Source organism: Brienomyrus brachyistius, unplaced genomic scaffold (assembly GCF_023856365.1).
Source record: "Brienomyrus brachyistius isolate T26 unplaced genomic scaffold, BBRACH_0.4 scaffold50, whole genome shotgun sequence".
Taxonomy (NCBI): domain Eukaryota; kingdom Metazoa; phylum Chordata; class Actinopteri; order Osteoglossiformes; family Mormyridae; genus Brienomyrus; species Brienomyrus brachyistius.
In genome coordinates, this window is record NW_026042325.1 from 1491801 (window position 1) to 1563276 (window position 71476).

At 38.0% G+C, this 71476-nt stretch overlaps 8 protein-coding genes across 9 annotated transcripts in view; all 8 read left to right on the forward strand.

The window, feature by feature from the left end:
* Nucleotides 1-4525: 4525 nt before the first annotated feature.
* LOC125723655 (homeobox protein Hox-C11a-like) lies at nucleotides 4526-9450 on the forward strand. The gene is made up of 2 exons (XM_049000476.1): nucleotides 4526-5623; nucleotides 7062-9450. Exons 1-2 carry the CDS (start codon nucleotides 4933-4935, stop codon nucleotides 7292-7294), a joined length of 924 nt encoding a protein of 307 aa, XP_048856433.1. The 5' UTR covers nucleotides 4526-4932; the 3' UTR covers nucleotides 7295-9450.
* A 5316-nt stretch (nucleotides 9451-14766) lies between these two features.
* LOC125723531 (homeobox protein Hox-C10-like) lies at nucleotides 14767-18359 on the forward strand. The gene is made up of 2 exons (XM_049000208.1): nucleotides 14767-15736; nucleotides 17546-18359. Exons 1-2 carry the CDS (start codon nucleotides 15007-15009, stop codon nucleotides 17821-17823), a joined length of 1008 nt encoding a protein of 335 aa, XP_048856165.1. The 5' UTR covers nucleotides 14767-15006; the 3' UTR covers nucleotides 17824-18359.
* A 3395-nt stretch (nucleotides 18360-21754) lies between these two features.
* Nucleotides 21755-27362, forward strand: LOC125723533 (homeobox protein Hox-C9a-like). Its single transcript, XM_049000210.1, has 2 exons — nucleotides 21755-25332; nucleotides 26642-27362. Exons 1-2 carry the CDS (start codon nucleotides 24762-24764, stop codon nucleotides 26884-26886), a joined length of 816 nt encoding a protein of 271 aa, XP_048856167.1. The 5' UTR covers nucleotides 21755-24761; the 3' UTR covers nucleotides 26887-27362.
* Nucleotides 27363-31311: 3949 nt separating this feature from the next.
* Nucleotides 31312-34990, forward strand: LOC125723534 (homeobox protein Hox-C8a). Its single transcript, XM_049000213.1, has 2 exons — nucleotides 31312-32075; nucleotides 33267-34990. The coding sequence occupies exons 1-2, from the start codon at nucleotides 31640-31642 to the stop codon at nucleotides 33581-33583; spliced, it is 753 nt and encodes a 250-aa protein (XP_048856170.1). The 5' UTR covers nucleotides 31312-31639; the 3' UTR covers nucleotides 33584-34990.
* A 6067-nt stretch (nucleotides 34991-41057) lies between these two features.
* LOC125723535 (homeobox protein Hox-C6-like) lies at nucleotides 41058-47174 on the forward strand. Of its 2 annotated transcripts, XM_049000215.1 has the most exons (3): nucleotides 41058-45401; nucleotides 46017-46065; nucleotides 46161-47174. In XM_049000215.1, exons 1-3 carry the CDS (start codon nucleotides 45002-45004, stop codon nucleotides 46369-46371), a joined length of 660 nt encoding a protein of 219 aa, XP_048856172.1. In that variant the 5' UTR covers nucleotides 41058-45001; the 3' UTR covers nucleotides 46372-47174. The 2 variants fall into 2 exon arrangements, with proteins under 2 accessions (XP_048856172.1, XP_048856171.1); XM_049000214.1 differs by having other exon boundaries at nucleotides 46017-47174.
* Nucleotides 47175-48542: 1368 nt separating this feature from the next.
* LOC125723536 (homeobox protein Hox-C5-like) lies at nucleotides 48543-50797 on the forward strand. Its single transcript, XM_049000216.1, has 2 exons — nucleotides 48543-49408; nucleotides 50307-50797. Exons 1-2 carry the CDS (start codon nucleotides 48916-48918, stop codon nucleotides 50519-50521), a joined length of 708 nt encoding a protein of 235 aa, XP_048856173.1. The 5' UTR covers nucleotides 48543-48915; the 3' UTR covers nucleotides 50522-50797.
* A 4811-nt stretch (nucleotides 50798-55608) lies between these two features.
* On the forward strand, nucleotides 55609-61056 carry LOC125723516 (keratin-associated protein 10-7-like). The gene is made up of 4 exons (XM_049000164.1): nucleotides 55609-55662; nucleotides 56169-57109; nucleotides 57166-57461; nucleotides 61052-61056. Exons 1-4 carry the CDS (start codon nucleotides 55609-55611, stop codon nucleotides 61054-61056), a joined length of 1296 nt encoding a protein of 431 aa, XP_048856121.1.
* Nucleotides 61057-69076: 8020 nt separating this feature from the next.
* LOC125723532 (homeobox protein Hox-C4a-like) overlaps nucleotides 69077-71476 on the forward strand; it is a 2620-nt gene continuing 220 nt past the window's right edge. The window contains exons 1-2 of the mRNA XM_049000209.1: nucleotides 69077-69958; nucleotides 70469-71476. The exon at nucleotides 70469-71476 is cut by the window's right edge and continues 220 nt beyond it. Of these exons, the coding sequence (XP_048856166.1) occupies nucleotides 69523-69958; nucleotides 70469-70854 (822 nt within the window). The 5' untranslated portion in view covers nucleotides 69077-69522 and the 3' untranslated portion in view covers nucleotides 70855-71476. The remainder of the gene's footprint in view (nucleotides 69959-70468) is intronic.

A 71476-nucleotide genomic window follows, 5' to 3' on the forward strand; every position in this document is an offset into this window, starting at 1 on the left:
AACAAACCTAAAGTAAGCTAACTAAACACACAAGTTCCATTCCAATACTATTCTCTAGCAAATTACTTTAAAGTGCCCGATTTTGACTGAGCAAAACTGTTACACTCTAGTGGTCTGTAACAGCATATAACAATCTTACCTCTTTCATTCTCACTCTCTGACTGTAATACAAATGCAAGCATTCAATATTGAGAAATATGTAATAATATTATTATTGTTAAGTACAATGTTCTAAGTTTTGAAGACCTCAGGTGAACGTGATATTTTGATGCACTGAGTGTCCCTCAGTACGGTTCTATTAACCTCGACATCCATGCTGTGTATAGACCTATTGGGGTAAAAGCACATGCCTGTCCGTCTTGGTTTAACAAAACTCTCGCTGTTTTAATAAATACTGGACCGAACAGAAATGTCTTGAGTTGTAATTAAATTAGTAGAGAATAACACGTAGAGAACAAAAAAACGAAAGTAGAAAGAAGAAATATGACAGTAGTGGCCGCGTGAAGGTTATTACTAGGACTGAGATATGGATGGCACGAGCTTTTCAATGGCAAGAACAGTACAAGTGAGAGCTCAGCAGTACTGGGGCATCCTCAACAAAATACTAGGAGCGGGGAATTCCGGATATTTCTGTCGCTTGCTGTGAACAAATTTTGGAAAGCAATCTATTACTATATACCCTTGACCTATTATGGTGCTCTTATGGATTGTATTGTATGTAAAAGTACCCCTACTACTAATACTGCTATTAACATTAACAATATGCATCCGTGTATTTTCTGCACCCGTTTGTCATATGCAGGGTGGCGGGAGACTGGAGCCTATATCGGATAGTAATAATAATTTGTATTATTTTTCCTATCGCTGTCATACTTCTTTTAAGTAGGTAATTTATAAACCTGTGAACTTTTTTTCGAGAAAGTCTGATTCGAGAGTTTTATTTGTCACATGTATGAACGTAGTGGTACCAGGGACGGATAACGGACCCGGCCAGCGGGGCCGCTGCCCAGGGGCCCACACAACCCATAATCCGTCCCTGAGTGGTACACCAGCAGTGAATATTAAAGAATAGATGTCTTTGGATTGGAGAATCCACCCCTAAAAGCAAATTTCTTACGTTTATTGATTCATATTTCCCATTCAAATGAATATTCCAGTAGTTTCTCATGCATGGGTTAGGTAGATATTTTAAATATTTTCTGATTTTTTTTTTGTTAACTAGTCAGCCCTACAATTTGGCGCATTATACCTTTTTATAACAACAACAACAACAACAACGATAATATTACCTAATTTAAATTATTTTTTTTCTTTTGGAAGTGGCCTATTTACAACCATGCCAATAAAGATGTCGAAAAGACAATAAGCTTTTATTAAATATTTTTGTTAAATAGGCCTATACAAGATTACTGCATTTCCAAATGCAATCTCTAAATAATCCACAGAAGCTAAGCAGCATTTGCATACATTCTGCCCACTATAATTGTTCTCCCTGATGAAAAAAACAACACACAAGTTCACCACATAATTTGAAAGCACCTTCGTTACCTGGAATTATATGTGATGTGCCTTTAAATATACGTCGTGAAGAGCTACTGTCTGTTCCCGACTTATAATGTATACATGGGTCTCAAAGAGTGGGAAAGTACAGCGACCAAAAACAACGTGCAAGAGTTGAGCATTCGAAAATGTTCCAAAAAATCTTCAAAGGGTGCGTTGCCAGTCCCAAACGTTGCACGAGAAACCAGCTTAATGCCACAGGTTTCCGAACAACCTTTAAGACAGACCGGTCAAGATCAATCCGTTCGTTCTGTGACCATGACGTTGCTTGTCAAAGCGATATATTGAAAAAAAAAGAAAGAAAACGGAAAACAATCTTATTTTATCAGTACTTGACTTGCCATAACAACGAAGGTACATTGATTCACAAAATAATAAAGAAATTTACATATTGTTCATAGCGTTTTGTATACAATGTATAAAGCATGCGTCTCAATATTTTGAGATGATACGGCCGAATGTGTTGCCCGAGACCACTGTAAAAATGAACGCCTTTTGGTTGTTGCCGCGAACTGTTCACAGTTCATACAACCAAATTTAATAGTCTGGCTTACATCCAATCAAATTTATCTTGGCCATGAGGGGACAATAATATTATTTCACACGCTTGCCACATTTAGTCCTCGTTTCTGGTCGAATTTATGAGAAGATACAATAGTCGGACCAACATGACCAATGCGTACCTGAAAGGACAACAGGTTTTCTTAATTTGGTCTTTTTTTCAAAGAGCCTTCTTTAATTCTTTAGCTGTTTTACTATTATAGCGCGTAACAGAGAGGCCTTGCTTAGATTCCACACACAGATGTCGTAAAAGGTCTTTGAAAATCCGCTCTCCAACGGTGTTGTTTTGAAGCAGAGAATGTCAAATATTTACAACACCAGTTTTGGTCCCAAGACTGGAAATTTCGTAGCTTGTAGACATTTTTTGCTTTTGACAGCATATACTTTGCTTCCCAAGTATAATTACGTTATTCAGTTATTGTATTCATGAAAACAAACGTTAAAGCTAAGTACACCTAAGTCAAGTAAATAGGTCATTTCTGGGTCACATTACTGTGGAAAAAATATATTAACGAAAGCCTTAAGGAAATATCGGTATCCGTTTCAGATCTCAGTTCTCAGGGTTGTAAGAGATTATAGGCAGATAACGTGAACTGGCGTGAACTGACGTAGGAAAGTAAACTAGTGGTTCCAATGAAGGTTAAATAATATAAAAGTATTAATAATAAGATGTTAGTTTCCCTACTATCAGGCATCATGATAAAGTGGAGTGAGGTAAATCCAGTATGCTCATATTATGCATTGTTTGTTTTGAATTTACCTCTATGTTTTGCATTATTTGAGTAAGTCGTGTATAACGTCCTACGCACACGAGTGAGCCTTCTGGTCGTAGATAAGCCTTTTGGAGGGATGCCTTTTTAAGTGACTTTTGTTGTTCGGGTCTCGTTTTTCTACACTCTCTGATATTGCAGATGAATGTCCCTTTGCTATGGTCGCTCTTTTATGGTAGGAGCCGGTGAGGAGTTTAGTGGTCAAATTCAAGTGCTGTGTCTAGGTAGGGGTCTGCTTTCTTTGTACTTGGTGTTACAAGTCCGGCGCTTCAATCCTTTCATCAACGGCCGCAGCTCTTCCGCTTATTCAGAGGCTCTGCGCTTGTTTGTAAGTCTATAGGTGTAGGAATGGATGTTTCTAACATTAAAAGCCTAGTTTAAGACATTATCATTTACTTGTTTTCTCTAATCAGTTTTTTTCTGTCATAGTCTCCCCATAAAAGTACGTGTACCTGTTCGACTAATGCCTTAAGATACAATCGCGCGTCTTTTATTCTTTCCTCGTGTTCCTTTCATATAATTTTATTATTAAATTTTTTTCTTACATTTTAGTAAAATCTAGGACACTAACGCCTCTTATGCGACCAGTATCATTTCGCCGTTGTTCTGATGCATTAACCAGATTTCACAGAGTCTCAACGTTAGTCAAATTTGCACAGCCTACTGGACAAGGTACAAACAAACTATAGTACGACTATTGTTCCTCTAATACAGCCAGCCATTTGTATGTAAGTCTCATATAAACGATTACATAAATAATTATGTTTCTACTATTGTGCTCGCGATTTGTGGTTACCGTACTGGCCTGTTCCAGTGGATTTCTCATCTCAAATTACCAAGATATATAAGAAAATATATTAATCTATTAACACGCACATTTGTAATGACATTCATCAATAAACTATTATTCCGTATATTATGAGACTGTCTAAAATCTAAAGACATCGAACTCGCTTATATATATATATATATATATATATATATATATATATATATATATATATATATATATATATATATATATATATATATATATATATCAGCTATCAATATTCATAAATAAACTAACTGGTGTGAGAAAAAATTAAGGAACCGCGAGACTTCTTTTATGATGCATTTATTTGTTTGTTTGCTTGTTTATTTATATTTGCTAAAATATACCTTTAGTTAAATTTTGATTTAAATTGGTTTGTTTTTGCTTATTTATTGTGATTTCCAGATATATCACTAGGTTTAAATTCTGTTCCGACATTTACTGCAATGTGATTTTTCAAGTCCTGGCGCCATATAAGATTTTCAGCTGTAAGGGATTCAAGTCCAGCAGTTTAGACCTTTAAGAAGTAATTTACTGTTCATATTCTCAGTTTCTCCGACTCCACATTATAAGTTATTTTAAAAACGTAAGTATAAAATGAAGCATACCAGTCATGGCTTTGCAATATGGAATATCAACCACAATTTAAAGCTAAAAATATTACAGGTAATTAATGTTTATAAAACTCTCAGAATACTACTGGGAATTTTTGAACATCGTTGTGGAATTGCTACGGGGGAAATGTATTTATTATTAATTAAATGGCAAAATATTAATTCAGAAAGGGTCAGTTGAAAATGTATAGCTAATACGAAATATATACGTTACTAAATCCACGAGTAATACTGGTTTTAGTGTAAATGCAAGATCAACGATAATCTTACGCATAAAAGGAAATACATTAGAAAAATATGGTTCTGTGTTGCTGGTTTACGCTCTTGATGACAACTAGAGGGAATGCCTTATGAAAGCGGTAAGAAATCTGCTATTGATTTTCATAATGCTGCAGTGGCGTTTCGAAACCAATCGTTTGAACCTCCTAGATCATACCTAAGTGAACCACTCCTACCCATCTAAGTGTTCCAAATTGATATATGACAATATCTACTTTCGATCACGTGTCTCCGAGCGACTTAGACGGATAGCACGTCATCTCGCCTTCCCAAATTTCCCCTCCTGCAGTTCGAATCCAAAACATCTATCTATAGTACCGAGAACGAGCGAACGATGTTTAACTCGGTGAATCTAGGCAACTTCTGCTCCCAAACGCGCAAAGACAGGACTTCAGAGTTTGGGGACAGGGCAGGGTGCGCCTCCAACCTCTATCTCCCAAGCTGCACCTATTATGTGCCCGAATTTTCTGCGGTCTCTTCGTTTCTACCACAGGCCCCGTCTCGGCAAATCACCTACCCTTATTCCACAAATCTGTCTCAAGTACAACCGGTTCGAGAGGTTTCCTACGGTTTGGACCCGTCCAGTAAATGGCACCACAGAAGCAGTTATGCATCCTGCTACACAGGAGAGGACCTGATGCACAGGGACTGTCTCCCGCCATCCACCATGACAGAAATGCTTATGAAAAACGAGACTGTCTACAGCCATCACCACCATCACCATCCTAGCGCCAACCATTCATCCACAGGTTTTTACTCGAGCGTGGGGAAAAACAACGTTCTTCCTCAAGGTTTTGATCGCTTTTTCGAGAGTGCACAATGCGCTGTGGACAACCAGCTAGAGAATTGTTTACACAAAAGCGAGACGAGCAAGCTGGAGTCAGAGTCCCAGCCTTCGAACGCGATCTCCGGCGCTACAGAACCGGAAAAGGACGCGGAGGATGAGGAAGAAAATACAAATTCGGGATCCTGCGGGTCTTCCTCAGGCACGAAGGATGGAAACGCCAGCAAGAACAGCCATTCGAGTAGGTACCGAAGCTGTAAATGGAAAAAGGTGAAGGGACTAGCCCGGTGTTTTGTCGGTCAGATTTTATGTGGAGTTTTATAAGCATTCAGTGGATTTTATTATAACCTACAAAGCTCTTTCTTCCAATGCGAAGAATTTTACGATGGGAAAACGCTTTGAAAAAAAGGGATGTTATACACAGGCGCGACTATCTCAGAGTCTGTGAAATTTTAAGAGCATGCTATTGTGACAAATGCTAACTTTGATCATGAACTTGCACGTTTTAGGGTATTTCGAAAAACCAATTGGGCAGAACACTACTTTTGACGTCCTGTGAAATATCTTTGAGCGACCCTTTATGCAATTTTGCTAACACATATATTTTAGACGACATAGCTACTCCCAAACGTAACATGGAGGAAACTGAATCTAGTTCATAAAACGTTGGTGTGAACGCATTTTTCTGTTTACTTGCGAATTCACCAAGGTTCTTATGTAGTAGACTATTTCTTCTAATGCAGTGTAAATAGAAAATGTGAGCTCTGACGTTGTTTAGACTAAAAAATAAAATCAATTGTATTAAAATATAAGGACTAGCCTCAGAGCAGACCCTTGCATGGGCTAATCAGAGCATTGCTTCAAATCATACATTTATAAGATCATCACCACCACCATCGTCATCATCACAATAATCATCGTTAATTTAAAGTAGCCTAACAGTGTGCATTTTAGTACGTTTAAGGTAAAATGTCTCGTTGTTGTGTCCTCGGTAGTAAAAAAAATCTGTCGAAACGTTTAGGCCAAAGCAGACATACAGGGTTCCTTCTGAAAATACGTTTCTATGAATCTGTATATCGCGATATATATTGTACTATAAACTCCTTCTTTATGGCATGTGAAAAATTGTATAAAAATGCATTGTTTAATAACGGCTAATGCTGTTGCCAAGTACAACAATTAGTAAAACGTGAAATGAACGAACTCGCAACCTTGCTCAGGGTTAGCGGTTTGAGTATGAATGGAGGAAACCGACTTGATTTTAGATACAAGCAACAGTCTTTTGAATCTGAAATTCATGTAACTGAAGTTAGAGTTGGCGTTTTCATACTCCGGCCTTTTCGTCCATTCATTGTTGCATTTTCCTTGTAAATTGGCTACAGACACTATAGCGGATCTTAAAATATTTTCCTATGATGCAAAATACTCAAGAAAACTGACATGATATATGTAAAGCGTTTTTTAACACGGCCACGTTGATATATTTAAATTGAAAGTGGAATGTAACACACGTATTGTAGCACGAAGTGACAATCGGAAACGCGTATTTGATTCAAGGTATACAATATGTGCACCATTATTTTTGAATACTTTACCTATATTTTGTGTTTACTGACCACATTCTTATTTGTTGAACGACAAAAAAACGACTTGACCTTGTATCTCCTCTTTGCTTCGAGGTACTCCACGCGCAAGGAAGAAGAGATGTCCATACACCAAGTTTCAGATCCGGGAACTGGAACGGGAATTTTTCTTCAACGTTTATATTAACAAGGAGAAACGTCTGCAACTTTCCCGAATGCTGAACCTGACAGACCGACAGGTCAAAATCTGGTTTCAGAATCGCAGAATGAAAGAAAAGAAATTAAGCCGAGATCGTTTGCAATATTTTTCTGGCAATCCTCTATTGTGAACAGCAAGTATTATCATTAACTAAGCATCAGTATTATGATTGAAATTATAACATCAACTTTTTACTGAAGGGAAGATAAGGTTCATACAGTTAAAATGTATAACGCGGCAGCATAAATTTATTGGACTTTGAAGACTGTGTTTTCTGAGGTAATTTGCGCAATATTATGCTCTCAAAAATAGGAACCAGCGAAAGACTTTTTTCAGATTCTGAAAGACTCTAAAAACAGATGCTAAAGCATTCTAAATTTTAGTTTTCGTATTGGAAGGTTGCAAATTTGTGAAAACGATGTAGGGGCTCTTAAACTCCTAAATGTTTATCAGTAGGCCCTATACCTTCTTTTGTTTTTCATTTCGCATGCATCGTATATTATTTGTAAAATATGTAATATTCACGAAACACGATTCACGAACTTTATATTTTATAATATACGCTTAATTGTTTCTTCAGTCCTGGAGTCTTACCCTCTGCATGACAAACGGAAGACAGTCGAATTATACATAGAAAGTGATATTCAAACTGTGATGTGAGAAGTTTGTACCGGGATAATTCTCCTCGTAAAGACTATGCAACGCTCCATTTCTGACTGTATATATGTCTTTAAAACTTATTTCGAAGCCGGATCTCTGTATCAGCTTGAGTTCAGTACGTTCAGTTGTCTTTGTCGTGCGGATGGAGAATGCGGATATCATGCTGCACCGAGTAAAACAAGAATGTAAAATAAAAATGCACAGCTATTTAATTCACAAAACATCTACATTCATACTGTTGTAAATAATATTTTGAATCGCAGTTAGGCTGTTATCATAGTAATTTTATGAAATAACTGTTTCATAGCTTTCTCAAACTTGGCGTTTAGTTTAAGCTACAGCTGCCCTGGGCGTCCATTCGAATGCTTTACTTTGTGACACGCTTTTGTATACTGAACTGAGGCCTCCTCGTGCTTCTGTGATTTATTTTGTTGATGTCCTATACCAATTTAAAAAATAATTATTTAAGACAACATTATAACCTTCTAGAAACTAGTTGTAAAACAATCTATTTACTTTTTACACTGCAGACGGGGGGGAGGGGGGAATTGTGGCGAATCAGCCATAAATTCATCTTAGCACAAATTCTAGATGTTTTGTATTATCCTCTTACAAATCGTTAATTATAAATATAATCGTAATTTTGGTTTGTATTCTATTCATTTGGTCGTTATGCAGTCACGTCACAATCACCCCATTCATACAAGAGCAGATCAATCTGCAAATAATTAGGAAAACGTAATGCTGAATTGGTTTTCGTCCAGGTATGACTTGCACATAAGGGAAAACACATTGCTATTATATGTGTGTGGGAATGGGGTGATTCTCGCGTTTTTGACTTGTTGGACTGGAAATAACGCAACACCGAGTAGCGGCGTGAGACGAAAAAGGCTAATTCAGTGGTCACTAAAGGAAACAGCCACTGGTCATCTCAAAACTCTTCCAGTCTAGACACTGTCATAAAGACAGAGGCACTAAACAGCTATTTTTCCTTAATTGCACCGTCTGTTCAGTGGAGTCACACTTCCGCCGTAAACAGCAAATAAGTAAAACTCACTGCGACTTGAGCTGATGAAATCAGTAATCTACTCTGGATCGTTCGATACTCTACAGCTCAAATCCCCTGAATAACGCGTATCCGTATAAATGGCCGCTCCAACTTGGACATCTATTTCAAAGCAGCCTGTATACGCGATTTTACTGAAACTGCCTATAAAACTAAAGTTTATTGACCACGTGGCGTTTAACTGCATCCCTACTGGTAGGAAAGTATTTGGCTGAAATAAGACCGAACAGATCGGGGGGAATTAATATATATCCCTCTCTGCCACGTGAAATAGGCCTACTACAAAATGGAGCAAAAGTGCACAAAGTGAAAAACACATGGATATATTTTAAAAGCGGAATTATGAAATTTAAGGGAGGGAGGGAGTGAGTACCTACAATGCCTGTGCGTCTTTATGTGTTCGTTTGTGTATCCATGGAGACACAGAATATCTCAGAACAGTAAAAATCTTAAATATTGACTTTGAACTTCCGTGAAGTCAAGGCCGTCACCTTTAGCCCTTTGCAATAGAGAGAAATCAACGAGTTGCTTGGCCCAGAGATCTCGGCACTGACAGGACTGAAAGCCAATAAGAATTAGGGGGGGGGGGGGGGTGGGGTGGGGTTCGGGCCAAAGGGACATCTGTGAAACTTTCGTTTCATATCAAAGTACAGCATGTAACATAGTTGGTTCAATTACATGCATAGTGCACTGTCATAGATAGATAAATATTTAGAACTGAACGTCTCCTACAAATGAACCATACGCGTAAATAATCGTTGGTGTTATTGTGAAATTGAATCGCACGACGGTCAGTTTTATAAAGCCGAAGTGGACGTTTTGGCGACTTATTTGGCTGATTTCAGCTCGCGCCTTATCATCAGCCCGCTCAAGCATCTACCCATCAGCGCTAGGTATCGCGTCACTGATGCTGTATTCTATCGGGATGCGTCTAATAACCCACAAGGCGTGTTCGTCTCCTACTGACGTGATAAAGAAATCTGTAATACATAATTTGGGCCAAAAGGTGGCACCTGCGCAGTGCCGTGAATGGTTAATCCAACTGTGCTGTATTTCGGTTAGCCAATTAATTTTTTCATTGCCTATCTAAGGCGACGAATACGAAAGCGTAAATGGGAACGAAACTATGAATACCGCGCTATTTAAAATATTTGATTATTCAGAATTTGTGGGAAAAGGCTTAAATGAAATAACACAAATATTAACACTGAATACTCAAGTGTAAACTACATGCAAGACCATATAAGTTGAAGCCTCTGGATATGTTTTTGTCAGTAATATAAATTAAAAACAACGTCATATCCTATATTTTCACGAGAACAGACAAATGTTAAGCATATATACCCAAACTGGAAACGGGCTTATTGCTGCCGAACAATTTCACCGTTTCATTGTAACGGTCTTGCTTTTGATTGTTAGCGTGTTGCTGTACTTCAGTATGCAGGTATACTTATAAAAAGTAATGCTATTCGACAGAAATTAAATTATAACGATCTAAAAAATTCTTGAGTAATAAGATTTCATTTAAAAAGGCTCAGCCTGCGCACTTAAGCTAAGACTCCTGCATGGTTCCTAGACATAGAAGGTTCTTAATTTTGGAATAACTTTGCGTTTTGTGACGCCATTGGCCTAGGGCGCGCGGATCTCCATGTTACTGTTACGCTGGGACCATGAACAATTTTAGTCTCAAACAACATGAATATTGTTTCAGTTCAGAGCCATAAACAGACGGGTATGTCTTTTCGATTTCCACACTTTTGGAAATCACAGGTTTTAGTTGGATTCCACTGTCGTACGCTTTCCTCTGAAATGTAAGACTGGTACTCAGTATTTATAATAACATCGTTTATGAAATAGCCCTTTCTTAATTTTCCCTCTGCCTTCAACCGATAGAGGCGAACATTAGTGGTACAGCACACGGAGCGGCCAAGTTTATGTGTGCGTGTGGGTGGGTGGGTTGATGTGTTTTTAAAAGTAAGTATTTTATGAGTACAGGGAATCAAATCAGTTTTAGCCACTTTGAAACATCTGTCTTGAATTTGTTATTCACACGATAAATCTGATAGTACGGTATCATATAGTAATGTACGGACACGTTTAAGGAGATGGTTCAATCAAAGTAGCGGGTCTGTGTACTACATAAATTTATATTACGGAGTGTTACTTTAAGTTGTAAAGAATATTAATACAAGATGGGAATGTAGTGAAAAGTAACCAATTCGTTTTTATAAATATAAATATAGCCGTATCCTGTGTGATCTTTAATTAAATTATACCCAGTTTTAAGTGAACACATCTGTGGTTGAAATAAGCGTGAAAGTGATTGATTTTGATTAAAAAGATCTTGCAAATAAAATCAGCGGTCTTTTCGCACTCAAGATAAGCGCCAAGATTAAATGACACAAGTTACCGCTATGGCACATGTCATTTGTTATTTTAATTTGTTTCACGATACAAAGTATCAGTAATACACAGTAATACATAGTAATACATGGTGCATAGTACAATACATAGTACAATAATAGTAGTACAGTAGTACATTTAATCTATTTAGTATACTGGTTAAAATACTATATATAAAAGTATGCTATATATAAATAGTATATCTATACTGTATATAAATATAGTATATTTTATACATATGTATACACATACACATATACATACACACACACACACACACACACACACATATATATATATATATATATGCACACACACGCGCGCGCACACACACAGACATGACTGTCCAGACCCGCAGTTTTTATTTCCATGTCATACGTCCAGCCAATATATACTTATGAAAGAAAACTCAAAACCCACATCTTAGAGCGTCCGGACCAAAGGCGACGCGGGGCCTGGGACAAATTCTGCATAAGTGGATCCAGGCTCCTTCCGCTGCCTGTCACGTGTTCAGCGCGTTCCCATTTCAGCGATTTAGCTGCAGCTTCTACTGGGGATGTTATTGTCTTTTAAATGATGAATATAGAAACATTAGTCAACAAATGAATACGAGTTTTAATACTTAAACGCAACCGATACACGTGTATACGTTGCATATGTTTTTCGTTAATTTATTATGCATTTGACATAACGTGTTCCTCATTTCCATAGGAAAGCGTTTTTGTCTGTTATCAATTCCAAATAACACATATAGAAACCCCGGCGTTTCTCTTGTCGAAAAATAACAACAATCGACAAACATCAATTGATCATTATGTGTAAGTTATTGAGTTGGCCTATTGTTTTGATTAAATGAAATATACAATAATGAGATGCGTCTAAATAAGTTAGATGTCCTAAGAAAGTATTTAAAATGCACAATTGCCTATTATTTAAATCCAAGAAACATTTCAAATGTGTCTTTCTTCCCTCTCAGAAATAGAAGAAGAATCAAAGAACAAAATAGCAGGTCGGCTTTAAAGTAAACTCGTTTTTTCTGATATAAATATTTATTGATGAAAACAGTGAAATGCACACATTCCAGTGGATCGTCTCAGTGTTATCCAGGGGTCATTGTCAGTGACCTAATTGTCGGTATCCCTGAAACTCAGACTGCAATCCAACTGTTAAACCGACGTGCAGCAACGATGCAGAAAAACACGGAAGAAGACAAAGGTCACCATACACCTGGCCGATCAATTTAGTTTAAGGTTTTTCTTTCTTTTTTTTTTTTTTTTTAAAAAAGACAATCAATATCATTTTATGCATTTTTTTATTTTTGTTATTAGCAGATTCTTGAAAATGAAAATATCTTACCTGTGATAAATGTTTATCGCCAAGGAGATCGTCATCGTCGAGCAACAGTTTTGGTATGTAAATTTAAGAAGGTCTGTACAATTATTATTAATACAAAAAATTCATTAAAGCACCAGACATACTTGAAATAAATCATCTAACAGAAATCATTTTTCCTAATTATTCATTCTATCTTGGTGAATACGCGATCTCCGTGGAGGAGAAATACGACTTGCTTTTTAAAAATCATTTTAAGTCATGGAATTTTAGCGGTCCAACCAGCGATAGCTGCTAGATCCATATTATTTTAAATAATGTCTTCACTACATAAAGTAGTATTATATTTCAATTTAACACGTAGTATATTAAATTATAAAATAATCTATAGAAATGGTGATACGCGTATTATGTTCTGAAAACTGGATTTGAAAAATAGTACCTGAAACTAATAAAAATATATACAGTTCAGATACCATTAGTACCCTACTTCTCAGTGTAAAACTATTATTATTATTAGTAGTAGTAGTAGTAGTAGTACTAGTAGTAGTAGTAGAATGTTGTTGTTCTTATTTTTGTGCGTCAGTGTGCTTTTAGTGATTCATTTCGGGCGACCTCTGTGTCTCTGTTACAGAACAGCAGGCAAAAGTTCAAATAAAGAACGACGTAGAAAATAACGAGTCAGTTGGCTCGCTCGTTAATTTACGAACGAGATTACTAAGTACTTACGAAGGGTTTCGGGAAACACTAGATAACGAAGTACTTAGTTTTATGAAGCATTTGGGAAACGTACCCCAAATCAGCTGAAGAATAACTTCCCCAATTTCATATTTAAGATGTACTTCATAATATGCGTTATAGACGACAGAACATAACCACACCTGGAATAAAATATAACCAGTGTGAATTAAATGTTCGAATCATTTTAAGGCGATATAACTTCCCCTCACAGGCGTATAGGCCAACCTACGGAAACCTAATCCTCAAATTATTTGACCATCTGTTATATTATTTGCCACACAAAACAAACTCACGTTTATGTTTGTATTCGTTGAATATTACTTATACGAACATCAAATAATAACGGTTAAGTAGGATAATCTAAAAATATATATTGTAAAAACGGTGTCTTACGCGTAGAGCTTGCACGCGATGCTTGCGTTTTTAACTTGCCCAAAAGAATATATTATCATATTGGCCTTTAAAATATGATTATAAATTCTCCAGTTCGTTTCTTGTCGTTTTGCTTCTCCGTCTTTTTTGTTATTTCAAAATCTGAGTATTGTCGGTTCAAGAAAGCTTTTTTTCTGAATCCTGTTCAAGAATCAGACTGAATTCTGATTTAGAATACATCTAATTTCCGAATCCTTAGTTTTAGTAATTAAAAATCAAATAAACGTAACACGAATATGTGTTTATTTGAAATAAACATTTTTTTAAATTTACATCTGCACGATATGTAAACCGCCCTGACTTGGCTGATCGGTTAGATGATGGACAGATAGTGTGCAGACTAATCTGTTAGTTATAATTGTTACCGTCTGTGGTTTTATCATATCACTTTTTTATCAGGATATGTCATCAATTGTTTTACTAGTATTAGCGGTAAAAATCTAAATCGGTATTGATGGATTATATCATTTTGTACTCCAGCTACTTACAAATAATGCAAATACTACGTAGAATAACAGACAAAAAAATACTAAATCCTAATGCGCTACGAACAATGATTTAACACAGATATCCTTGTTTTCTTTAACCATAATTACAATTAATTAATTTCTTATTTCAGATAGCAAACAAAAAACAGGATTTTATAATAAAATAATAATGTTAATCTCTTAAGATGTGTAGTCGTTATTTTTTTGTTGACTTGATAGATTTATTTTTGAAAGCTGATGTCAGCTAGCATAATACGCGGTTTAAATTTGTTTAAATATAAACTATAGACTTTAAATCAATATATTTTTTATCCCCCATTTTGTTCTTCGTTGCTCATATTTATACATGCTTTCAAACCCACTTTTTGGTTTTCGTTAATTTGAGGGCCTCTACATTTTTCCCATTGTTTTCATGCTTGAGTGCAGTTACGCATTCAAACAGTCTAGATGGCGCCATTGCTTCATGAAAAGCATCGCCAACTTACCAACTTGACCCTGATGACGACAACGTGGTCTTGAGCATCAAGGCCACTTTCAAACCCCTATTGGTCTGAAAACCACGTGGTATGCTACGGTGAATCCGCAATCATTTCCCAAGCCTTTAGTATGTCCTCTCTCCACCCCGCAACGTCGAAAAAATGTCAGACTCCTACTGTCGTAATCTTCTCGAAAATAAACCGAACTTCTGGCTTCCGAATTAATATTATATAAATAACTAACATGACATGTCCCAACAGCGTGGCCCCGGGTTCTCTCATGGATTCCTTGGTAGGAGGATCTTCCGCCTACAGAGATGAGGGATACTGCAACAGTCCTGTAATGTATATGCAATCGGATGCTGAGTATGGCTGTCCTCTGACGAGAAATTACGGACTTTTAGGTTCATCTGTCTCCAAACAAATCGAGGCTTCTCCGAATGGATTGTCTCGCAGCGTCTACCATCAGCAGCATTATTTATCTCAGCTGGACACTTGGGGAGAAGACCCCAAAACTTCTCCTGTAGTACAAGAATCTGTTACCGTACCCCTGTCATCCTGTTCTTTCTCCACGGACAATGTCAAAGAGAAGACTGTGTGCCCGGTGTACCGCGATGATTTAAACAAACAGAGTACAGAACCAATTACCTACACCCGACTGTCCAACAGTACTTTGTCTGATTGCTCTCCGGTACCTGTGCCGAACTTCTTCACTCTGAATCATCAGAACTCAGGTGTAACGCAACATGTAGAGAACAGGATCGTGCCAAGTTTTGCTTCGGTAACCAACGTGATACCTCCCGGTGACAAATCCTTTCAGCAACCCTTCACCGATACTGGCAAAGGCAAGCAAAGTCTTCTCGACGCCGAGATAAAACACGAGGATCACAGCTCGGAAACAGGGAAGCCAGAAAGAGAGGTGAAAGTATCCAAGATGGACAGTGGCACCGACAATTCGGACAACGATGTGAGAGGTAACCGTCTCTCGCGCTCTCTGTCTCTCTCTCCCTCTCTTCCTTTCACACACACAAACACACACGCATACACGCCCACACACTACATGCGCATAGAGATATAAAACTTTGTAAAAGCTGGAATGCAGATTTTTAAAAAACGTTTATTACTTTATTTATTAGTTTAAATGTATGCAGAGATGTAAGGAAAATTACAACGTTACTTTGTTGATGTTTTTCTAATGCAAATACTTAAGTTAGATATTAGTAATAAAAATCAAGTAAAGCCATTTAATGCAAAACCCGTGGGATAAAAATAAAATTTCATTATGAATTGAATATTAATGTTGAATCCATACGAATTAAAAACTTTTATACTTTTTATTTTATTGGTGCTCTATTTTACCGTTTCACAATGTGCTTATTATTAATGTTAATATATTAGCTGTTTCTTGATTTTATTATTGAGACATTGATAAGTATATTTATTTATTATCTATTTTAATTTTAACGTCTGATGACTAATTGTGTGCGTGCGCAATCGATGTGAGTTTGTTTTTAGCTGATTCTACACACACACACACACACACACACACACACACACACATACACACACACACACACGCACACACACACACACACACACACACACACACACGCTTAACGTAATATAATGTAAAGTATAAAGTTTGAAATAGGCCTGTTATTTTGACGGTTGAATTAGTGACGTATTTTCAATTGTAAACACTTTGACAATGAACTGCCGAGCCTAAGACCACTGCTGCTCCCATCTCCTTATATAGTTCTAAATACATATGAGCTTTTATGTCAGTCTCAATGTAGATTTGAATTATTTGTTATTCTTAGCACTGTCAGTGATATTGGTATTGATGGTGCTGGCATAAGACGAAAATTAAGTAACAGGGAGATGCGTGTTTCCTATCTGTATTTGCCCAAATGATATGCTATATTATTGATTTCTTACAGTTAAATTGCTGCTTACTTTTCTAAGTAGTTTAATACAAACATTTCTACCTTCCAAAAACAAAAGAGTCACGTTATAAGAGTCACATTACCTCTCTGGTAACCCAGTAATCAAACTGGATGAAAGAATGGAAACGAACTTACTTTTAATCTGATATTTCTATTGTGTTTTAGCACATTATAGTCGATGTTTTTGCTAAATAATTTGTGAAAGATTTCAATATTATATAGGTTTTCATTCAGACCATTTCTAGCCAAAGATAATGAGCGGAGTGATACTTATTTTGGCGAGACTTGGGATTCGAGAAACAAGATTTTTTTTAACCTTGGTACCGTGTAATTTCGGGAAAACAAAGGCGATCGGCAGAAATTTGTTGGTTACAAACATGTTTCTTTGGTCTCATTAACAGCATAAATTGAACTTAATAGTAATTACGAAATTATAAACTAGTTAAAATAATTGTACGCTATGGACGACAAAGCATCAAACAAAGCACAATATTGCGAAAAATTTTCAAGGATAATTAATAACGAACATATTGATAAAAAAAATTAAATACATTTAAATAAAAAACTGACACATTTGTATAAAATCTTATATTAAATGTGAAATACACAGAAAGTACAATTTAACATAAACTTTACTACAAAAACATTTACATAACAGTTAGATTCTTTTTCTCAGTATTCACCTTTTAGATTTTGATAATTTGGTCAATTTGTACGTAAAAAATTCCATTATGGGAGCAATGATGTTACACTACTTAGGAATCAGTACGGTACTAGACTGACTGTATTTAGTCATAGCAACACTTATTTGATTAATTTATTTTGATTATTCTGCAGAGATCACAAATGTGGAAAAGGCGACAGGAAATTGGCTGACAGCGAAAAGTGGACGAAAGAAGAGGTGTCCATACACAAAACACCAGACGCTTGAGCTGGAAAAGGAGTTTTTATTTAACATGTATCTGACTCGCGAGCGCCGACTGGAGATCAGCAACAACATCAACCTTTCTGACAGACAGGTCAAAATCTGGTTCCAGAACCGCAGAATGAAACTTAAGAAAATGAATAGAGAGAGTCGCGTGCGTGAACTCACGTCGGACTATGAGTGCACCTAAATCTGTATATTAATGCTTTTGTCAATCCTCGTCACCACCATCACTTTCCAAATAAATAAACACACGTAAAACTCGCGTGCGAGAATGCAGTAATTCATGACTTTTATTAACAGTCTCGAGAAGATGGATCAAAGCACTTAAACAATAAAATTTAAAAAAACATAATTTCACTTTGCGGTCTGCAGTTCAAAATAGAGTCTTATTCTTCAAAAACTATAGTAATTCACGCATATTATGTGCAGTGCGCATTCTTAGATGTTATAGCGTTAATAACTGTCTGTGCTTTTTGTTCAAAACGTGATGTGCTTCTAGTGTCGTTTTCATTCAGTATATTTCATGATATACAGTACTACTTGTCTTGTTAAAATTAATCTGTTTTTGCTGGTTAACTGATTACTGTATTATTTGTTTATTTTGTATGCGGTTAATGTAATGCCTGACAATATAACTTGCATGTTCTTCCTATGTTTACCTCTCCGTCTATACTGGACGAAATATACACCCCGTTTGATAAATAAAACGGGTTTTGGAAAAGTTCCTCTCTTAGGCTGTCCTTTCCCTGTTTGTCATTTATGGCTTTCCCCAAGAACGAGAGAGAATGGGGAGAGGGAGAGGGATATTTGCAGTTATAATAGAAGTAGAGGACTATAACGTTGATTTAAATATTAGCCAGGTGACCACAATAAGTCAGGCTCATAAAATAGTAATGTCAAGACGATCCTTATACAGAGCTCGAGGTGGATTTTATGATCTGCAAATATAATGTGCCGCTGCAGTAAGATGCACTTAAAGGTGAGGAGGCGGGCTGATCCACAGATTTGAGCTTGCGATGTGCTAGATTCACGGGTCGCTACAGTGGTTATTCTGCAGGATCAAACCGTGAGGATTGTATTCAGAATAGAGGAACACAATCACGACAACAAATAAAATCCATGGAATCAATAGGAATCATCAATAAATAAATATACAAATCACGAACCTCGCGCATCCGGAAAAAGGTAGGGAAAAGAATTTGCTTTTACTTTGCTTTTACGCTTTGCTTTGTTTGTCTATTAAGTAATTGGAGAGAATTGTTGATGTGCACGTTGTTCACGGTCTTAAGCGTTTCTTGTTGAGCCTTGGTGATCTGCTTCTACTGAGCCTCAGTGGATATGCCAGTTAGCGCATTTGCAAGACATTGTTTGTAAGGCATTCGACTTGTTGTATTACACTACAGGACCATATTAGGCAAATACAACAGGAAACCAAACGAATGGTGTCTGGGTAATTATGATTTTGAAATTAATAATTTTCTGCTCCTCTGAATTAACGTATTACTAATTGTTGTATTTCAGCATAAATAACATTTGTGGCGTACTTGAATATAGGTTTATGATTTATGTATTGACAACTTATTGTACATGTATTATTATGAGTTATCTATCATTGTGAGTGACAGTCCCGGTTGTTCATACTTTCCGCTGTTTTTGCTTCATTTCCACATCCGATAGAATGTGTTTTATCTAAGTGAATATAGGAAATGGCTACGTTTGCTTGGGAGTCTTAAAGAAACAATAAGAATTGCATAAGTATGTGAAGACTTCCCAAAGAGTTTTCTTGTTTTTTAAGGCTGCATATTTCTGCGAAATTAGCTTCACCTCCGCGTGACGCCCTTCAGGATACGCCGCTGTGAGATGGATGGATTTTCTTGTGTTAAATGCCAGCAGACTTTGTGACTGTTCGTGTGTTTCTCATCGGATCGCCAGCTCCGTGCAGCTGCTGCGTGGTTTAGGTAGTTTCATGTTGTTGGGATTGGCTTCCTGGCTCATCAACAAGAAACTGCCTTGATTACGTCAGTTTGTGTTCATCAAGGGCGTCCATTTCCGTTATATTATACAATCAATTTTGAACTCTTTGCAAATGGCATTGTAAATGAACTATACGGCTATATCCACGGCTATTCCTACGTTTATTGGTTCCTTTGAGTGGCGCTCACTAAAAGTCTTACAGCTCTGCAAGAAAGAATGGGTTGTAAACATCACGGGGTAACCTTCAGTCGCTTTTTACTGCTCAACTTACTTTGCGATTTAGGCTGACCGGCAAGATCATAAGCTGGAGGTGTTTTAGGGCGTCTGTATCCGCGAAAAAGCTACTCTGAGTGTGGGCCTTCAAGTCAGCCGCGTTGGACGGAAAGAGAAATGGCACCGATATAGTTACTCTCCTCGAAACTCTCCTGATGGTGTTGTCCTGATATTTGTGCGAAAACCTTCCAACTGTCATATTGAAGCGGTATATTCATGGGTTCTATATATTTCCCAACCTAAGATTGGTCTGTTGTTATATCTCACAATGTTAATCTATCGACAAAGCTAAATCGAAAACTGCCTTTCTACGGTAATCTCGACAAGTCGTGTTAGTGTGTGATTCTTGTTGGATGTTTACCACTGTTCTCTGGAAACGAGCATGATATTGTCACTTTAACTAGATTTGTTCCTGCAGAACTGTAACGGTTCTAGCGAAATTATGTAATTTTGCTTTGTTAGACAGACAACATGTTATTCATTAAGTCTGAAACATGAGAGGAATTTATTTGAAATACTATAAATAGGTGCAGGCCTATTTGTGTTATAGACTTATGACGGTTATTGATCTAATAGTTTTTGAGTTTAATGCGGAATCACGCTGAGGACCTTTAAATACCGATATTGTTAGAAAATGGATCAGCAAGTTATGAATCAATAACAGACATCTTGTAAGCTGTTATGGTTAAATCATTTTCTATGATTAGCAATAGAGGATGAGCAATTACAACTCAACTGTATGTCTGTGTCATTTAAAAGGTGTAAAGTCTAGTTTCCCAGCCGTTTCAATATGAGAATATAACATTTTACTTTTAAAAACCATGGTGAAAATTCAGCTGAACAGTGTTTGTATATAAGTGAAAATACAGAAAAAAATTGCGAACGGATAACTGCATAAATGCGAGCACAGCCTTAACTACGGAAGCAAAATGAGGTAGCGCAATTGTCATAATGCTGCGATAATATCTAAAATATAAGAAATTGCAATAGTGTGCTTGCTTTTGGAAAAGAAGGCTTCTAAAACAAAACCTTACACACCTCTGTGCCATCGAAGAAGCATTGGCTGAATTTCACAAGTATCGAATGTGGACGAAAAATACAATATATATACTGAATACGAATAGATCATAAGCCAGAGTCTGTTTGTTGGCATTTTTTATTTTTTTAATTAATAAATCTTCTTGGAAACATGAGTCGCGCGAATACAGTTCAACTTCTTGTTTCTGATTTTTGTTTAGTGCGACTTGAAGCTTTTTTTTATTTTCATACAAAGGTCTATATATCTCATTATAGTCTTTATATCTCATTTACTCTCTGTGTTCGCGAAGGCGAACTGCTCAATTTGTTGTGAATCGCTGAACACATGCTGTTATACGCTAAAACTATTGTTACCTGGTCAGTGCAGTTCTCCGCTGATCGAGGTCTTGTTTAATTCCTTATTTAATGGTGACTGCTGGCGAAGCGTCAATTTCCGAGTCCTCCGCGCGATTTGTGGTAAATAACAAGCCTCCTCGAAGGACAAACGTTACGCCATGTCACACTCCAAAGACCAGGGAATACATATACGCAATGCATTCCATACTTTTTAATCACCATGTGCAGTGCTAGGAATATATGAAAGAAGATGGAATCAGAGGTTATAATTGTCATCCATCCATTTAAATAACCTCTTATCCAATTAAGCTTACAATTCATCAGAAATGTTACACTGAAAACCTGGATGGGATACATTTGGCGGTAAAACATAAATTCTGACACTTGGAGAGAATTTGGAGTCACCAAGTCAGCAGCGGGGGGGGGGGGGGTGGGGGCTGGAGGGCGGAGGAAGGCTATTTAATTCATTTTATCATTAAATTATGAGCACACAACGAAATATGCAATATTTATATAAATTTTTCAAGTACATAAATATTGTATAAGTTGAAATACCAATCGGCGGCTCTGCTTATCTGCTTATGGCTCGTCTCTCTAACATTCTGTTAGTAATAAAAGGTGTGGACGCGCTAAATACATTCGCAGAAGTAATATTGTTTAACGTGTCACATCATGAATTTAATTCCATGCTTTTTAAATTGCTTACCCCACGTCACCTTACCACAGGTGCTTCTCAATCAATAAGGTATAAACACTCCATTCAACAATGAATTATGTTCATGAAACCAAGTAGAAATTCAGAAAAACAACAGTGAAATATACATAATTTAATTTCCGAAATGAATACGTATTTGACATTCTGCCTCTCCTCTTGGCACGAGAAATGCATTTTTAATTTTTGCATTTTTTTCCCTTTCCAAAACAACACGTATGTGTATGCATGTGTGTGTGTGCGCGCGCGCGTGCGCGCGTTAGCGTGGGCATAATTTATGCGCTATGATCATTATTTGCCAGATTGCAGTCGTTATTTTTCGTTTTTTTCGTAAGCGCACGCTATATATTTTTGCAACAACTATAGTATTGTTAGAAAATGAAAGAATTCAAAACCACATTTACTACCCTCTTGTAGCCTACGTTTGATGTAAATGCAAACGTTTAAACCTATAAATTTGCTTATAAATTACCGACATCAAAACGATAAAACAAATATAAGCACACATTATGCTGGACTTCAGGATAATTTAGCGAACTTATTATGCTGAACACAACAAAATCACAGGTAAACAAAAAAATATATATCACGAAGAATCAACTGACGTCATGGCTTATCTCCCATATACAGATAACTTTCACTCTGTGAGGCACATAATATAGATTTCCAATAACCAATAGCTTGAATGCCTTCTTTGCAAAGAAAAGGTATATGTGTGCGTTAATTTGTGCAGTATGTTCGCATTATAAAATATTTAATCGGTTTACTTTTAAGTAAGCGTATGGTATATTGTTATTTTTCGGAATTGTACAAACAATTTTAATTTACGAAAGCATAACTATATTCTACTGAATAACCGCGTGGTTTCTTTGGTATCTTAGTTAGTCAACTGCCCAACTGAGAGTTTCCTTTCTGTCAACGTCAATACCAAATACATCTATCTGCCAATGGGCGCAAATGAAATTTGTCAACACATTGGGTTATTTTACGCCGTACACTGTTGTACGTTATATTAACCTTTTTGGTGGAGAATGGACTTGAACGACGGCAGCGAATGCCTGCAGAACACGCTATAGCACACGAAAGACAAACATTAAAAGGTCTTAACAAAAAGGATATTATTACTGCATCACTCTTGATTTACCTGCATCAGTATTCTGTACATATTTAATCGCAATATCTAATTTATTTCAAACAAAAGTATGATATTGCGTTTACTTAAAATGCAGCCCAGAGTGAAAGGCTATAGCCTATTTGAATAAAGTGCAGAACGACGCAGCTACATTGACAATCGATACACGTCTTCTTTTCGGCCCTAAGCACAAACCGGGCAAATTCCAACCGAATCCAAATGTTGCTGAATCGGGATATTCCGATTTTAGTTTATCATACTTCATTATCTTAATTGCGTCACAACAGAAAATCGGATTTTCTGTGGGAGTTGGTATTTCAGGCAAAATCAGAAAGCTGAATAAAACAAGAATTTATTTTCTATATATACGAGTAAATACACACGTAAAATATCAGAATGTCTCCTCGGACACGTCTATTACTACTATAATGCAGTCGCGAGCTGTTAAGAGTATAGGCCTTGCGTAGGCCTAGATTTAACAGAAAAGCATTTCGCCCAAAAAGAACATTATACATTCATTCATTACAAGCAGCAAGCGGGTATATGGAAAGTGGAACACTTCTCCTGCTTACATGGAAAGTAATACACCTGCAAAGTAAACAATCATAAGCCACGCACAGCTACACCAATTTAACGTGGGTCGCAACATTTGTATTTATCTGTTACTTGCATTTGTTCAGCTTCACTCCACATTAACATATCACAAAATATATTAGAGCTCTTTCATTACATACTTTTAAAATAATAATAGGCTATTACAATTTTCTGCTTTACCAACAACTTTAGTCAAAACTTAAATCAAGGCCAGTAATGAATAAACATCAAGTCCCAAATTCCAGTCTTATCTATTATTTTGCATATATTTTTCTTTCGTTGTTTTTCCAGATACAGCGGATTGCAATTCGTATAGGATACGAATAACTCGGACTTAGTTTTTATTAACGACACGTTTATGAACAATCAAATGACCCTCGTAAAAAATTTATTGATGGACATAAAAACACAAGCGACCCGTCGCAGAATATACAGGTTTTGGATGGGAATGTTTACAATCCTCTCAGTACCACCTCCCCAAAATTCGGTTCAACCTTTCTTGTTTTAATAAATAAGGAATCTTATGCTAAATTCAGGATGGAATAACTGCTTTTCTTCGTACCTTTGCGCCTGGGTCAAGCGTAAGCGAAAAACCGCATAAATCTGACGTCAGCAAACCTTTTCTTAAATGTCCGAAATTACATCTAACACAGTTATCAAAGGAAGCATAAGAAGTTCAACAGAGCATAAAAGACTTCGGTCGACAGAGATTAATTACATCAACAAATAGTGCCAGTTGTAAACGTACCTCCTGCTTCAGTACGGAAGTGAAATCCCTAGTTTTTATGTTTATTGCGAGCACGGCATAGATACATTTCAGCACTGAAGCATTAAGTTACTTCCTGTAGAAATGAAAGTCATGAAATAAATCCCAGTTGAAGCCCCGTAGTGCATCACCTTCGCTGAGAGAATCGCGCATTGATCCAGTGTACAATTTTTCGGGTAAATATAATCACGTGTTTCACAGGCAGCCAATGGGCGCAAAAGAAGTCCATGGAAATAATTACCTGGCGTGATTGTTCTATGGGCAGATAAAAAGTACACCTACAGTCCATATAATAATCGAATGCATGTAAAACAGAGAACGGGCTTTATCATGTCGACCACGGGTCCAATAAGCAATTATTACGTGGATTCCTTGATAAACCATGAAAGCGAGGATGTGCTGGCGACTCGATTCTCCACTCCTGAATTGCTACCCTCCGGCTCCCGTGCTGCACCCTTAGTACCAGAGTGTACCGACTTTCCTTCCTGCAGCTTCGCTCCAAAATCTCCAGTCTTTACTACGTCTTGGGGCCCAGTTCATTCGCAAACCTCAGTGGTTTACCACCCGTACACTCACCAGGCTCACTTGGGGACGGACTCCAGGTACGTGCGCTCTTGGCTGGAGCCTATTTCAGCGCCTGTATCCTTCCCCGGCTATCCGGCAAACAACAGACCCTATGGGTTGAAACCTGACGCCATCCCAGAACGAAGAGCCGGGGACTGCCTGGCCTCCAGCGGACGCGCTTTTTCCGAGTATCCTTACGGCTGCTCTGCCGATACGCGAGATAAGACGCAGCATAACGTTCTGTCTCCGGTGTCGGATATTGTGGCTTCTGAAAAACATAAAGACGACAAACCCGACTTAGATCCGAGTAAGTGGAAGTGATTTCTTTTCATAATATATTTCCTTGTGTTTCAGGACAGGATCTGTTGGCGTGGCGTTGTTTTCTTTCTTCGCTCTATTAAAATAGCCTTCCTTTTTTCGCCTCCTCGTTTCGGACTTCAATGCTATAGGAGGTTCATGGTACGAAACAGGACAATCCCCAATAGTATAGGGTTGTAAAAAGGGAAAGAGGCTGTAAAAGAAGAAACGGGAAACTTTAAAAGCAAGCCGTTAAGTGATGTAATACAACTTAAGTCCAATTCATTTCGTATCTGGGGCAAATATAAAATTGCCCACTATTGCAGTTATTATAACTTGATTCAGCTATTTATTTTGAGCAATGTCAAAATACGCGCTGTATTGTGCAATGTAGACAAGGAGAGTAGTAGCTTTGCAATACAATTATTATTATTATTATTATTATTATTATTATTATTATTACTACTACTACTACTACTACTACTACCACTACTACTACCACAATTTTTGTGGTCGTGGAAGTATTTATTGTTGATGGTCTTATTACATTACGTTATCACGTACAGAGTGCTTAAATAAAATAACGTTACCACACAAACCTTGTATTCCAGTATAAGTTCATTTTAAATCTGCAGGAGAATGTGCGATTACTAAAGAAGGAGAGTCAGCTGTAAAATGCTGAAGTGGGTGTATTTTTGACGTGTGTCTGAAGTTAGTCAAATTCTTTTCGCGAGTCATTTTAAAATGACGTGCTTATCAAAAACTACACTCGTAATATAATGCTGTATGCAAAGCTCTCCGCGAAATGTTATATTTAACTAATATTACGTCACCAATCAAGACGCTACATATCCTAGATATACCTATGTGTCCAATTGTACTATTTATATTGCGCAGCATCTAAACATAACTCAATGAGTCAAACAGAGAAAGGGAAATCTCTGTAATACATTGAGGCATGGGTGATGTAGACCTGTAAAGGCTTGAAACTGGGGGCGTTTAAATTCGTTTATGGGCCTATAAAGCAAATGGGAGCACTCACTATTTTACGACTGGATCCGTTTTTAAAAGCGCAGTAAGGAAACGCAAAACGGAGGTTTTTTTCATTTGTATGAAAACAGACTGCTTAAGCATATTTTACAAATATTCAGATAGAAATAACATTACCATTAATTCAAATGGGTGTAATGCAATGGGACCTTAAATGTAATCCCTTGGAGATAGAATGCTATATAGATTAAAATGCATTAAAATGACAATTTCTGGTAAAATGTTGTCGTTATCTTAATTTTAGCAATGCTTGCTTTGTCGAATTGCAGATAATCCTGTGGCGAATTGGATCCATGCACGTTCCACTAGGAAGAAACGTTGTCCTTACACGAAATACCAGACTCTCGAACTTGAAAAGGAGTTTCTTTTCAATATGTACCTTACCAGGGACCGACGGTACGAAGTGGCGCGAGTCCTAAATCTAACGGAGCGTCAAGTTAAAATCTGGTTCCAGAATCGACGAATGAAGATGAAGAAACTGAATAAAGAAAAGACTGATAGCAATGAACAATAATGGGAAACGGTCGACGTAAAAAGGACAAAGAGAAACTCTCGCAAAATACTTATAGCGTCTTACCATATTGTCCTTTCACATTTCCAGTTAAATGTTTGATTTTCAGTGTAACTGTATTACAGTCTGACGCATTTTTATTATGTAAACTCCCGATGTGCTATTTGAGTTTTAATTTTTAACAGTGTATGAGTGCCTGTGTCTGTTTGTGTTCTTGTGTATTTGTGTAGAACGAAAACAAAAAGGTCACGTTCCTTATTCATATACAACCAGAGAAAATTACTTGAAATTATACATATATTTTTTCTGTTGATTTGTAATTTATGAATGCCTTGCGTGTATTTGTAGTTATGGCTGTTTACTTTTAGATTAATATACGTGTTAAAGGCTTTCTATCGTGAGTTGAGTAATATGACAAGAAAAACAGGGATATTTGTCTATAAGGCTACGTGTAAATAAATTTAATGCACCACGGTGAATTTTCGTGATTCCTTCCGTTGTTTTGATTCATACTCAGTAGAATTGTACACATGCTAGTAGAAGCACGCATACCAGCACCAGTCTCGTTGTGCTCCAGAGGTGTGGGCCTTGCAAAACGATGATCTCTAGGACAATCGCTGTCAGAAAACGAAATAATCGGGCCGTGGGCTTGTTTTAGAAAAAAAAAAAACATCCAGATTCAAAAAACTTTTCGTTCTCCGCGCCATATCTAGGGAGTATATTCATTATTAAAAGCATCTGGCAAGCTAAATCATAGCGCTTCCTGTTTCGTTTCTTTAACGAGCCTTTCCCAGCAGTATACTCACAACCATAATTTACCATGTCCTTGAAATATGATGATTCTGGAATATATTTTCCATATATAGGTGTAATTTTGGAGTATATCTGTGGAGCCTTAAGTATTTATTTGGGCCCGCTTACAGATTATGTATTCACTCCTTTCTAGATCCAGAAAGTTTTGCCGTGAAAACAATAATTGAAATGTTGTTTTTCTCGAGGCCTATTTTTCTCGTGGACTGAAATCGCCGTATATTATTACAACTGCCAAGAATCCTACAAGGAAATGGTTTTACACCGATTATTTCATTTACCCGATGCTCTTAAGCTTATCTAAACATAAAAAATATTTTCACCTATAGTTACGTCGAGAAAAGAACTGCTACATTTACCTATACGTTTTTCCTATATAACTTAAAAGTTATTGTAGCCAAGTACGCTAAGTTCATAAAAATAAAGACACAAGCCATCAACACAAGGCAATTAATGTTGGTTTCTACACATGTTATTGTGCGGTTGTGCTGTTTTAGCACTAAAATGATGTAATGGTACTCGAACATACCAGAAATCCACGCATGCTAGTGTTTAGCATAAGGCTAGCCAAATATCTTTAGATATTCCGAAACGTTGTTGAATTATTATTATTATTAGTAGTAGTATTATTAGTATTATTAGTATTAGTATTATTATGAAAAATGAGACAAGGGACTCTTCATCGTAGTCACTCGAGGTTCCGCTTCCTGTTGTTAACGTATGTGGAATAGCGTTTATTTCATGGGAGCGTCAAGAAAGCGCCTTTTTGTGACGATACACACAATACACGTCGGTTTCAGGGATTTTTAGAGCCCAATATACTATGACATTTCCGCTACTGAGGACAAAAATGCAGGTTTTACTGCCGTAGTAGAGCCTGCGCTGTTTGCTTCCCTTACATTCAAACAAAGCAAAACCCGGGCAACTGGCTAGACGTCTGGCCTAAATTATTTTATTGTTTTAATTTGAGACAATGGTGGGCCGTTTCAAAGGAAGCTTATTGCTCTTATTTTGTCTGAAAGATCCACTGCAAACACGTTTCCCCATTATCCTTCCTCTTCAAAGTCAACGAGGGCAAGAGTAGAGAATTTCTGCAGAAGAATGATCAAAGGCACCAAACTTGAATTTTCTCAGTCATTTTAGTTCGTTTCTTCATGATTTACCATCAATTCATCGGGTCCAAACGTACAAATTACGGGTCCGGCGGTACAATGATTTTGAAGCAGAAATGTTCAATGACATTTCCACAAACTACACGTATTATAAACATGTTATTGCTCTGCGATTTTTCTTGTTCTTCTTTGCGCAATAATATCAAGAGAGGTGTCTGTGATTTAAAACAAAATAAAATAAAATTAAAATGTTATTCCGGAAAGGTCGTTTAAGCAGGTGTAAGGAGAAGTGTCCACAAAATTGAAGTTTAGCCTCTGACTTCGGACAACGTAATATTTTCCCAAATGTCGCGTGAATTTAAGTACGTAGAGCAACAGTCTTTATACTTAAATTATTAATTTTAAAACGTGTTTTGCAAGTGGCCACATATGTTTTCAACCTTCAGTTGTAATTATCATCACTGCTATTTGTTGAATGGTGTTTGTTTTTAATCGCAATTATTTAATATAGATGTAAGTTAAATACAGTTGGCTACGTGTTAAATAGAAGAACATTTATTGCTGTTGGGATTAAGTTTAACTATTCGGACATTTAAGCAGATGGTGGCGCATTCAATGTATTCAATATTGATCATATTATCATAATAATAATAATAATAATTATATACCTATATTAATAGTGTAAGTTAAAGAAATAACCTACACAAATGTAGTCGGAAGCTACAATAACATTACGTGTATTGATGTCAAAAAATTGCACAGATGTAAAATCAAACATACCAATTACATTTTAAATTAAACGTTTTTTGATTAAATTCTCCTTCATATAACCTTATATAACCACAGACAGTTAACTTTTTTCACGAAATGTGATTTTAGTCTTATTTGCCATTTCGCACATGCAACTTCACACATACAACAATATTACTCAACTACGAACACTAGATGTCGCTGTTGAATCACGGGTGGTATTGTTTCTTCTGTTCAAAACTGCTAAAATGTGAAAGTTTTACCACGTAATTACACAAAAATGGCACGGAATACGTTGCAGTTAGAATAGAACACAGTTGGATATTAATTTATGCCCAACTGTGTTGTATTCGTGTGATGTATAATAGTAATACACAGGAATACATGTACAAATATACAGAGATGGTCGATATAGAAATATGTTTAATGTCATTTATTCTTTTTGGAGAAACACTGTCCATATTAAACATTAAGCATCAATATTCACATTAAGGCTGTTATTTCTGATATCACAAACATTTCTTCGCTATAATTAGGAAACGAAACATTGTTTCTAATCGGGGCAGCGAACCAACAAAAGGAAACTTTTTTTGTGTGTGTGGGGGGGGGGGGGGGGGGGCAGGAATGCACACAGTGAAATATTATGGAGAGAGAACAGTAGAGAAACCAAGATCGTACAACAATAATAATAGATTCATATATTACACGTTACTGATATAAATGCCATAACCGTCGTTATATAAGAAAATCAAAAACGTACGCAGAATTTACGTACAATTGCAGAATTAGTTACATTTATGTTAAAAGATAATTACTAAATAAAAAATACATACACCCTGCAATATGCATATGATTATAATCGCCATTGTTAGCTATCGTCCATATTGGATTATACACGTCAAATACTGTAATGGTGTAATGTAAAATTGTGCCTTGTTAAAGTATCTATCATTCATCTGTCAGTTCCCGATTATTGCTTTTTAAATATATTTTAATATAGCGAAATATAATCGGCAATCACACAGAACTAAAGAGAGAAGCGTGACTTCTTGTGGGTTCACGGGGCCAAAACAACGCATTAATTGAATCGGGTGAATATAACGGCAAATATTTCCGATATTTAGTTAATCGATTTTTCATGATTTATTTATTTTCAACAGATGTTGGAACACGTCAAGACAAATACAAGCAGAGACATTGTCAATGATTCTGAGCGTTCACGTGTCAAGTTAGCCTCCATACCATATTGTCATTGACTTTTAATAAGAAATGAGGCTCGCGAACCATAGTCACGTCAATAAAATACCATAATTACAGTTTGTGATCATTTGATATTATGAAAACGATTGAAAATATTAGTAGAATTCTAACAGAGGCGTAACTTGTATTAATAAAATAAAATAATAATAGTATAAATTGTATTACTAATATAATTGCCATTCATAATTTAATATCATAAAATCAGTTAAAACATAATGTGCTGTAATTATAGCGCAGCCGATGCGTAAACAGTCCTTGTTGTTAACGTCAAATCATGTGAGATATCAAAATACATTCATTGCCAGGCATTCATAACAACCGCTGTTCTTCACCACAGGTTTCCTCCGTAGAAACAGTTGAAAAACCAGTAAGCATTGTTCGACATTGCTTCATAATGTTGTTCAAGGTAGAACGTCTGAAACTGCTCGTGGATGGGGGAAGGGGGGGGCTTTAAAGGTTGGTGGAGACTGAAGAGGAGGGGGTCGATGGAGTGGGGGTGGGAAGAAAAAATCTCCTGTGCGTGTATCGTCCGACCTAGCCAGCTTTAGCCCAAGCACGCAGACACTGCACACGACATGAGCAGGATTTGAAGCGGCAAATAGGGGAAAAAGAGGAAGGACAGAGGAAGGCACTCAGATACGAGAAAATTTCAGAGGGGCAAGAGAGAGAGCGGTGTGGGATTGTTCAAACAAATAGCGATTTTACCCCCTCCCTCATGTTCCGGTTGTTGTGTCTGAGTTTTATGAGACTTGGGATATAGTTTCTTTTTATTACAAGAGGAAACCGTTTAAAAACATCATTTTATTGTGAATGCGAAAAAAAACATGAGCTCTTATTTTGTTAACCCTCTTTTCTCAAAATACAAACCCAGCGAAACATTGGAACCATCTTACTACGACTGTCGGTTCCCTCAGAGCGTCACGCGGAGCCATGCGCTGGTGTACGGACACGGAGGAGCAGCGCCGGGATTTCAACATCCGTCCCATCACGTCCAAGACTTTTTCCATCACGGCACTTCAGGAATCTCTAACCCGGGCTTCCAGCAAAACCCGTGCGCTTTGGCTTGCCACGGAGATGCCACTAAATTTTATGGATACGAAGCCCTTCCAAGACAATCACTTTATGGTACCCAGCAAGAGGCGAGCATAGCGCAATATCCAGACTGTAAATCGTCAAATGGCACGAACCCTGGAGAAGGACAAGGGCACTTAAATCAAAACCCGTCCCCAAGTCTCATGTTTCCTTGGATGAGACCTCACGGTCAGAAATCTTTGTATTCCAATACTCATGTGTGTCAGTTCTAAGGAGATTCTATGTTTGTGTGTGTGTGTGTGTGTGTCTCTTTGAATGTGTTTCTGTGCCGTTAGGATTGACTGCTGGAACGTCAGTAGGCCGCTTTTTCGCAAAGATTTCATATTCATGCATCCGCTTCTTAACAGCCTACATGCAAGCAAATTCAGGTGTTCATAGTACTCACATTTATGCAAAGTTTTCATCGGTATCCAATTTACCCAGTTTTATATTCCATTAATTTATGTTGCCATGTATTCTAATGGAGAAATAACGAGGATTATACTAAAGCTTTGGATGTCGGCTAATAAAGTCCAGTGTGTTAAAATCGCAACGCACAGAAATCCATCAAAAAAGAAAATATATCACAAAAGCTCGGAATGAAATTATGAGTAGAATAATAAATATTCTTTATCTTTGAACGCTTTCGTATTCAACGTCAGAACGTAGCCTACGCACCTGTTCACACACAACGCGAACAACTGACAGTAATAACCGTTTAATACCCTCATCAAAAACACTCTGGCCTTTGGTTTTGTTTGGGCGCGTTACACGAACACTCAACATAACTAGGACTGAATAAGTGTGTCTGAAATGCCTGTAAATAAACTAAAAATAAATAAACAAATAAGCATACGAGGTGAGCACATTTTGTTGTTGAGAAAATATGCACAAATTGCACATGAAATTATTTTGTTTAGTGTGGTTTATTTCGAAGTATTTTATACATTTTACACATGTATATATAAAACACGTATACCATATTATTAACTGCATGAAAATGCTCAGTTAAATAACTAGCAAGGCTCGCCGCATCCGGCACACCAGTACAGCTTTAGTGAATAAATGCCCAAATGTAGAACACAGTAAAAGTCTTCCAATTTACTATAATTAGTTGGTAGACAACGCGCAGAAGAATTGCATCAATATATCCCATTACAATATGCTACACATTTAAAATATAAATAAAAATTACTTACAATTTCTGAGCAGTATAATATATTCCTTTATCATGCAAAATGTCACACAGTGGATCCACTATGATATGAGGTTACATGTTTTGTTGATGTTATAGGTGTTACATTTGGTATAATCCGGAGTGGTATACCTCGCATTCTCAATATAGATTTTTTGTTGCGGATTACTTGTTTCGTTTTATAGCTCCGGGACGGCGCAGCGGACGGCAGACTTACAGTCGTTATCAAACACTGGAATTGGAGAAGGAGTTTCTGTTCAATCCCTACCTTACACGTAAGAGACGCATTGAAGTGTCTCATGCACTTGGCCTGTCGGAGCGGCAGGTGAAGATCTGGTTTCAGAACCGTCGTATGAAGTGGAAAAAGGAAAATAACAAAGACAAATTCCCGGGACAGAGAGGGGAGGCCGAGACCGACGCCGACGAGGAATGTAACGAGGATGGCGAGGGGGGAGAAGATGAAAAAAAGGAAACGGAAGAGAAAGATGAGACTAAAAAGTGATTTTATTGCCTTTCTTTATGGTTATATGGCATGAAGGCCATACAGAGAGTGTGTGGGAGAGAGAGAGAGCCAGAGAGCGCATAAACTTTATTGCCACAGTTTAATTGAGTCAACAAGTGAGAAAAATCCCAGAGTCGTAACTGTCAAACCATTTCCCTTTGCCACGCGCTCCCATGATAGAACGAAAAATCGTCTGAAGTCCATTTATCTTGCTCTGCAAGAAGCATCCACTATTTGAAAAATAATGACGATTGTTTACGAAAAGTTGTGGCTTTGCAACTCCAGTCTAGTTCCCAATCAGGACGATGTGAATCGGCTTATGTCATTTTTCGGAGTTCTGTAAAGTCAGGACAACTATTTATAAAAATAAGCAACGAAGAGGCAACTTGAATCAAAAGGAGAGCCACAAAACACAATATCGGTTTAATTACGGTTTCAGTAGAAATAGAGCCCTTGCTATTATAAAAAAAACGAAAATATAAAATCCTTTACTTTTTGAAACGTTACAATAATGACGAAATTACAGCGTTCACAGTCCCTTTTAATGTTAAACATCCTGGTCCAATTCAAAATATGCAGGCCTGTCTTATTATCTTGCAAACCTTGCATACAGATTCTATTCACTGCTGCGTTTTGCAGATGCTACGGGGACGTAATAAGTGACCTGCTTCTAGTTTAGAACACTTTTACTCTGAATTTAAGTAACTGTCTGTACAACAACCATACATTTCCAAAACAACTATTCAGCGGCTCGGACATGCACGTGGTATTGGCCATGTCACATTTACAGAATTACTGATGACTATCATTTGAAAGTTAAGACAGTTTTACGTCGCCGATGCTCTTAATTTCATTGTTGGATTTCAGCAGGACTCCGTCGATTTATAACCCCTGCTTATGAATTTAATGCTCTAGCCATGGAAACATACTTTCCACAATGGAAGTTGTACTGTTGAAGTGACTGTAAATTAACTTTCTGTGTTTTAAAATATGCTGTGTAACTTATACAATGTAATACTACCTATGATTAGTTTTTATTTGTATTTCTGTTTTGTTTTATTTTAAATGATTTGTAGCCCTAAAGCTTTGCGTTAGCTTGATGGACACTGCTATGCAGCTGAATTCATATAATATATATTAAATTTCTCCCAACAACTTAAACTGCCTACACAATGTTAAAATGCACATTTTGTTTTTTTATTACTCTTAACTAGAATTTCAATTGATATTATTATATTGTATTGATGTCATAGAGTAGGTTTTTATTGCACTGAATATAATCTCCATGTATGTCTATTCGTATCTTGCCGTTAGCAATATGCTCGTTTTCTTATGTTTTAATTAAAGAGTTCTGAATGTTCTGAGTGACAAAAAATGAAATAAATAAAAGACGAATCAGCAGATGAATATGGTTCTCTACGCCCCGATCGATTCTCAGTCGTGTGCTTTAAAGTGCGACTTGGTTAAATGTTAACTTGGTCTTACTACTAAGTCGGAGAGTCCCGAGCACCAAGGTTTGCCCATGTGTTAAGTTGCATAAGGTATTATAGCGTCGTTGCCTAAAGGAGTAAGTAAGCGAAATGGAAGAAAAGTAAAAAACAAATCTGGAGACAGGGGGGTGGGGGGATTCATGGCTTGCCACAACTTGTAAAGCCGTCCTGGGTTAACTTTTGGTTTGTTTTCATACTCTGAAGTTTCGATAAAACTAAATGGTGCAGTGTGGCGTATTTGCTTAAACATATATGCTATAAAAAAAATAAATGTTCAAAGGATAAAGTTAATCCAATTTAAAACAGTTTCAGACACCTGAAAATTATTTCGTTTGAAATACGCGAACCATAGGAGGGATCTTTCATAGAGAGGATTGGTTAAAAACTACCAATTTCCGGGACGCGCAAAAAATTTTCAGGTAAAGCTTTAAGAATTAATTTTTATAATTTAATAATTATTAAAGCTATTTTCTGAAAGTTTGAGGCATTTATAGACTTTAACTGCCGTTACAGGACAGGATAGACTGATACTGCCTTTAATGATCTGCGTAATATAAATTGTCTGCAGCAATTAAAATGTAAAACGTAAATAAATTAAGCTTTTAAACATTTGACCACACTTTGTTTAAAATCACATTGTAATTTCGTTTCTTGAATTATTTATAGGATTAGAAGTAAAACACACAAATTAAAATTCGATGTAAACGACAGTTATTGAAACGAACGGCGTCAAATTTTATCTGTGCACACTCATACTACGTAAGCGGCAAAAATATTTTGCAGTATTTTAATTTTGAATTTACTTTAGAAAACAATTTACCAACGTAATACACATTAAGTCCTTAATAAGGACACAGCACATTAATTGATGTTATTAACATTCCATTTGTCTTTGGATCACCGTTGTTTGTTTCTTGTTTTTTTCTTGAAGCGAATCAAAATATGTAACTAAAAATAGTTCTAAATTAATATTTCAGGTAAATATTGTATCCATAAACAAATCGATGGGTATGCTTGAAACGGAATAGTACTACATTTTACGTTTACTATGCTTTGTTAAAACACACAAGAAAAAACAAAAAATATATATTGAATTATTTTTTAATCGGGCCAGTTTATGAGGCCTGGTAGTTTCTATATTGTGAGCTTTCATGAGGACATATAAGACGTACGTGCTGTCGTCATTAGAAAGACTGCAGCGTCGATCCAAATATCTACACTTCTAATAACAATAAGATATGCTACTATATATATAGACAACTTTCCCATTCATAGTTAAACATGGTACATTTATTTTATTATGATTGGTATGTTTTTCCTTTAGCCCTTTCATTCGTATTAAAAACCATGACCAGAAACCGGCCGTGAAAATCTCAAGAGTTGATTATATTTGGCTACTGCGCACTTATTGAATATATAGCATACACTTCAAACTAAACTAAATACACAGACTGCATGATACATTTATTGTTTTCAGTATTTTTTAAATCCTGTAACTTAATTTGAATAACCTGTCCCCAAAGTATTCAATTAAAAAGAAGTCGTACTTATAAATTAATATTCATATGCCTTTTGGGGACTTGGGAATGTTAATATTAAGTTGCAAAGGAAACAGACTAAATTACATTATTCCACAAAAAGATTATATCACAAGTCGGGAAAGAAGAACATTAATAAACGGTATTTTGAGAATTCAGAAGTTTAAACCGTAAATAAAAACTGTTCTATTAACTGAAATTAAGGAACATAGGCTCTTAGGAATAACCGAGCATTAAACAACGCTACATGTGAACGCGTCCTGCGTTGCCATCTTCGCGTGGATGCGCGTGCGCGCGTTGGCAATGCGTCCAGATTGATTCAGTTGGTCGTCAACGCGCTGGAATCAAATCAAATGCGCTGGAAATCCATATACTTCCTCATATCTTACATAATGTAAAACTGACCCCAGCTAAATATACCATCATTTAAAGACTAAACAGACAGTAGCCGATTTTGCAAATATTTATCAGTAATTCAGCTTATTTCGGCCTTGTTTTTGTATTGGCACAACTTTGACTTATAGGCATTAAGTTACACTGAACTTGAAGCCAATGTGTTAATAATGACAAAAGCCGCGACACATACAAGACATTTTTACTGCTGTTTAAAAACATGTAACGTTAGTTGCGTGCAATTTGTAACGGTGTTGCAACATTTATTTGAAGGTCTGTGTTTAGATAATTTAACAGATATTTACTGCGGTGGTCCTTATTTTCCTGTTTTTTACAATTAAAGTTTCAAGCATATAGAAGAGGAGTTCATGATTCCATATGAAGATTATGCACATAATGTGTGAGAAATACCAAGAAACAGCTCTGTCAATAAAATGGGTTGGGGTGGGGGCCGGGGGGACATGCGCAACGCATTCTTGGTTGTTTGGGGAGAAATTTACAGCTAAGTAATAAAACTTTACGATTGAATCCTTGCTTGGATTGGCTGGAGCTAGTCACATGACTCAGTCTTCATGAACCTGAACTTTGTACTGTAGTCTTTCTTCGGATCACACGTTCTCTACACCACTGCAGACTTAATGGTAGCGTAGAAAAGAGTCCAGTCACTTTTAATTTTCCATTGGTTTTATGTGTTGTTTAGTCTTACTGGATGTTAGGGATAAACGTTATTTTCTAAGCCCCTCACGCTACTACCATCACGCTGCGCTCCGGTGACGGTATCGTCTCCTCTTCTTTCTCTCTTGTCTCTCAGCCCTTAGCTGGCAAAACTGTATTTTTCTTTCTCATTTGGATTCTAATAGAACACGAGGATTCGGGTTACAAATATCATGCTGTCGTGTGCGATTCCGAGCCTCCCGTGACTCCATTGAAAACAAGGAGTGCTTTTCTTTGCATCGCGTTTCTGCGTCTTTGCTCGCCGTCACTCCTGCTCGCCATAACGTTGGAGCACCATACATGCGTCACAGTAACAGCGAAGAAGACCCGGGTAAGTGCGGGATCCCCCGCTGCTTATTGGTTTAAATGTTCATCTAATAGTCCATATCAATAGGAGGTAGGGATATGATGCAACAAATGTTCTTTTTTCGGCCCCAAAGGAGTGGCGGACATAGGATGAATGCATATTACGAATGAAAGTTTGGTCAAGCGAACCCTGCTCTCATCTGGATTTTAATACAAACGGGGTGTAATCGTATTACAGGAGTTAATGCCTTTTCGGTTGTCTTCGTATCATTATTAGTGCTGGTTCGCTGTCTGCACGCAGGCTGATTCTCCCTACGTGTAAATACATTGTTTTCGCAATGCTCAACATCTAAAAGACTTAATAAGTGGTTTTGTGGACTGAAATAGATAACATACTTTCTATGTCATGCAGAGTTTTGCTTGTGATTGGTGAGTTTGCGTTACAACTCGCAAATATTTGACAAGGCCAATAATGAATTACGCCGCTAATACATTTTCCAGCTTGTCAACAACTATTATTAAATATTCTGTATGCATGGTTGATTCACAAGGTAACGTGTTACTGGCGCTATTTGTCAGATTCATGATGTGCTCTGTCGCCGGGGAGTATGTAAATAAGGTACAGTAAGGCTGCTTCTGGCCTAATGTATACAGAAAATGTTCCCAGCACTCAGGCGGCTTGCGCATTGAACCGAAGCAAAATGTCAATGGTTGCTTAATGTCCTCCTTGTGAGACGTCGTGATGTTTGTTATACCGTTTCCTGGTATCATGTCTGCAAAGGTATTCCCGGTGATATGTGATTAACACGTGAGGAGCCACTGGGACATATGAGAAAAGCATATCTGTAGAATAAGCTGCCGTGTATGTGGATGCATTAAACGGTGTGTGGGGGGGGGAGTGGTCAGTTACATATTTTTATTCTTTTTGTATGTATTTTAATGGCAATTTACATCATATTTTGTTTTTCACTACCCTTGATATGTCTCAGATGTGTCTTAAAATGATCGCTTGCATCACAGCAACATTCATCTACGGTCATTCTGCTGTTCCATCGGAAACGTCATTTGTCGTTGTAGTAGCCTAGCTGAACACATTAAAAAAATAGAATATATGTGTTCCTTTACCTGTTCTCTTTTGGTCGAGTTCTTCACTGTTCTGTGCAGTCAGTAATAATTGTCTTAGAAAACATTTCTTGAACTTCCGTTGACGGATGTATAGACGTTTGTGTTAATATAATTCATTCCGCAACATTAAATAATAAGATTACTTGTTGATGTATAAAACTAATGACTCTATCTTTGGTATACAACCTTGTGTCCATGCTAATTGATTTTTCTGAAAAAAAAATTTTGCTGAATATATGTAAAAAAAAAATAACCTGAACACAGTTTTTGTGTAAGAGGACAAAGGATGTAAAAATCGATGTTTAATATCATAAATTCCATAGAGCAAATGTTGTCCAATTGAATGGACTTACGAGGAATTTTTTTTTTCAAATGGATTTTTAAGACAGACACAGAGTACATAGGTTATTCTATATTTTAAGTCCAAATAGACCAGTCCTGTCTCTTTAACCCATAACCTGTTAAGAATAATTAAAAAGAGAGAATATCGCACTTGTTACTTTTCTAAATATATATTCTATTTATGATGAGTGTCATTGTAACTGGCCAGTAGCAAGTAGTGAGGTCAGAGACACCTGGAGCATTAAAATAAATGAACCACAATCGCTATTTATATAAACGATTTGCTAAGATTTCTTACAAGATAAGTATTTTCGCTTTTTAAAATGTACAATACTACAGTTCTTCAAAATATTCTGTCAAAATTCTAATGACCAATTTCATTTTAGAATAATTATACATATTGTTACATAATGTTCTACATACAAGCAATTTCGCCATCATACCATTAAGGTCCGAAACATCTGTTTTTGATTCTATACGTCAGCAGCACTGTGTCCATTAGTCTATTTAAAAATTAAATGTACGTATTATTGTATATATTTTAAGATACTGTATTCTCAGAATCCTTCACCCGCCTACGAGTTTCTGAAGCACTTTGTGATTGGGTCTTACCCTCCCATGTTTAACACACTGGAAAAAACAAACCCCGTCGACCCGCCCCCATATGTAAATAGATAAATACAACACTGCCACCTTGTGTCAATTTATCAATTTATTTGGTAATTAAATATATGAATTACTGTTTGCCATATTAAATGGACGCAAAAATACACACAACAGTATCGATATCCTGCATTATTGGGTGAATACGCGTCAGTTCATCAATCCTCTAAGTCTCTGTGTGTTTAAGACCGTGATGAGAACTTACGTGTTGAATTATGTTTCTCCTATTGAACTTGTAGTCGAGCGGACATATACGCGGTATTATGACGTGGGTGGCTTAATGCTTACTTTTATTTGAATTAGATTCAGTAATAAGTATATGAAGTAATTATTATATAACCGTTTATGTTTATATAGACTGTGATACAGCTTCAGACTTTGAAATACACCAAATGGCCGCTTATACGGCTCCGCATTTTAATATCGCAAACCATTGGAGACGCCTATGATGAAGTACAGCTGTATGCAGGGCGCACAAAAAAACTGTAAAATAACATTTATTAATCAAACATTTACGTAGTTAACAGTTATACATAAGAGCATAGGAATGTTTTTATTCACGAACCAAATGTAATAAAGATATCAAGTGATTTTGTTCCTTATAGTAGGGGTGAACGAACAGAGTAAAATTTCTGGTCAGTTAAACTTTTAGACAAAGTTACACAATGTTATACATCGGCAGTAAATCACATCCATGAATAGACCTGGCTATATGAACAAAGGCATGATTAACCTTATGATGAAGACGACGGCTTCGGATATTATGGCTCTAGTTTTTCCACATACGGCAGGTCTGTAGCAAAAGCGTGGCAAAAGACGCCGGCCAGCTGTGACCTGTCTTCCGGTACTGCGCCGAGTTCCGGAACCCCTGTGGTGCAGAACAAGCGCCTCCTCGGTCCCTCAGTAATAGCGTCGCTGTTAAAGAGAAGGAGGTAAAAGAAGAGGTGTAACATTTACGTAGCACTGAAATTGTTTAATTTCAGTTAATCTACACGCATTAGTTGTTCTTCAGTGAGATACGAAAAACGTACAACACAGTAACACGTCGCATTGGTTCAAGTATCTCGCGCTCGGGCGTGTGGTGTGCGTGTACATGGTGGCTTGGTGTAAAAAGAATGGAGAAACACGTCTTACAAGCTTATATTTTATTGTTAATTGTTTATTTATGTATTTTAATATTAGTAGGCGATTATTAAGCGGCCAAGTTATATAAACGGAATAATAATAATAATAATATCGCCTATTGGACTAACAGCATGGATGGAAGGATATTTATTATTATCAGGACGCATATTTTTAAAGGGAATTAAAATATATCAAAGTTTTGTAGGTTTAAATCTCAGCTAATTTGATGTGCAATAATTACACAAGTCATTATGAGCAAATCCGTTAGGTGAAATATTGAACATTGTTTGCTTATATAATTAAAAGGTGACCATATAAAGCCCCGAGTATGTTTCTAATAGCACCAGTCACGTTTTAAGAAGCCTGGAATACATTAACTTCAAAACCAATGGCCTTTCATCACTGCACAAGCACCAAATATAATTAAAGTGAAGTTATGTACGTATGCGTCAATGATATAAATGTAAAGTTTTAAAATACGATGCTCGGTCTTTAATGATATTTTGTTGTTTTGAAAACATTAACGTTAGAATGGTCGCAAACGCATGTAAAAGAGAAATCTTTCCACAATGAATGAATAAGAAGGAGTAAAGGATCCTTTCTATACGAAATTATTGTGACATATTACAAGCTGTCGAAGTGAACATACAGTAAAACGTGAAGAAAGTATTAAATACCTTTTCATTATTTTAAGCTGAATGCCCATTAAATGAAGTATACTAAGCAGAGAGAAAAATTGATTGAACCCAGACCTAAGTGATAAATAGTAAACGACAATGATTGCTTTGGCTGTTCAGGCTTGTTTTGACATTCCACGCGCCAGTAAAACTGCTTGGTCAATTTATATATTAAATGTTATTCAATAATATTAACGCTGTCCCCCCATTTTTTATGTTTATGAACAGAAACAAACACTGTCCTCGCGGTCCATTTGTAGTTGTAGATTCAGATCCAAATCGTTATATGTCTAACAGTAAATTGTTTTGCGATGTTTATTTCAAGTAGCGGTGCCCGTCGTGGCTGTTTCTTTTGTTTTCGATGAGGCAATAAAACACTTTCAAGTTTCTGCTCAGTTTATGGCAAGCTCTAAAGTAGTCAGCCATCCGTAGGTTATTTACCAGTTGACTGAAGGTCGCGACAGCTTTTTAATTTCACAAAACGGCCGGGATTTTCGAGCTAGTACTTTCAATGGCAAACACCGTGATGTATATTTATACACAGTAGAAACTGTTGATCACCTAAATAATATGATACCGTTTTGTAAAACCCTCCTTTAATTTCATGCAGAATAAAATGTAATATAAACGTACTGTATTTTATCCGGCAACGAGTGTCATAATTGTTAAGTGTTTGTGAATTAAAATGACGTATTTCACATAACCGATCGTCCAACTTTCGCAATGGTTTGTATACAGTAATCCTATTGTTTGGCTATAAAGCTAAAGTTTAATACAGATATTTAGTATTGTACATACATATAGGCTAATACGTAATTTTAGTAGCGTTATACTAATTTGATACTAGTTTTCTTGTCGGCTACTTCGTGATCACAATAGCCTAACAGCGCTATGTAAATGGCCGACCTGAATATTTCAGAAGCATTTCCCTTCCTTTCATACAAGATATCACTCTAATTACATCGGTTCGGAGACAGCAGGCCTACAAATGCACGTGTTTTTGCTTTATATTTCACTGCAAAGAAACAAGTGCGAACAAGTATTAAAGTTATTTTTATTAGTGCATAAATCGCTAAACGCTATTACATACTCTGCCCCTATATACATAAAAATAGTATACAAACGCATAAAATGTATTTGCACTAACGTCCTCGAAAATAATGGGACGGCTGAGGTGTACTGGCGATTTGCTGGAAGCGGTCACCTGTCTGATTTTATGACTTCTCTAGCTTACACAGGCGTTAAGACATTCTTCCGCAGTAAAACAGATTTACTCCTAGCCCCCGCTCCATGCATGCGCACCACATGTACACAGCGGCATTTCTTTTTGGGGCATCAGGGTTATACCCTTACCAACGCGACCAGTAAACATGCGCCAAAATGGTTGTTCGCTAAAAATGCAAGGAAATACTATTTTACAGATAGCATTGCTGGGCGCACCTAAGAACGTCATGTTCATCGTGTGATTGGTGTTCCGATATCACTATCATTATGTTAACAGCTATGTTTTCATGTTTAACCCAGGTATAATATCCTCGCTACTCCCAAAAACGCTTTTAACATGATGTCAGTGATGAATTCTCGGCCTGCAAGTGTCTTGCATATTACGAGAAATATTTTAGCGCTGGTAGAGGACTGAGCCAGTGAATGATTCTTAAACTGAACATGCATTAATATAATAATAACGAGTGAATTAAGCCGCCAAGATTAAGATCAGAACGAAGCCAGGTTGTTCCTTTTAATCAGCGTCAAATCGTGCGCTAATTTACTGCGTATCGATTAAGTGTTTCTGCACTAATATAAAAGTTTCTGTGCATCTTAATTTCGTTTTCGCATTCTTCGAATCTATAACAAAAACAGATCGGTGTCATTTGCTTTTAGGCGTTGGAGGATGTTATTTAGATTAAAAGTGAATATTGATTTAAACATACAAAACAGAGGGAATAAAAATACATTTTGCCGGATAACATGAATTAATGAACGATAAACGCAGCTCACTTTCTAGGTTTGTCACGTTAGTCTTCACGTTGTTTTTTATTCCGACAACGTTTTCAGGATCTTTTAACGCACAACACGTCCGTAGTTGTGTTAACCCCCTATAAAGTTAACGCAATTAAATTACCTAAAATGTCGAAATGCGTTTTAACTGATTATTAATAAGCGTCTTCCTGCAAGCAATAAACTGAAAATTTTATATGCCCGATATACTTTCTGAATTTTCATTTTCAAAAAGGTTTCTTTAAATCATCTATTTCAATTAAATCTGAAATACATTGCTAGAAAGGAAAGATGCTTATCGATCTGAGATACTACGTTGTCAAGATAATTCTACAACTAGGTAATTGGATTACTGTACCCCGCGTGCAGTTGGCTAATCGAATTTTCTTTTAAACACGACAGTCATGAATATATAACTATATATAACATAGACATATGGACACGTCATGCAAATGAATATACAAGTCTTGTTACGTTACTTTTTAAGTGTTAGTTTTTCTTCATAATCTCTTGGACTCATACATTCACTTTTTTACGGATCGATTCGATTATGGATCAGATTCTAGAACGGGACAGTCAGAAAAATGACTAAATATTCATAAATACGACGGTGTTCAATAGTATGTGTCTGTGTGTGTGTGTGTGTGTTCGCTGGTGCTGTGCGTGCGTGTGTATGTGTGTGTGTGCGTGCGTGTGTGTGTGAGTGAGTGAGTGAGTGAGTGCACTGCTATTTCCGTCAAATGAATAAAAAAACGAAGTTTTCCCCCCCACTTTCCTTCTATTCCTCGCTTTTTATTGGAGGAACATGGTCAGCTGACATTGTCATTCTCTCTGACTTGGGTTGAAGCCTTAGCTATAACATTCGAGCTGTGTGCCTCTAGCGAAGCCCTGAAATAAATTAAACAGAAATCACAGTCCGCGCTCCTGTTAAAACACAGAAAAAAATAAAGAGGGAGAGAACGAGAGACAGGGAGGCAGAAAGAAAAACGGAAAGAAAAAGAAAAAGTGGGAGGGAGGGAGAGAGAACGAGAGGGAGAGAGGCAAGGTATGAATTCGTATTTCGCAAATCCGTCGCTCCCTTGCCATATAGCTGGTGGTCAAGAAGTTTTACCCAACGTGGCTCTAAATTCGTCCAGCTATGACCCCGTTAGACATTTTTCGTCCTACGGGACAGCTGTGGCCCAGAACCGGATCTACTCCTCACCTTTCTATTCGGCCCAAGATAACGTTGTTTTTGGATCCAGCCGGGGACCGTACGAATATGGAGCTAACGTGTTCTACCAAGACAAGGATGTTCTGCCTAGCTGCAGGCAAACTAGCATGGGACAGACTGCACAGAGCTCGCTTGCACAGGACTACACCTCGGAACAGGGCAGAACAGGATCACAAGAGCAGAAAGGAAGCATTCAAATCTATCCATGGATGCAGCGAATGAACTCTCACAGTGGTATGTATTACAACTCCAAGAGATAAATTAAATAAATTGGCCTGTTTTATGACCGGCCCGGCAACAGAACAAGCGAAGCTCCCTTTTATTACCTCATAAAGCATTACTGCAGCACTCTGTCGCCGGCTATAAAAGCCTTTTATCTTTACAGGAAATCCCTTTTGGTCAAGCGACCACCATCCCCCACCATCGCCAGAAATTAACAAAAGTTTTAAGGCGTTTTGTATAGTATTAATCAATTTTCACTATTTATACTGAAGCCTAAAAGTCAGGCAATGCTTTACACATTCTTCAGAGTACCCTTGCGTAGACGTACCTTACTTTTGACCATGTTAAAATGTGTTTGCATGCATATGAAGGTAGAAGTAACTTGTTATTTAGTATTTCGACTTCCGAAAATGCCAATAATTCCGTATAATCCTGGCGCAAACTGAGCGCATCCACGCGATTGTGTGCTGCAGTAATGAAATGCCTTCATTTTAATTAATTTACTTAACCAAAACTTTTGAGTCAGCTTCCATACAACGTGTGAAATTTGGGTAGTGTAATATGAAATAATATAATGAATATATGAAAATAAATTGTAAACACCATTTTAAATGTATTTTTACACAGGAGTCGGATACGGGTCAGATAGACGGAGGGGTCGGCAGATTTACTCCCGGTACCAAACTCTAGAACTCGAGAAGGAATTCCACTTCAATCGTTATTTGACCAGACGCAGACGTATCGAAATCGCCAACGCTCTCTGTCTTACAGAACGCCAGATCAAAATCTGGTTCCAGAATCGCCGTATGAAATGGAAAAAAGAGAGCAATCTAACTTCGACTTTGATGGAAAACGGATCTACCGGAGCAACTCAAGAAGAAGAGAAGGAGGATACCGAAGTGGACACGGACGAGAAGAAAAAAGAGAAAACGCCGATTTCCTAATCCACAAATACATTAGTGGTATATTAAAGTATAATTAAACTACCTATCTTACATTTTATTTGGCACAATTTTTACACATAGGTATGCACACATGTTCGCACGCATATATGAGTGCGCGCACGATATCACACAATTGCACACACATATAACGACAGCAAGATGCATTTAAAATGGACATCACTGTGCTATAGTAAGAAACATGCAATTTCAGGAAATACGTGTTTTTCGCTTTAATTGTTTCGTGTCAGATTTGAGTGATCCAAGGTATGGACAGAATTCCATTTAATGACTTGACATTCCCTGCTCTACGAGAATGGACTGCGGTAAAACAACAGTTCTAGTACCCTTAAAACATATCGGACGCTTTATAACTAAAATACTTTGTCTCATAAAATTCTGTGAACTTGTATCTGGCAAAATGTTTTCCTTAATGTGGAAACCTGCTGTGTGCTAGTTAAGCAGCGCCCACGTAGGTTATTCCCGATAAGTGTGAAGGTAATGATGCATTTTGTTTATTACGAGCATTCGTGCTGTCTGTTTAGCTATTTTCTTGTATAAATGCATATGAACAAAAGTTGTACTTGGACGAACGATACTACCTGAATTGTTAATATGACTGTATATATGGTGTGCTTTATTCATGTCAGAGCTTTCGTGTACAACCTACAGCTTTCAGTGTCGTCGATGCATTATGTTTAAAAGTGAGCAAAATAGTCGTGTTGTTATCAAAAAACGTAAATTTTAGCAAGACGAAGTATGGAAAATACATTTTCTTTTTTGTTGTTTGACATTCACGTCCAAACGTATTTGTGAGTATTTAATAAAATTGTTATTAAAAGTGCATCTTTTGTATGTCTTTAGGAAGGACGTTATGACCACGAATGTTGTAACTGTTTATGCACATATAAGAATTTTCACGTTTCAAAATGCATTTAACCGCATAACATTTTAAAATTTTCATAATATGCACGCCTTTCGCAAGGTATTTAAAAATACGCTCAGCAAAGATCAAGATGTTACTGCATCAGAAAATACATATTTTAATATCAAGCCGTATATGCCAGTATTGTGCCTTATATCAGTTTTTCAAATTTTCAACTTTTTTTTTGGTCTGAATGTCATGAATGAAATAAGACTCCACTTTATTATTGTTTAACTGGGAAGGATTTTCCAAAAGATACCAAAATGATGAACAAAGCGGCCATACCAAACATTCCTAACAAGTCAAAAGAACAATTTACAGTGGCGGGTCCTGATTTTTATTGGCTGAAAGCAGTTTTGCGAGTCACCACCCGGAGGAATGCCTTAAATTGGTAAAGTTCGAATTAATTCATAACTACAATGAATCTAGTATTGCATATACAATGAGTTCGACCAAAACATAAACCAGGATACTAAAGAAAATTCTAGCATTAGTCATCCCTGTTGTTATTTGTATAAAAATCACTTGGTATTATTAGCGATAAATAAATTCACAAAATTAAATAGTGTCCACTAGATTAATCATCAGTTTGCGTGAAGGCTAAATCATAAAGGTATATCCAAACTATTATACGATTATTTACATGCTTAGAGGTTTCAATTTTAATGTGTAGAGGAATCGATTAATATTAACACTAAACATTTATATTTTCCACTTTAATCAACTAGCCGTATTGATATATTTCTGCAGTAATTATTTTAAAGAAAAATAATATAGCCTACGCTTAAGTCAGTTTGCCATTATAGAACGTAATATAACGTATGAACTGCAAGAAGAAAAAAACAATAAAAAGTAAAAACGTGATTTTGTTCGTATCCTGCATAACTTTTACTATTCTCGTTTCTAATGAGATAACGGGAACAGACGTACATACTCATCTATCTATCTATCTATCTATCTATCTATCTATCTATCTATCTATCTATCTATCTATCTATCTATCTATCTATCCTTTTGTTTATTTATGTGTTTATTTATTTATTTGCCTCCCAAAGGACCTCATTATGTTACTGTTCACACAATTTATGAAGTAGCATAACTATTTAGCAAAAGAAGGACAATTTTGGGTTCAATCGTTCGCTATGGACCACTGCAAGGCGCGCAATAAGCATGTAAGCACATACTCCGTCTATAATACTTCTAGATGGATCACAACAAAAGTGTTCAGGGCGAGGGGTGTCGATGCCATGTTCTGACCCAGTTCTGGCACCAGGTGACGCTCTCAGCCTACTGTCCAATACCTCCGCCCGACCAAGCAACTGTCCCCATCGCCACGTTATCAAACGCGGGTTCTCCTGCTTCCATCAGTAACCTTCCGGTGTGATCAAGTCAAATTTACGACTGCCCAACAGAAACACGTGACTTCTTTCCCATATTTGGGCAGTGCACGTAGGATAAAGGAAAAAATAAAAAAATCCCCCACCTATAAATCCTGGACATATTTAGGACAAAAGCCCCTAAAAAGCAAAAATCAATCCCAATAATGATAGGCGCTATCAATGGACAAACACATTCATAACTAAAGGTTACCGAGGTTTTTGTTCAGTGTTCGTTTCTGTTGAAATGTTTCTGCTTGGTGTTTGGTGCATTTTCCCATAAAATGAGCTCGTACGTAGCTAACTCCTTTTACAAGCAGACACGAGAGGCGTCTGCCTCCGCCATGCAAAACTACAGCTATGGGTCTGTATCTGAGGTCCATCAACCCGGTTTTTGTTATGGTGAGATTGACCTCAGCGGGTCCCTCTCTTGTCCGAGCTCATCGAACCCCCTAAAACGCGGAGAGATGAGTACTAGTCTCGGTAGTTTTTCCGACACGACGTCGTCACCGCCACGGTCTCGCTCAGGCATGGGTTCCCAGGAAAACCCCATAAATGTTAGCACTAAGGGCTCTCTAAATCGAGGGCTGTACAATGAAAAAGCCGAGAGGGACCAGGAGTTGAGCCGCATTCATTCTGACAAGACAGGAGCAAGCGAAATAAAAGCTGGCGGCATTCAAACCGTCCAGCCAGGAAGACAGCCGAGTCACTCGGCTCCACCAAAGACCAGCCAGCCACAAATGTATCCGTGGATGACAAAACTCCATATAAGTCACGGTAAAGTTCCAACTTTTTTCTTATTATTTGTAGAAAGGGAATGGAAGGTTTCTTCTAAGATATCCTATATGTCTCAGCGTTTTTCATCTTTATTTATTCCATTCTAAACTCTTGAATTTTACAGGCCATACTTGGAAATCATAAAACTCACAGTCGTAAATTTTATGACAAAGGCACCAATTGCTCGTAAAGCTGTCCTGTTACTACGGAGAGGTGATCTGTGTCCAAATTTATGGTATCGCAACTGGATAAGAGATACAAAATTTTCAAAAAATTAAGAAACTCTCTTTGTTTTGTAACAATAATACATTAAAAATAAAAATCGGTTAAAGGGGAAGAGGTAGCGCTGTTGCTTTTCGTGCACATTACATTTGTTGATAAGTAACAAAATTTAAAACTTTGCCCACTCGTCATCCTAGCAGTGTAAGACCAACCCAGTTTCAAACCGTGCTGTTTACAAAGCAGGACTATACCATTACACTAATACTATAATTACTATAATACTACAATGGTAACGTAATATCATTGTTAAAGGTATTTGACCCTTCAAAAACTGTGCCAAAGTACGATTTATATTGCTTTGGAATAAAACGGATCAAGAAACTGCATTTTTAAGCAAGTTACGATAAAACACAGAAACCTTCGTGAATAATCGAACAACGATTTTGTATATTAGCGTAATTATCCATAGTTATCAGTAATTAAGTGTGTTTTTATGTGATTGCCATATCATGACCGTAGTATATACGTATGTATGCATGCATGTGTGTGTGAGAGAGTGTGTGTGTGTGCCATATTACCTTAAGATGTAATTAGCTTCTTAAGAACGCTTACTGCTGTGCTTAAAATAAGATTGTGTGTGAGTGCGTGTGTTTCTTTTTTTCTGAATATACTCCAGAATCTGACGGCAAACGCTCCAGGACGAGTTACACGCGGTCCCAAACTCTGGAACTGGAGAAGGAGTTCCATTTTAACCGGTATCTCACCCGCCGGAGACGTATAGAGATTGCGAATAGCCTCTGCTTGAACGAGAGGCAAATCAAAATTTGGTTCCAGAACCGGCGTATGAAGTGGAAAAAAGACTCAAAGCTTAAAGGAAAAGATTCTATATAGACTCTCCAGCAGATTTTACTTGTAAAGGAAGAAAGAATCTGGCTATACATGATACAGGAAAAATAGACCTTCGGTAACAGTACTGTGTTCATCAACTGTAAAAGATTTGCATTTAATACATTTTTGTATGTTGTAAAAAGTAAACATGTAAAAGATTTTCCCCAATAACTACCATTACTACTTAACTGTTGTGGTCTTGGTTCTGTGTGTTGATAAATAAATATACAGTTTAAAAGAACTCAAGGTTTTTCTTTACACCCCCGTCAGTGTGATTATTGTGTCGATACAAACGTCGTTTTGAGCGGAATTAGATTCAGCGTTTCCATGACCCCATTCACTCCGCAGTGTCAATAGGGATTTTCTGCTGCTGTATCCTCACTCGGTGTGTCCATGGCTTGGAGTTCTATTATTATTATTATTATTATTATTATTATTATTATTATTATTATTATTAATAATAATAATAATAATAATAATAATAAAAATACTAAGCACACTAATATTAAGTGTTACTAGTAGCAGCGGAAGCAGACTAAATGTATACTTTCAGTGGAAAGTATTTTTTTAAACGAAGTAGAAATGAAGAAGAATTCATTACATTTATTACATTCCGTACACAAAACAATGGTTCAAGCCTCAGCTCGAGGTCAATTGATAAAGAAGAATTAAACGCTTTTAATGGCGAGACGGAAAGCGCTTGGTGGAACCCCAGACGGTAAGAACTTAACTTGGTCCGTGGCCATTTGACTAAAAGTTACCTATTATACCACTTAGAAAAGTATCAGAGAGAATAATGCATCGGCAGCAAACAAGATACAAATTTAACAGAAACTGAATATTTAATCTTTTTTATCATTAACATATGAATAATGAACTCCGATATTGTCCCATAATGTTTGCTGAGCTTCTTCCACACCCCCCTTTCCCGTGATTTCTTGTGATATTGTATAATGTGCCCAGTGACACGTCAGGTTCCGGCTGCCCCGTATTACATACGCATTTAACCTCACCCTAGGAGCGGTGCACGTGCCTTTCCCAATAAAACCCATTTTTTTAATGGATACGCATCACTACGGGCCAGCAGGAGCTTCGAGGCAAATTTTAAAGATGCAATGTTATCCAAAACGTTTAAGGACAAAACACAGTTTTTTCCCGTCTTGGACTGCTTTTACTCCGTTCGCGGCGGTGTCTTATTTTTTAATATAAACCAATTTATCGGGTCAGGAACAGGAGAATGGTTACAACTCAAGTTCGGACCTTATAAAAATAAACCTTACGGCACGTAACACGAATAAAGGCGATGTTTTAGTACTGTTCACCGACTGTTTTGGCTTAAAATAAATATATTTGCTAAACACATCCCTCAATGATTATTTTTGAATAATAAATTGAAAACTTCCTTACCCGTCTTTCACCAGACCTTCATGTCTCGTTCGAGTTTGAGTTAACTGGGCCTAGACCTCGGTACTTAATTCAGGAATACTGTGTGAACAATTCCAGAGACATACATGTTAAATTCGTCCTTTAATGCTCTTAAAAGTGCATGATTTGGTTTAGACTTCAAGCCGCTAAAAGGATTTTCAAACATTTTTCCCCTTTGAAGCTGACAGTCCAGCTCCTTCCGTTTTCATTGGAATTATTTACAGTACAGACAGATGCCTGTAAAACTTTATGACCCTAACGCCTAATAAAACTTTACAACGTTTCCTAGCACCTTTCAAACAACGAGAATTGTTTCCGTTTCACAGTCTAAGACGTAGTTCAGGAAAGGACTGGTTTCTGAGATTTTAATTAGACCTTCTTCTGTGGCCAACTTACTCTTTTGGTCAACAATTTAATCAAGGTCCTCCCACCAAAGCACGGTTGACATGTGCTTTCATTGAGAAATTCCATATTTTTTGCAGATGACAAATAGAAATTAATGTTATAGTATAAAAATATACAAAAACGTTCATATTAATGTATTAATAATAATTTATGAAAACAAAATCTGTTAGTTTCCACAGTGATGTGTGTACATCATTCTAGGTTCTGTAACCGGTTAAGTGTTATGTAAAAGGAAAACACGCCGTCATCGATCATACTCAAGAAAGTACTAACAGCAGTATAGGGAAATTGACGTGAGCTTCTGTTTTAGATAAATCCCCTAGTTAGTTTGTGTACATAATTAACCACTGAAACCCCCTTGAAAAGATCCTTTGCATCGTAAGCCCCAACCATCCAATTATAGGAGTAATTCTGCTCAAAATAAAAGACTTCGGGGGAGCCCCTGGGCTCCCGTGAATGAGCACCAAACTTACGGCAAGTTATTCCTTCAAACTAAGCAGCAGGTAGCGATGATTCATTACCTCCTTTTGATTCTCTGCGTATTTTTCATTTCATTACGATCTTCTGGATGCTATTAACGTAAATAAAGAATGAGGGTTTTCGGGCATAGCTTTTGCCAGCCTTTTAGTCCAGTCGCCTTCCTTCGCTCACTGTAGTAGCCTATGTGTTTTTAATGTTTTTTTTTTGTTTTTTTTCCTGGTGCGCGGTAGGAGACATAAGGAGGAAAACTTGACTTACCCCTTCGGCCATTTGGTTGTGTTTTACAGTTCCTGGACGTCCTGCTTCGGAGGAAATAGAGGAATTGAAGAACAAGCGTTCCCAGTTATCACAGAAAGTTTCAAGCACAATTGTAGCAACCTTTTGTTAATTCTTTTCCTTTTCTTTTTTTGCCTGTCTTTTTTTGTACTTCTGAATAAACTTTTGAAGGTTATTATGCCAGTTCCCTCAAGCAGTGACCCTGACTGGCTCACGGGGAACACGTGGTGTCATTAAACTAAGTTTTATGGCTTGACAGAGCTGACAAACCCTCAATATATTTACATCATATATAATCTTAACTGTCCGGAATCGCAGCTGTTGGCTACTCTTATCTGGAGGACAGAGGCTCCGTAGCGTTTAGTGTGGATTACCCTGTGCGTTAGTCTGTATCCTCAATGCATTTGAGTCCGGCAAATGGAACCGCGGAGGCTCAGTAAGATAATCTTGTTTCTTGTGCATTTAATGAAATCACACCTGCCCCAGCAACGCCCACGGGGGTTTAATTAATACTTAAATTTAATATTTCTTTGAGAAATGCTTTCTTTTTCTTTCGCTAATGGATTTCTTTTAGTGTCAAATCTGTCGCTTGTTTTCTTCGATTCTCAATCCATTTGATCCTGTGTCAATTTGACAAGGTGTTTGAACCTTTTGTTTAAAAATCAGCAAACTGAAGGCGTTGTAATGTGATTTCCGGGTTTGTGTATGAATGTGGAAAAGGGAGAAAGTTTGTCGGATGGTTCTACCATTGCATTACCCTCTCGTATGCGTACGTACTTGTCTTTAACGAATGGACTCCACGGCCGGTTGTTATATTCAGGCATTTATTGCTTGTTTTTTTTTTTTTTGTTTGTTTGTTTTACTTTTTGGAAGTTGTGCACTTGCGCTCGCTTTAACTATATTGAAAGGGGATATCAGCACTGTTTGCGTGCAGTGCGGTGTCTAATACGAATTACTTCTGATATAGTTTCAAAGCATCACCAGCTAAATACCCCGAGAATATTATTTAAATATTTTTTTTCAGCGTTCACTGTTTTAGGACGAGACATCAATGAGGAGACGAAGCACCACTAAAGATAATTACTTTTTGCACTGTAAATCAATAACATTAAGTGTCACAGAAATCACACAAAACATCTACTCCCACTTATCCGAAACTACTAGAGTATACATGTAAACCAGAATATATAAAACTTACATGTTGACATGTTGATGAAATAAAGACTAGTAGTGGGCCTATTTTGGTTTTACTACTTTTCCTAATACCACTGTTTGTATATGTGTACAGGTGTGTGTGTGTGTGTGTGTGTATATATATATTTTAATATTCAGATAAGACTAGCTTCTGCTTTCCGTATCCGTTGCTGCTGCCTTTAAAGAGAATGTGGACCATAAGTTAGGGGACTTTTATTCCAAACTCAGGGGAAAGTTTAGCAACACTTTCCCTGACTCTTCGGTCAAACTTAAGGTCAGATATCAAGATAAGAAGCAGCCAAGGCCTGGAGTGAGACATGCTGACACATCTAGTCACGTTTGTCACGTTGGCTGCGCATATCTAGTGCAGGACTGGATCTTCAGGTATATCTGTTGTTCGGGTCCAATTTAGGGCCCCAGTGTTGAAGTTACCACCTGAAAAATCTTAGTACGGGAAAAGCTGTAATTTTATGGGGATGCATGTTGGCCAAGTCATTGAATACGGTGTAATTGAATATAATTAAAGGCAAGTGGGATTTGGTGGTACTTTTAAAAAGGGTAATTTTAAGCTACAATTGAATTTTTCCTTGCAGTACAAAAGGGCCTCATCTTTGATAAGAAATACGCAGTGACACAATGTTCCAGCAGTGCGGAGCGAGCAACCCAGTGTTTCCCTTCAAAGGTCCATCAGGGAAGGTCTTTTGCTGTGTGTCATTTTTATAAACATCCGAGTTTTATCTGATTGGGCAACATGTTGGTTATTTAATATTGTCCCGTCAATTATCATTTTCAATTTTGATTGGATGGTTAGACGCTTTTCATCTGCTGCTTAACTACTTCTTAACTGCTTACAATTATTAAGTCATTATCAGTAAGTTTACATTCAGCACAAACTAAATATGTCTCCATTTACTATATTTCAGGTATGTTCACTGACCATCCCCCATGATAGTTTACAGTTTCATATACTATAACTTAAAATGGAGTTTGATTCATCGCATTTCCTGCTGTCTCTAGTAAACTGTGCTGCTTATCATGCATTTGTTGCATCGGTGGGCGTTTGAACGATCAGCTGCTCTGCGTAGTGAAGTGGGCCTTTCAAACCATCCATATACAGGTATGCAGTGACGCGAAATAGCATCTCCCCAGGTCTGCAGTCGCATGTAATGATCATGCTGTAACAGTGATTGTAATTAATGTTATTAATAAGGGTTATATTGTACATGCATATATTTATTGAAACAACGACATTATTCTTGGTGCTCTTTTTGACATCCGAGCTGGGCGAGAGAATCAAAAGGGAAGCGGAAATGGTGGCTTATAGTTTTCTTACAGAACGGAGTTTTACATTTTGGGAATGCCAGGTAACAGGAAATGCAGGGTAGCTGAAAATCGCTCATGTTCTCATTGACGCTGAATGAAATGAAACATCGCATGAGTTATATAATATGCTGAACACGGAATTTGAAAACAATCCTACAGAAAGTGTCATTGAATCAAATAAACTATCGGGCATTGTTAGCTGTCGGCAGATTGCGGTCTCGTGGCGTCTGGGCCTTTTTATTCTTTTAAATAAAATTAAATAAAAGAGAAGTAGGCTCTGTTTGATTTAGGCAGATCTATGCCCAAAGGGTTCCTGGTTGTTCTGCCCTTGTTGATCCTCAGGATGGCTGGCATGGTAGCTCAGTGGGTAGCCCTCTCGCCTTGCACCTCTACAGTTGCTGTGTAGAATCTCGCCCCTGCTTTGTGTTTGAGTCTGTTGGTCTCCTCATGTTGTACAAGTATCTTCTGGGTATTCAAGTTTCCACCTACAGTCAAAACAAACATAGTTAGAGTAAATGGTGTCTCCAAATTGCCTGTAGTGTGAGAGTGTGAGTGTCGGCCATTCTGTGTTGGGTGTACGCCTTCCTCGTGTCGGCCATTCTGTGTTGGGTGTACGCCTTCCTCGTGTCGGCCATTCTGTGTTGGGTGTACGCCTTCCTCGTGTCGGCCATTCTGTGTTGGGTGTACGCCTTCCTCGTGTCGGCCATTCTGTGTTGGGTGTACGCCTTCCTCGTGTCGGCCATTCTGTGTTGGGTGTACGCCTTCCTCGTGTCGGCCATTCTGTGTTGGGTGTACGCCTTCCTCGTGTCGGCCATTCTGTGTTGGGTGTACGCCTTCCTCCTGTCGGCCATTCTGTGTTGGGTGTACGCCTTCCTCGTGTCGGCCATTCTGTGTTGGGTGTACGCCTTCCTCGTGTCGGCCATTCTGTGTTGGGTGTACGCCTTCCTCGTGTCGGCCATTCTGTGTTGGGTGTACGCCTTCCTCGTGTCGGCCATTCTGTGTTGGGTGTACGCCTTCCTCGTGTCGGCCATTCTGTGTTGGGTGTACGCCTTCCTCCTGTCGGCCATTCTGTGTTGGGTGTACGCCTTCCTCGTGTCGGCCATTCTGTGTTAGGTGTAGGCCTTCCTCCTGTCGGCCATTCTGTGTTGGGTGTACGCCTTCCTCCTGTCGGCCATTCTGTGTTGGGTGTACGCCTTCCTCGTGTCGGCCATTCTGTGTTGGGTGTACGCCTTCCTCGTGTCGGCCATTCTGTGTTGGGTGTACGCCTTCCTCGTGTCGGCCATTCTGTGTTGGGTGTACGCCTTCCTCGTGTCGGCCATTCTGTGTTGGGTGTACGCCTTCCTCGTGTCGGCCATTCTGTGTTGGGTGTACGCCTTCCTCCTGTCGGCCATTCTGTGTTGGGTGTACGCCTTCCTCGTGTCGGCCATTCTGTGTTGGGTGTACGCCTTCCTCGTGTCGGCCATTCTGTGTTGGGTGTACGCCTTCCTCGTGTCGGCCATTCTGTGTAGGGTGTACGCCTTCCTCGTGTCGGCCATTCTGTGTAGGGTGTACGCCTTCCTCCTGTCGGCCATTCTGTGTTGGGTGTACGCCTTCCTCGTGTCGGCCATTCTGTGTAGGGTGTACGCCTTCCTCGTGTCGGCCATTCTGTGTTGGGTGTACGCCTTCCTCGTGTCGGCCATTCTGTGTAGGGTGTACGCCTTCCTCGTGTCGGCCATTCTGTGTTGGGTGTACGCCTTCCTCGTGTCGGCCATTCTGTGTTGGGTGTACGCCTTCCTCGTGTCGGCCATTCTGTGTTGGGTGTACGCCATGTGCTGCATGGAGGAGGCTCCCCCTGATCAAGGTAGATTTTTGGAAGTTGGGTGGTTTTTAACCACTGTTTGCAGACTTTAGATTTTACCCTCTTTAGCACAAGTTACTATTTTTCTATGAATACAGGAAATGAAGCAGGACAAGGCAGTATCAGACAGGCAAGGAGCAGAGGAGTACGTGAAATTTTAACATTTCAACTGGCGTACTTTGAAAACAAACCAGCTTGAATTCCATTATATTATGCTTGACATTAAATTGTCCATTAAGATGCTGGTTTTACTGAAAGATGGATTTAAATTGATTTTACACTGTAAATGTAAACAAAGTTGTAAGCTGTATTACTGTTTCAAAAAACCGAATAATATAATGCGAAACAGGGACTCTGTTTGTGAGATAGATGCAAAGTAGGTGGATAAGAGGTGGATCTCAGGTAAGTGTAGAGCAGACAGAGCAGAAACCGATACAGTAAATGCAGTAATTAGGGAGGAGCTGCAGTTGTTCATATGGAAAGACCTGGGTATGTTCTTTAATAACTGCTTTAAATGTTACGTCAGCTGTCCTCTTTCCATATTCTGCTCCTTTTGATATAATATTTTTTTGTTGGTCCTGATGACCCACCACCAGAGGGGGCACTGCCGGTCCCTGGGCATGTCCTGCTAAACTGGTAAACAAACTACAGTCACATGTGGTATAAGCTCACTTGCCAGCGTTTGATAAAACTCAAGCGTCATTGCATCCACCCGTACATTATAAACATTTAAGAGAGTTCCAGCAGATCTGAATGTCTCCGTGTGAATCTTAATCTTACTTAAGCTTAAACCTGCTATGAGTTCATTAAAGGTTCATTCTTAGTCTGCACATGACTCTAAATCAAGTCTCTGTGAGCAACATTTCATTTCTGCTTACAAGTCATGCTAATTTACTAAGAGAGAACAAATAATTATTTAATATCTGTCCACATATCTAGTGCAGAGTCATTGCATTACCCACCCATTTTCTAACCCCTACTCCTGGTCAGGTTGCCTTTCAGCCCCTCTCAGATGGGGTGCGCCTTGATAGGATGCTAGCCCACTGCAGGGCACGTATATCTACATGCGAACAGCCGTACGCTATGGGTCACTTAGGGACTCACTTAGCCTAACTGCAGGAGATGACTGAGAGTTTTTATGAAGCCTTTTTTCAGAATGCCAGTTTTGCCACAACAGCTCAGTCTCCAGGCTGTCAGCAGCACCCGCTAGAGTTTGTTATTTATCAGCATTTATTAAGCAGCAGGGGTGGATAGTTCAAGTCCAGAAAGTAAAAATCCAGACCACTATTTTCTTTCAACCAACCAAGTTGAGTACTCTATCATTGTGACTCCCTATGCTCAACTGGTTGGTTGAAACAAAATCTTGGTCTGGATTTTTATTTTCCGGATGTGAACTATCCAGCTCTCTTTAGCAGACATATTTGTGGGAAGCTCAGAGCAGGGTCACCTAATGTCCTTAGCTCAAGAGCCCAATTAGAATAAGATCACACTGCCGGCCTCAGGACTGGCAGCCCTCTGATCAGGGACAGAGATCTCTATCCCGCTGTGCTTCCCCCCCACCCTCCTGCCGAATCAGCCAGAACATGCTCTTAGTGACACGTGTTAGCATGCAGACGTGTGTCATGTCTGGCAAGGAACGATGCAGTGATTTAGGTGTGAGTCAAGTGTGAGAAAAGGGGAAAAAAAGAACTTTAAAAAATCTTTAAAAATGTATTCGCTTTTGTATTTTATTAGTACCACTGTCATTGTTTACTCATGTCGTTTATGTTGACTTGGCATAGGACAAGTGGGTATAGAAGATGGATGATGGATGATGGATGATGGATGGATGGATGGATGGATGGATGGATGGATGGATGGATGGATGGATGGAAGATCAGGCAATGCAGGATTCGCCATCATTGTTTACTACATGTGTGTTTACTACACACTGTACATGGGTCGTTATGGGAATCCTGCAGCACAGTTCTGGTATGTGCTGCAGCCTCACTGACGACTTGCAGCTTGATGCCCAATCAGGATTTATGTTATATTCCTTTAGCTAAGAACAACATCAGTCCATCAGCAGCGATAACAGCGAAGGTGTGATTTTCTCATGCTGTTTGTATTGGAGTGGATGTTGGCATTTGTTGAAATGATTTGGGAGGCTACTGCTTCCATCTGGACGTCAGTGCCGGCAGCTTGTCGTGAAATGTTAACGTCAAGGTCGGCTAAATACACTCATGTCATAAAATAGAGAGACCGACGGGAAATGCTCAGTGGTCAAGAGAAAATGTTAAATGATGAGTCATTTAGGCAAGGATGGGTGACACAGAGTGACTTCACTATACAAAATGAATCTTTTGTGTACTTTAATATACAGATTCCTCTGACAAAAATACACCACACATGAGAATATTACAAGTGCACTGGTGTCTGCTGTTTAGAATGCGTATGTTAAAGACAGAGCTTATCCTCTTTCTCTATCATTTATTTCTTAAAGCAATATTTACTGTTGTATGCAAAAAAATCCGTAAGAAAAGATTTGGTACTTCTCTGTTACACAGTAACAAATAAAATGATTTCATGCGATAAAATAAAAAGACAATGATGATGAAGTCACAGCGGTGCAGGAACAATGTAATTGTGTTAATTTATATGATTCTGAGAAAATCAAATAATTAACTGCAACAAAAATGATCGAATTAAAAATGTCACTCAACACATTATCACTCAATAATAAGTTGACACAGCCGCCAGTCAAGATGACACCCTGTCTGTATAAAATACTTTTGCGTGTCTTCGGTGATCTATATTTCATACTATCCTGCTTTCACCATCACAGATAATGCTATAAATCATTATTATAGAGCATTGATTTCACTTTCCAGCTAAATCAGTCATTAAAAATTCATTTTTATATGAAAAATAATCATGTGACTGGAAGAGGTTTGTACTGTGGGAGTGCAGTGAGGGAAGAAAATCCAGTGAGACACATACCTATATATGCATTATTAATGGTTAAATTCAACTGCTTGATTTAGACCCATTGCCACAGGTGTATAAAATCAAATATGCAGTCATGCCCTGCAGCCATGCAGTCAGGTTTACAAACATTTGTGAAGGAACGGATCATTCTGAAGAGCTCAGAGAATTCAAGCATGGTGCTGTCATTGGATGCCACCTTTTGCAATGGGTCAGTTTGTGAGATTTCATCTCTGCTAGATATTCCATGGTCAACTGTAAGTGATATTATTGCAACTTGGAAGCGTTGAGAAACAACAGAAACCCAGTCACAAAGTGGCAGAGCATGTAAAGTAACAGAACGGGGTCAGCGAATGCTGAGGTGCACAGTGCGTAAAAGTCACCAATGTTCTGTAGACTCAATAACTGCAGGATTCAAAATTTCCTCTGGCATTAACCCCAGTGCAAAAACTGCTTACTGGGAGCTCCATGGAATGGGCTTCCATATCTGAGCAGCTGCATGCGAGTCTCACATCACCAAGTGCAGTGCCAAATGTCATATGGAGTGGTGTAAAACACGCTCCCACTGGACTCTGGAGCAGTAGAAATGTGTTCTGTTAAGTGACAAATTGTGCTTCTCTGTCTGGCAGTCTGATGGATGAGTCTGTGTTTGGCAGATGCCAGGAGAACGTTACCTGTCTGACTGCATTGTGCCAACTGTAAAGTTTGGTGGAGGAGGGGTAATGGTTTGTGATTGTTTTTCAGGGGTTGGGCTTGGCCCCTTAGTTCAAGTGAAGGGAAATCTTAATGCTTCAGCATATCAAGACATTTTGGACAAATCTATGCTTCTAACTTTGTGGCATCAGTTTGATGAAGGCCCTTTCCTGTTCTAGCATGACTGTACTCCAGTGCACAAAGCAAGGTCCACAAAGAAATGGTTGGGTGGGTCTGGTGTGGAAGAACTTGACTAGCCTGCACAGAGCCCTGACCTCAACCCCATCAAACACTTTTGGGATGAACTAGAACAGAGAATGAGAGCCAGGCCTTCACATTTAACATCAATGCCTGACCTCACAAATGCTCTTCTGGATGGATGGGCAAAAATTCCCACAGACACACTGCAAAATGTTGTGGAAAACCTTCCCAGAAGAGTGGCAGCTGTTACTGCTGCAAAGGGGGACCAACACCATATGGATGCCTGTGGATTTAGAATGGGGTGTCATAAAGGTTCCTGTAGGTATAATGGGCAGGTGTCCCAGTACTTTTGTCCATATAGTATAGTATGCAAATCCATTGCTGGTAATAATATATGTACATATATAATGTGATGTGCTGTAATTTCTGAGTCACAGTGTCTATAAGAGGTACAGAGAGACTATGGACGAAGTGAACTTCATTGTTGTTGGGGGTAGGGCTGAAACAATTACTTGAATAATTCGATTCATAAAAATCCTTGAAGCAAATTCTCTCCCTCAATTATTTGCTTTATGGTCCTTGAAACTGTCCTGCACAGAGAGCAGTGCACAGATGTACTAAGAGGAGAAGGAAGGAGTGAAATGAAGAGACGAGTGATGATGGCAGAAACGATGAGAAGTTTGGGAGCGTTGCTAGCTGAGATTAGACGAAAATATTGTACAAACATTGTAAAAACCAAATTCACATTATGCCACGTCTTCGGTTGAAATACTCCGAACTTTTGAAGGTTTTCTACCACCTGTCCCTTTCTTTCGCTTCATTCGAGGGTTTTATCAAGCTATTAGCCTCATTTGCTGACTTGTGCAATAAAATTTTGGTTTTCGTGACATGAAAACCAGCATTTGTTTATTCAAAGACCTGTCTGCCAGCTTTCTTTTATTCTCATACATGAACAGGATACTTGTCATCCAATTACTCGATTAATCGTTAAAAAAAAAAGTTCGAATACTGAATAGTTGCAACTGTAGCTGGAGGGTGTGTGCTGGGTGTTTCCTTAGTGATATGAAGTATGCATCAACATTTTAATGATATGTGCGACTCGGAGGTGATGAAACCAGAGGTCACATGCATATATAAAAGGACGGCGCACCGGCTTTCTACAGGTGACTGCTTGAGTAGATGGTTAATCGCTTTCTGCTACCTGCATGGTCCTGTGAATGGGACTTTGTGGAGATTTGACTGTCAAGAAAGGCATTGACAGCATTAGCTTCTGTCTCCAGAAAAGAAATTAGTGTAATTTTTTATGCTTAATATCTTTATAGCTTGTTCAAGCCTTGATATACACTGGGAAAAAAATTCCATTTAAAAAGCAAAAGAAACACAGTCATGCCATGCTGAAGAGTTATTTCACACATGCAGTGGTCAGTTTGGAAGGTTGGGGTTCATTGCTACATCTGAGATATTTATTTGTATCTGTCTGTATTTACTGGTGTATGAAAAGATTTGACATGGACTTTTCACAGCAGAAATACTTCAGTTATAAGCTAATGGACCCATAGTCTTTATTATTGTACCTGATCACAAATCATATGAATAAAACTATTTAAGCTAAAGTCAAACAGAATCGGTTAAGTAGGTGGGTCCACGGCTTTGTGCTTTTTTTGGTTCATAGATTTACATATCGCTCTGTTTCTGTCTTTCTCAATGTCTGAACATACAACCCGCTTGGGAGGCTGTGTAAAGTGTAAATAAAAACAAGATGCAATGATTTGTAAATGATATAAACCCATATTTAATTGAAAATACAACAAATACAACATATGAAGTATTGAAACTGGGAAATGTTATTGTTTTATAACAAATATATGCTCAGTTTGAATTTGATGCCAGCAAAACGTTTCGACAAAGTTGGGACAGGGGCAGCAAAAGACTGGATAAGTTGTGTGATGCTAAAACAAAAGACCTGGTTGAATATCTCCTAACTAATTAGGTTAATTGGCAACAGGTCAGTAAGATGATTGCATATAAAAAGTCTCTGTGTAGTGAAGTTGGGGAGATGTTCACCACCCTGTGAAAGACGGTGGGCAAATAGTGCAACAATTTAAGAATAATGTTCCTCAATGTAATATTGCAAAGGATTTGGGAATTTCATCATCTACGGGAAATAACATCATTAAAAGGCTCAGAGAATCCAGAGAAATCTCTGTACACAAGGGACAAGCCTGAAAACCAATATCGGATAGCCGTGATGTTCAGATCCTCAGGTGGCACTGCATTAAAAACAGACATGATTCTACAGTGGGAATCAGTGCATGGGCTCAGGAACACTTCTGAAAACCATTGTCTATGCACACAGTTCTTCACTGCATCCTTAAATGCAGGATGAAACTCTACCATGCAAAGAAGAAGCCATATCTAAACATGGTCCAGAAATGCCACCAACTTCCCTGAGCCTGAGCTGATTTTAGATGGACTGAGGCAAAATGGAAAACTGTCCTGTGGTCTAACAAATTAAAATTTTAAATTCTTTTTGGAAATCATGGCCGCTGCGTCCTCCAGGCTAAAGAGGAGAGGGACCATCCAGCTTGTAATCGGTGGACGGTTCAAAAGCCAGCATCCATGAGGGGAGGGGGGTGCATTAGTGCCCATGGTCTGGGTAGCTTGTACATCTGAAGATTAATATTGAACGATATGTACCGGTTTTGCAGCTACATATGCTGCCATCCAGACAACGTTTATTCAGAGAAGGCTTTGTGTATTTCAGCAAGACAACGGGAAACTGCATTCTGTGCGTAATACAGCGGCCGAGGGTCTGTAGTGTTACAGTCTAGGTGCTAGACTGGCCTGCTTGCAGTGCAGAACTGTCACCCAGTGAAACATCTGACACATCATGGAACGAAAAATACAACAAAGGAGACCCTGAACTGCTTAGCAGCTGAAATCCTGTATCGAGCAACAATGGGGCAACATTTCACTTTCAGAACTCCAGCATCTGGTCTCCTCAGTTCCCAGACGTTTACAGAATGTTGTTACGAGAAAAGGCGATGCAGGTAAACAAGCCTCGGTCCCAACTTTTTTGAAATGCTGGTCATATGTTTGTCATAAAACAATAGCATTTCTCCGTTTCAACCTTTGATATGTCTTTTGTTCTATTTTATATCGGTTTATATGATTTGTAAATCATTGCACTCTGTTATCATTTACATTTTACACAGCATCCCAACTTTTTTGGAAACAGGGTTGTATGTCTTTAATTATAGTGCAACCATGAATTCATACCTTAGTAATAATACTAATGGACTCCCTGAAGATTTTCCATTCAACATTTGTTTGATCAAAAATTCCCAATTACTCCAAATCTCCATAGCGTAAGATACAGTTTTTTTTCCGTTTACTAATATTTATTTTGTATCGCCCTTGTGTTTATCTGTATGACTGTTTTATTTTTTTACTTCTTAATATGTTTTTTTGTGGTAATACTAATGAAAAATGTCCATTAGGTCTCCTCTTCAGATACTTCTGGCGATATTTCTGGATATAAACAGTGTGTGTGTCTGTGTGTGTGTCTGTCTGTGTGCCTGTCTGTGTGTGTGTCTGTGTGTGTGTGTTGCCATTCCACTGTGTAATATTTATTTTTCGTAAAGTGCTTATCAATTACTTTTATGGTGAGAATTTCAAGATTGAAGATTAACATAAAGCACTCCTTCACCAGCAAGGAGGGCCAGAAAGTGTGGGAGGCAAGGAGCACATGCAAAGTTATATTGAAGCCTATGAGTGATTGGCAAATTATGCCACCGTATTTGTATTTTCCAGTGTACAGAAAACAGCTACATTTTATAGCAGCAACCCATCATTTTCCAGCAAATAACCTGTATTAGGCAAAAAATAAGTAGCTATGAATATATCTATAATGAAGTGAATTATGTTCTCCCTAATGCATAGGCTGATATTTGTGGGCCTGCATTTGCACGCAATATTTCACGCATCCATATTTTGGTCAGTCACTGATGTAGTAAGTAGGGAAACCGGTAACCAGCCTTCAGCAGAAAGGTGTGGCAGAAGTGGATTGATGCTTTTTATTCGATTTATTTTCTTAAAAGATGTATATACTCAAGACATGCTTTATAATGATTTTACCATAGTTTGTACAGTTTTTTTTAGGTATTTCAACAGTTTGCCCTGAAGGCACTGAAAGCTCTTTTGTAAATCTCAAAATTGTCACTTTCTACGTCCCAATCATAAGTAAATCCAAACTGTAGATCAAACAATGATACAAAGAACAATGATATTACAGGCCAGTCTTACACTGTCTTGTTCAAAGGAACCACACAATGGTCACAATCCATCCGACTATCAATTTTCACTAGCTACTTATGCAGTTAAGGTCACATTTTTTAAGAGTCTATCACAGGAATCTTGGGCCATGACGTCCTAAATGAGGACAAGACACCATTACGTCTAAGTCACAGATCAACAACTATAAACCTTTAGTAAGCAAAGGTGAAAAGTAACAGTGCATGGAATTCTTCAAAATGGTTTGGAGGACCCGTTTTGACAGAAAGACTTAATCACTCCCACCCCCCCCCCCCCCCATACACACACACACACAAACACAAACACCCTCACAGTAAATAGAAAACTGCACATTTTCCTTTTTCAGGGCAGCTGTGTGTTCTGTGATGACTACCTTTAAGACGGTCCCTGTTGTAGCACTGACTTGCCTGTTGTGACAAGTAAAAAGCCTGCGGGCGATTTCAGTTTATATGACGATAAGTTTTTTCCTCTCTTTGTACAAAAACAGATTAATTGATAAATAGTCCTCAGGACACTGACAACTATGATGGTTGAACCAATGAAAAACAATTTCAGGCTTATGCCAGCAATGGAAACATCGGTGTTAATTCTTCTTCATCCTCTTCTTGGCAGTTTATTACTTTGTGGCGATGTGGTGATGGGACGGCTTACACGTAAGCTCTGTCCATACAAGTGTCAATTTTCCGTCTACGATTGTATTAGTGGGGAGTGGATGGGATGTACAGTTAACGTGTGTATGTTATGAACGTATTATTTAATGTATATAAGTGTGTTTAGCTCAAAGGTGGTCACCTGGGGAAGTGCAATGGTAATTTGCAAATGACGGTACCGTTGGTAGCAGAATATGCTACGTTGCTATATACGGATATTTTCCTGACAATAGTAAAATCTCAGAACGATTCTCCAGCAGAAAGAACACATGTGGTGTTTAGTATTACTCAAATAAAAAACATTGATTTTGCATTAATATACACCAAAATGCGCGTGATTTTTACATAAGTATCAAGTATAGCATATATGTATGATTACACACACATAAAGACAAATACTGTGTATTTGGAAAAACAATAGGGGTTACTAGTTTCAAAAAAGCAGAATTAAACATTAAATTACTAATAAGGAGTTCATTTATCCTGTTCTACATTATAACTTGCAATTGAACTAGGCAAAAGATCTAAATAGCATCTTTGTGAAGACAAATTTCATCGCTGTTTCCTCATCAATAACTCCTTGGCAGTGAACTATTGGAATGAGTCAAACACGAGGGGTGAAATGCGGGTCAGGCTGTCTAACTAATATTGAAATGCTGCTACAGAAAGACCGAGAGAATTTGATCGTGTGTGTGTCTGTGCGTGTGTTTTGCGTCACATTTGCATGTATTTCCCACAAAGAAAGAAAAGCTTCTGCATTTAGGTCAAGAGCTGGCCAGCGTTGATTCTCAGTGCACAATGATCAGAATTTACTTGGACGAGCCATTAACTCTATGGGGGCGGCTCCTTTAATGTTACATCCATCTTTCTTTCTCTCTCTGTCTCTTTTCCTTTGTATCTATCACTGTATGTGTGGATCTTGTGTGTGCGTGCGCGCGTGTGCGCGCGCCCGTGCGTGTGTGTGTGTGTGTGTGTATGTATATATGTACCCCTACAAAAGGTTACCGAACGGTCAATATGGTAATGAAGAGAACAATGAACCTACGAGAATAATGGAAAGTTATTTTTCATTGCCACTGTCATACGGCTTTTTGTATTTTCATTGTCTTTTGCTTATATATTTATATGCGAGAAGCCATCTCAGATTTTGGGATGGGAACGACGTTGAAAGCGAACACGTTGTGCGGGGACCGACGCAGCGACGACCCGCAAACTTGTGTGTTTGTTAACATTCTCCACATTTAATTAAGGGGGGCTTACGTCAAAGTAGATTCGAGTTAAGGCAGAAAAGTCCCATTCCTTAGTTAGCCTGATGTGTTTAGTTAGACCCGAACCTCGCCTAGCATTGTCCGTCTTCTTAAAAAAAATAAATTTTATATATATATATATATATATATATATATATATATATATATATATATATATATATATATGAACAAAAGCGTCGAAGTCGGTGACACAAAGTCAATAATGCAATAGCATGGCTACTCTCAAAACGTGTATTTGTTTATTTCTGCCGGTGCATCGTCAACACAATATAAGGGGAAATAATTGGGAAAACGTGATTTTGAAATATCTAATACTGAATACAGCTTTACTGAATAGTGAACGTTGTCGGTTTTCTATGGTTAAAAGATTTCAAATTTACTAATAAGATATACCAGGTTATTTTTATTTTTCGGTATTATTGTGGACATTTTATTGTAGTCAGAACTGTGGCTGTATTCTGGTCAATTCTACGAATGATAAACGAAATTCGTTATTAATTAACGTACACCGAGATGTCATTAGCTGAAGGTGAATTTAATTTTCTAGTATCTGCCGTGGTGCAATATCTATAGTGTAGCACAGGCAATTAGGCGTGGAGGTTAGCAGCTGCGCTGAGGCCCACAGAGGTACAGGGAATCTCCATCGCACGCGGTGTTTACTGTGTGACATTCTGAGGCTTTTCCTGCGGATGCAAAGGTCTCAAAAATCCTAACAAAACATCAATATTTATAATGATCCCGCCCAAGCGGTGTTTGCCTGTAATGATTTTACTGTGATCTCTGTGATTTAATTATCTTACAAATTTTCTGTATAACCGAATTTGTGTTAATAAAAAGCAATCACAAATTTGCAAACAGGGAAACGGATTGTTTCAGTGGCATTTCGGGGATAAGTCATTCAAGTCATTTTATTACGTGTATATAGGCACCATTTACTAATGTGTTCCAATGTAATGTTCATAGTGACACTTTAAAGCAATACAATACCGAGAACTGCATGAATACACAAACTGAAGCTGTCGGTGAGAAAGAAAAATGGGGAAGACTAGAAACCCCGTAAAAAATCTAAGAAATCACGGGTCATTTCGAGCGACGGATTTACAGCTTTTACAGCCTAATAAAACTCAGAAAACGTGCAGCCAAGAGCTCTAGATGTCAACACACGCGGATTTACTAAATAAACTAAAGTTTAAGTGCCGTTTGTATTATAATTCAATAAAATATGAGCAAACAATTGTTGTTTATGAAGTGAAGACGTTCCCCAGGAAGGTTTCGTTCCTGCGCTTTCCTTGTGAGTTTTCCTTGGACTTAACTTTTTAAACTGATATTTCACGTATTATTCGTTTTAAAACCAATATATTGGTGGTGAATTTCTAATATCGTTATATTAATTGTGAATCATAATTCAAACGCAAAGTGATGTGACGTTCAGGTCATTGTGATGTATTCTTCGCTACCTAATAAATTATATTGGGCTGAGCTACGAGGTGCTTCTTTTCATCTTATGTAAGTTCGCTCTACAAATGCGCCTGTCTCATTACCTCATTCTCAGAGGCTCAGCCTTGTTTAGGCTTGGGAGATCGCCCGTTCATGCCCATACACACGACTCAGTCCTACCGAAACCACGCTTTGGAGACTCTTTAATATTTCCTTACCACCCACTGTATTTTGCAACGTACTGGAAATAATTTGCCATATCACCCGAATAGAAACTGCTACGTGTGTATCTATAAAAACGTTTGAAATTGCAATGCATTGTTAAATGGCAGGCACGAAAAGCACGTAGAGAATACAAAAAGTGGGTACGTTTCGAATAAGCATTTGGTTCCTTATCCGGGGACCACATTACGCGCTTCTATTGGACAATTGGGTCACGTGGTAAAAGTAACTTTACAGGGCCGTTCGCGAGTAGGAGGGCTTTATGGAGCAGAAAAACGACAAAGGTAGAAAAATTATTTTTCACTCCAGAAATTAATGATCATGAGCTCGTATTTGATGGACTCTAACTACATTGATCCGAAATTTCCTCCATGCGAGGAATATTCGCAAAATAGCTACATCCCAGACCACAGCTCTGAATATTACAGCCGCACGAGGGACACTGGCTTCCAGCATCACCACCAGGAGTTGTATCCTCCGCAAGCGACGTACCAGGAGCGCCAGTATAACTGTGCAAGCATCCCCGAACCCGAAGCCCAAAGGGGGCATGAGGTACCACATTCAGGGCACCTGCTTGTTGGGAAAACGCAACCATCTCAGCGTGAGCCCCCAAATTTACCCACGTCACCTTCTACCACACCGTCTGTGCCCTCCACCTGCAACCAAGCCGAATCGGAGCATCCTAACATCACAGTGTCTTCCAAACAACCCATAGTATACCCATGGATGAAGAAAATTCACATCAGTACCGGTAGGCAACTTGTGTGTCTTTTTTACTCTCCCTCTCCCGCGCTCTCCCCCTCTCTCTCTTTACTTCTATCACCCAGCCAGTCCTTGCAACGGTATGAGAGAAGCCTTTGAAATGACACAATTGAGGCGGATTTACGACTCGGCGCTGGTAATTGCACCCACCATAAATTTTATAGCTGTAGTGTTGGTGTGGGCAGCTCTATTGCCATGTGGTTTTTCTCCTTTCATGTGTGTGTTAGAGGAGAGACGGGGGAAGAGTGGACAATAAAGACATTTAAGTTTCGGGACACGTAATAAACGATTTGGTGCTTTTTTCGTTTGTAAAATCATATTTATTGAGGCGGGCAAATGATACAATGAAAGATCTTAGGTTGTTGCGTAGGAGCTGTGCTATCCCCATTCTCCGTTGTTATCCTTCCCTTTAACGTTTCAGTTCATATAAAACCTGCTTTCCCACCTTCCTGCTTATTCCTATCTTTTCCTATTTTCGTTCTACCTTTCCCCTTTCTAGTGAACGCCAGTTACAACGGAGCAGAGCCCAAACGGTCGAGGACTGCTTACACTCGTCAGCAGGTCTTAGAATTGGAGAAGGAATTCCACTATAACCGCTACCTAACTCGGCGAAGACGCATCGAGATTGCACACTCCTTGGTTCTCTCTGAGCGGCAGATCAAAATTTGGTTTCAGAATCGCAGGATGAAGTGGAAAAAAGATCATAGGCTGCCCAACACTAAAGTCAGATCCTCAGCTTCTACAAGCACATCCTCCGGGTCCAAAACGAGCTCATCAGCCAGCACAGTGGCGGCCGCTGTGGCGTCTAACATGGTGGTAGTCTCCGAGGAACTCTCCAGGGTGGCCGGAGTCGAACGAGAATCGGAGGATATAACAAGGTTATAAGACAGAAGTTGACTTGTGCGTAAAAGGGTTTGCTTATAGTCCACAGTTATATAAAATGCATGTTATATAGCATGGATTAACGCGAATACCAATAAATTGTTTACGCTGTACTTCAGGATTTATTTATTTAGAGAAATAGTAGAAATAAGCTGTTTTTTCTTGATCTGTTTGGAATCAAAAGGGGAGCAGGACAATTGAGAGAAAGGCTATTTTGAGAGAAGGAGTCCGTGCTTGTACTGTATATTTTGTCTAGTTCAAAGCGCAATTTTTAATTTATCTAACAGCAAGATTAGAGAAGTTTCGGCCTTTGATTTATATGTAAGTTTAATTTATTTATTTAGATGTAAAGGGAAAGCTGGAATGGACTGGGCTTAATTCCTAAAATAAACAGGTTTTAAAATCTAAAAAAGTAAGCACTTTTGTGGTAATAATGTTGTGTTTTAGATTCAGTAAACTATCGTTGTGATGGTGTATGTGTGGTAATAATAGTGGTCAATAAAACGGTTTTGTACATTTGGGTCACTTTCGTCTATTAATTTTCCATGTTGGGTGATATATCGGCTTGTTTACTAATAGCATCAGCCAAAAATATGAACATAGACGTCTATAGGGACTTGCCATT

Bases quoted from the DNA above. Each gene is read 5' to 3' on its own strand.
- LOC125723531 (XM_049000208.1), top strand. From the start codon at position 15,007: ATGACATGTCCCAACAGCGTGGCCCCGGGTTCTCTCATGGATTCCTTG. The intron at 15,737-17,545 runs GTAACCGTCTCT...ATTATTCTGCAG, and splicing joins TTCGGACAACGATGTGAGAG to AGATCACAAATGTGGAAAAG.
- LOC125723655 (XM_049000476.1), top strand. From the start codon at position 4,933: ATGTTTAACTCGGTGAATCTAGGCAACTTCTGCTCCCAAACGCGCAAA. The intron at 5,624-7,061 runs GTAGGTACCGAA...CTTTGCTTCGAG, and splicing joins CAGCAAGAACAGCCATTCGA to GTACTCCACGCGCAAGGAAG.
- LOC125723536 (XM_049000216.1), top strand. From the start codon at position 48,916: ATGAGCTCGTACGTAGCTAACTCCTTTTACAAGCAGACACGAGAGGCG. The intron at 49,409-50,306 runs GTAAAGTTCCAA...AATATACTCCAG, and splicing joins AAAACTCCATATAAGTCACG to AATCTGACGGCAAACGCTCC.
- LOC125723534 (XM_049000213.1), top strand. From the start codon at position 31,640: ATGAGCTCTTATTTTGTTAACCCTCTTTTCTCAAAATACAAACCCAGC. The intron at 32,076-33,266 runs GTCAGAAATCTT...TTCGTTTTATAG, and splicing joins TCCTTGGATGAGACCTCACG to CTCCGGGACGGCGCAGCGGA.
- LOC125723533 (XM_049000210.1), top strand. From the start codon at position 24,762: ATGCATGTAAAACAGAGAACGGGCTTTATCATGTCGACCACGGGTCCA. The intron at 25,333-26,641 runs GTAAGTGGAAGT...GTCGAATTGCAG, and splicing joins CAAACCCGACTTAGATCCGA to ATAATCCTGTGGCGAATTGG.
- LOC125723535 (XM_049000214.1), top strand. From the start codon at position 45,002: ATGAATTCGTATTTCGCAAATCCGTCGCTCCCTTGCCATATAGCTGGT. The intron at 45,402-46,016 runs GTATGTATTACA...ATTTTTACACAG, and splicing joins GCGAATGAACTCTCACAGTG to GAGTCGGATACGGGTCAGAT.
- LOC125723516 (XM_049000164.1), top strand. From the start codon at position 55,609: ATGGTGGCTTATAGTTTTCTTACAGAACGGAGTTTTACATTTTGGGAA. The intron at 55,663-56,168 runs GTAACAGGAAAT...GTAGTGTGAGAG, and splicing joins TTACATTTTGGGAATGCCAG to TGTGAGTGTCGGCCATTCTG. The intron at 57,110-57,165 runs GTGTCGGCCATT...CATTCTGTGTAG, and splicing joins GTTGGGTGTACGCCTTCCTC to GGTGTACGCCTTCCTCCTGT.